Consider the following 72,089-nt stretch of genomic DNA (forward strand, 5'->3'; position numbering starts at 1 on the left):
TAATGTGAGTCTGGGAGTTTACAGTCTAACCAGACACCTAGGTATTTGTAGTTGTCCACATATTCTAAGTCAGAACCGTCCAGAGTAGTGATGCTAGTCGGGCGGGCAGCAATTGGTTGAAGAGCATGCATTTAGTTTTACTAGCATTTAAAAGCAGTTGGAGGCCACGGAAGGAGTGTGGTATGGCGTTGAAGCTCGTTTGGAGGTTTGTTAGCACTGTGTCCAAAGAAGGGCCAGATGTATACATAATGGTGTCATCTGCGTAGAGGTGGATCAGAGAATCACCAGCAGCAAGAGTGACATCATTGATATTTCAGAGAAAAGAGTCGGCCTGAGAATTGAACCCTGTGGCACCCCCATAGAGACTGCCAGAGGTCCTGACAACAGGCCCTCCGATTTGACATAAGGAACTCTATCTGAGAAGTCATTTGAGAAACCAAGGCTATTGAGTCTGCAGATAAGAATGCGGTGATTGACCAAGTTGAAAGCCTTTGCCAGGTCGATGAAAACAGCTGCACAGTACTGTCTTTTATTGATGGCGGTTATGATATCGTTTAGGACCTTGAGCGTGGCTGAGGTGCACCCATGACCAGCTCGGAAACTAGCTTGCACAGTGGAGAAGGTACGGTGAGATTCGAAATGGTCGGTGATCTGTTAACTTGGCATTCAAATATTTTAGAAAGGCAGGGCAGGATGGATATAGGTCTATAACAGTTTGGGTCTAGAGTGTCTCCCCCTTTGAAGAGGGGGATGACAGTGGCAGCTTTCCAATCTTTGGGGATCTCAGACGATACGAAAAGAGAGGTTGAACAGGCTAGTAATAGGGGTTGCAACAATTTCGGCAGATCATTTTAGAAAGAGAGGGTTCAGATTGTCTAGCCCAGCTGATTTGTAGGGATCCAGATTTTGCAGCTCTTGGAAAGTTGAGAGAGAGTTGTTGGCCGGGGAAGGGGTAGCCAGGTGGAAGCATGGCCAGCCATAGATAAATGCTTATTGAAATTCTCGATTATCGTTGATTTATCGGTGGTGACTGTGTTTCCTAGCGTCAGTGCAGTGGGCAGCTGGGAGTAGGTGCTCTTATTTTCCATGGACTTTACAGTGTCCCAAAACTTTTGGGAATTAGTGCTACAGGATGTACATTTCTGTTTGAAAAAGCTAGCCTTAGCTTTCCTAACTGACTTTGTATATTGGTTCCTGACTTCCCTGAAAAGTTGCATATCGTGGGGGCTATTCGATGCTAATGCAGAACGCCACAGGATGTTTTGTGCTGGTCAAGGGCAGTCAAGTCTGGGGTGAACCAAGGGCTAGATCTGTTCTTAGTTCTACATTTTTTGAATGGGGCATGCTTATTTAAGACGGTGAGGAAAGCCCTTTTAAAGAGCAACCAGGCATCCTCTACTGACGGGATGAGGTCAATATCCTTCCAGGATACCCGGGCCAAGTCGATTAGAAATGCCTGCTCGCTGAAGTGTTTTAGGGAGCATTTGACAGTGATGAGGGGTGGTCTTTTGACCGCAGACCCATTACGGACGCAGGCAATGAGGCAGTGATCGCTGAGATCCTGGTTGAAGACAGCAGAGGTGTATTTAGAGGGCAAGTTGGTCAGGATGATATCTAAGAGGGTGCCCATGGTTATGGATTTAGGGTTGTACCTGGTAGGTTCCTTGATAATTTGTGTGAGATTGAGGGCATCTAGCTTAGATTGTAGGACGGCCAGGGTGTTAAGCATGTCCCAGTTTAGGTCACCTAACAGTACGAACTCTGAAGACAGAAGGGGGCAATCAATTCACATATGGTGTCCAGGGCACAGCTGGGGGCCAAGGGGGGTCTATAACCAGCGGCAACGGTGAGAGACTTGTTTCTGGAAAGGTGGATTTTAAACAGTAGAAGCTCGAATTGTTTGGGCACAGACCTGGATGGTATGACAGAACTCTGCAGGCTATCTCTGCAGTAGATTGCAATTCCGCCCTCTTTGGCAGTTCTATCTTGTCGGAAAATGTTGTAGTTGGGGGTGGAAATTTCAGGATTTTTGGTGGCCTTCCTAAGCCAGGATTCAGACAAGGCTAGGACATCTGGGTTGGTGGAGTGTGCTAAAGCAGTGAATAAAAAAACAAACTTAGGGAGGAGGATTCTAATGTTAACATGCATGAAACCAAGGTTTTTACGGTTACAGAAGTCAACAAATGAGAGCGCCTGAGGAATGGGAGTGGTGCTGGGGGCTGCAGGGCCTGGGTTAGTCTCTACATCACCAGAGGAGCAGAGGAGGAGTAGGCTAAGGGTACGGCTAAAGGCTATAAGAACTGGTCGTCGAGTGCATTCAGAACAGAGAGAAAAGGAGCAGGTTTCTGGGCGCGGAAGAATAGATTCAAGGCATAATGTACAGACAAGGGTATGGTAGGATGTGAGTACAGTGGAGGTAAGCCTAGGCATTGAGTGACGATGAGCGAGGTTGTGTCTCTAGAGGGACCATTTAAGCCAGGTGGAACAAAATGGCTATCTAAGGCATATTGGGCAGGGCTGGGGGCTCTACAGTGAAATAAGACAATCACTAACCAAAACAGCAATAGACAAGGCATATTGACATTAGGGAGAGGCATGTGTAGCTGAGTGATCATAGGGTCCAATGAGGAGCAATAGATGAGACAGGGAGCCGATTCAGTAGTCGCTACTACGCTAGGCGAGCTGGAGACAAGGCGATTCAAACAGCTAGCGGGCCGGGGCTAGCAGATGGGCCTCCGGCGACGTCACATCGGAAGAGCCTGTTGAAACCACCTCGGACGATTACGTCGGCAGACCAGTCGTGATGGATCGGTGGGTCTCCGTGTCGGCAGTAAAGGGTCCAGGCCAATTGGCAAAAGAGGTATTGTAGCCGAATAATTGGCTGGTGGACCTCTTCGGCTAGCCGGGAGATGGGCCTAGCTCGAGGCTAGCTCAAGGCTAACTGGTGCTCGCTTCGGGAGACATTAGCCAGGAGTAGCCACTCGGATTGCAGCTAGCTAGCTAGCTGCGATGATCCTGTGTAAAGGTTTAGAGCTTGCGGTAGGAATCCGGAGATGTGGAAGAGAAAAAGCAGTCCGATATGTTCTGGGTTGATATCACGCTGTGCAGACTGGCAGGTATTGACTGAGCTGAGGCTTGCTGGTGTCTGAGTTAACGGTGAAGACCACTAGCAGTGGCTAACTGACTACTAGCTCGTAGCTAGTTAGCCGGCTGGCTTCTGATGGGGGTTCCGGTTCTAAAGTATAAAAATAGCAGATCCGTACCACATTGGGTGAGGCGGGTTGCAGGAGAGTATATTCAGTCTGTAGATTGAAAGTGATATATATATATATCCCCCCCACACACACACACACACACATACATACATATACACACACATATACAAAGAAACAATATTTACACGGGACAAGACAAAACACACGTCCGACTGCTACGCCATCTTGGAAAAAAACGGTGTATTGGGAAAGTATTCAGCCCACTCGACTTTTTCCACAATTTGTTACATTACAGCTTTATTCTAAAATGGATTAAATTGTTTTCCCCCCACTATTAATTTACACAAAATACCCCATACAGACAAAGCAAAAACAGGTTTCGTTTTTTTGTTTTTTCACAAAATAATGTAAAAGAAATTGAAATCTCACATTTACATAAGTATTCAGACCCTTTACTCAGCACTTTGTTTTAGCACCTTTGGCAGAGATTACAGCCTCGAGTCTTGTTGGGCATGACACTATAAGCTGTATTAGGGGAGTTTCACCCATTCTTCTCTGCAGATCCTCTCAAGCTCTGTCAGGTTGGATGGGGAGCGTCGCTGCACAGCTATTTTCAGGTATCTCCAGAGATGTTCAATTGGGTTCAAGTCTGGGCTCTGGCTGGGCCACTCAAGGACATTCAGAGACTTGTCCCGAAGCCACCCATGTGTTGTCTTGGCTGTGTGCTTAGGGTCGTTGTCCTGTTGGAAGGTGAACCTTCGCCCCCAGTCTGAGGTCCTGAGCACTCTGGAGCAGGTTTTCATCACGTACCTCTCTGTACTTTGCTACATTCATTTTTCCCTAGATCCTGACTAGTCTCCCAGTCCCTGTCTCCACAGCATGATGCTGCCACCAACATTCTTCAGTAGGGATGGTGCCAGGTTTCCTCCAGATGTGACACTTGGCATTCAGGCCAAATAGTTCAATCTTGTTTGTTATGGTCAGTCTTTTTGGTGCCTTTTGGCAAACTCCAAGAAGGCTGTCATGTGCCTTTTACTGAGGAGTGGCTTCCGTCTGGTCAATCTACCATAAAGGCCTGATTGGTGGAGTGCTACAGAGATGGTTGTCCTTCTGGAAGGTTCTTCCATCTCCACAGAGGAAATCTGGAGCTCTGTCAGAATGACCATCGGGTTCTTGGTCAACTCCCTGACCAAGGGCCTTCTCCATTGATTTCTCCATTTAAGAATGATGGAGGCCAGTGTGTTCTTGGGGACCTTCAATGCTGCAGAAATGTTTTGGAACCCTTCCCCAGATCTGTGCCTCGACACAATCCTGTCTTGAAGCTCTACGGACAATTCCTTCAACCTCATGGCTTGATTTTTTGCTCTGACATGCACTGTCAATTGTGGGACCTTACATATTTGTGCCTTTCCAAATCATGTCCAATCAATTGACCACAGGTGGACTCCAATCAATTTGTAGAAACATCTCAAGGACGATCAATGGAAACAGGATGCACCTGAGCTCAGTTTCAGTCTCATAGCAAAGAGTATGAATAAGGTATTTCTGTTTTTGTTTCTTTATAAATGTGCAAACATTTATTAACCAAAATTGTGTTAAAATCCATTTTATATTTGAGATTCTTCAAAGTAGCCACCCTTTGCCTTGACAGCGCTGCACACTGTTGGCATTCTCTCAACCAGCTTCATGAGGTAGTCACCTGGAATGCATTTCAATTAACAGGTGTGCCTTGTTAAAAGTTAATGTGAAATTTCTTTCCTTCTTAATGCGTTTGAGACAATCAGTTGTGTTGTGACAAGGTAGAGGGGTGTACAGAGATGGTATTTTACCAAATAGGGCTAAGTCCATATTATGGCAAGAACAGCTCAAATAAGCAAAAAGAAATGACAGTCCATTACTTTAAGACATGGTCAGTCAATCCAGAACATTTCAAGAACTTTGAATGTTTCTTCAAGTGCAGTCGCAAAAACCATCAAGTGCTATTATGAATCTGGCTCTCATGAGGACAGCCACAGGATTGAAAGATCCAGAGTTGCCTCTGCTGCAGAGGATAAGTTCACACATCTCAACATCAACTGTTCAGAGGAGACTGCGTGAATCAGGCCTTCATGGTCAAATTGCTGCAAAGAAACAACTACTAAAGGACACCAATAAGAAGGAGACTTTCTTGGGCCAAGAAACATGAGCAATGGACATTAGACCAGTGGAAATCTGCCCTTTAGTCTGATGAGTCCAAATTTGAGATTTTTGCTTCCAACCGCTGTATCTTTGTGAGACGCAGAGTAGGTAAACGGATTATCTCCGCATATGTAGTTCCCACCATGAAGCATGGATGAGGTGTGATGGTGCTTTGCTGGTGACACTGTCAATTATTTATTTAGAATTCAAGGCACACTTAACCTGCATGGCTACCACAGCATTCTTCAGCGTACACCATCCCATCTGGTTTGCGCTTAGTGGGACTCATTTGTTTTTCAACAGGACAATGACCCAACACACCTCCAGGCTATGTAAGGGCTATTTGACCAAGGAGGAGAGTGCTGCATCAGATGACCTGGCTTCCACAATCACCCAACTTCAACTGAATTGAGATGCTCTGGGATGAGTTGGATCGCAGAGTGAAGGAAAAGCAGCCAACGAGTGCCCAGCACATGTGGGAACTCCTTCAAGACTGTTGGAAAGGCATTCCAGGTGAAGCTGGTTGAGAGAATGCCAAGTGTGCAAAGCTGTCATCAAGGCAGCATAAATATAAAATATATTTCGATTTGTTTAACACTTTTTTGGTTACTACTACTTTTACCTGGTACTGCATAATTTTTTACTAAAAATGTGGGGTTCAAAACACACCCCATGCCCCACCTGCCCTGAATGACGGGTCGCTACTGGGTATTGTGGGTAGATTGATGAGGGACATTTTTATTTAATCCATTTTAGAATAAGGATGTGACAGTGACATAACAAAATGTGGAAAAAGTCAAGAGGTCTAAATACTTTCCGAATGCACTGTAGAATAGTTTTTATTTTTATTATTATAATTTTTTTCCTGGTAAAAAAATGTCTCCAGGCACCACTAAACACTCCGGTTCACTTTGGTTACTTTAAAACAGGGTGTGCGGTTTCTAGGAGGTAAGAGAAATGGAAGTAGAATTAACCATGCAAAGTTATACACAGAAGGCTTACAAGGAAATTAAGCCAATACATAATTGCACACTACTGCGTCATAAGTTAAGCTAAATACAGTAAAAATGTTCTCAATTGCACACTATGAAGATAAACATGCCATAAAGCTAAACATGGATAATATTGCAGTGCCTGAATCACATATCAATACACATGGATGGCTGAATAGTAAGCAGGCCCAGGTAGAACCTGAAGCTAGCGTTAGCCATGTCGGGTATGCTAGAAGGTCAGGATAAAGCACTGGGTCTGGATATGACTACCATGTGGGAAAGGCACTGTCACCGTTGCATACAATTATACCAGTAAAATATGAACTATCTGCACAATAAGGACTAATGTGAGACAATGGCATCAGACTTAACAGCCCATGTGTAGCCATAGCATTATCATTAGCGGTGGGCTACAAACATTTAGCAGGCCATGCTAACAAATATACTGAACAAAATTATAAATGCATCAATTTCAAAGATTTTACTGAGTTACAGTTCATATAAGGAAATCAGTCAATTTAAATACATTTATTAGGCCCGAATCTATGGATTTCACAAGTGGGGAAGGGGTGCAGCCATGGATGGGCATAATCCCACCCACTTGGCAGCCAGGTCCATCACTGGGGACTCAGGCCCAGCCAATCAGAATGAGTTTTTCCCCATAAAAGTGCTTTATTATAGACACAAATATTCCTCAGCGCTCACCCTCAGATGATCCCACAGGTGAACAAGCCGGATGTGGAGGTCCTGGGCTGGCATGGTTGAGGCCGGTTGGACGTACTTCCAAATTCCGTAAAACGACGTTGGAGGCAGTTTATGGTAGAGAAATTAACATTCAATTCTTTGGCAACAGCTCTGGTGGACATTCCTGCAGTCAGCATGCCAATTGCACGCTCCCTCAACTTGAGACATCTGTGGCATTGTGTTGTGGCAAAACTGCACATTTTAAAGTGGCCTTTTATTGTCCACAGCACAAGGTGCACCTGTGTAGTGATCAATGTTTAATCAGCTTCTTGACATGTCACACCTGTCAGGTGGCTGGATTATCTTGGCAAAGGAGAAATGCTCACTAATAGGGGTGTAAACAAATTTGTGCATAAAATGAGAGAAATAAGCTTTTTGGGCGTCTGGAACATTTCTGGGATGTTTTTTATTTCAGCTCATGAAACCAACACTTTACATGTTGTGTTTGTATTTTTGTTTAGTGTAATTAGCCTAGCATGCAAAGGCACACAAATGAGTACAAACGTCAATCCCAGCAAACAAACTCCACTATCAACTCTCAAATATCTTATAGGAGTGCTGATCTAGGATCAGTTACACCTCAAAGATCATAACAAATAAGATTACATGGACAGGGAGGACTTGATTCTAGATCAGCACCCCTAAGGGCCCTGGAGTGGTTTTCCCCAAGTGAATTTCCTTTTAAAAGGATGCACAAAATGTAATCTTTACCTTACATCTTTCATGGTTAGTTACACCAACTAATGTAGTTTGTGGGCATTCCTTTGAACTGACACACAATCCAACCAAGTAGGTACAAATGAAGACAGCATCAATAAGCCACTTTTCCTTTTTTTTATTTTTCAAAATGACTTGTGTTTCTGTACAACAAATTCTGTAGCAGACCTCCGCTCCACTTTGCATTGAACCTGAACGTAACTTGGCCTCTCTGTACAACAGTTCTATATCCCACCACACACATCCACTCCTCTTTCTATCAGATTCTCGCTCATCCCTGCCCCACCAACTGAGTTGTATCTCAATAGTCTTACGAGTCCCCCCCCACATTTCTCCGTTTGCAATGATGTGAAAGGACAGGTTAAAGTGAATTTCCATCAAAGTCCTTTCACCTGTGCTGTGTTTTCTATATGCCGGTAAAGGGGATGAAACAAGGAAAATGAACTACTTTTGACTATTGAGACCCACCCCTAAGCGTACATCAGCACTACATATGGACAGCGACATCACACATTCTCTGTCCCATCAGCTCTGTCTCCATGCCCTAGTCTAAAAATCACAGCCTCTGAAAACGAATCCAGCATGTTCCGTCGTGAACAACGTGTAAACTGAAGTAAACGACCCCAGACGTGTCGAGGTAACTTAGAGGTTAGAAATGCACCACTGGAGAACCAATGTTTCCCACCCCACCATGTTGTTGTAATGTTGGTGCTGTTCAGAGTTGGCAGTGTGAGTTTAGGAGCCAGTGGTAGATGATTCTCTACACAAGAGATTCTGGGCTCGGTTAGAATACTTTAAAATGGCTAATTTCTTTCTTTTACTTGACTACTGATGAGTGGGAAGGTGAAAGTATAACAGTGGCGACACTTCGCTTCAATCCAATTCTATCCAGAAATAACTTCCAGAAAGGAAGGCGGGAGTTAAGAAACGACAACGTAATATTCATATTCCAAGTTATTTATAATGTATGCACTTCCTTGTTTTAGGCTGTTTATATATTCTTAAAGACCAAATAAATTAAACCAACAAATTCAGAGTATTTTTGGTGGGGTGTAGTAGTGTATAGGATAAGTAATGTAGTGTACAATCAACAAGTTTGGCTGGTCCGTATCAACATTAACCACAACAAGAGAGGTACAATATGGCACAAAACGTGCTGGATTACAGAGGCTGACTTTAGGAGACACTGTATGGTAGATCTAGAATTCAATATATTGACACATACAGCTAAAAACATGAACGGCCCGTCCACATTTAATACTGGTTCTATAACACTACAACCTTTTGTGGTAATGCACTGCCCAGTAGACTCCGACCCTGAGACCAGAGGGAATGCTTGGGGAAAGGTAGTGTTTTTTCTTCTCTTTAAAAAAATAATAAAAACAATGAATTTTTTCACCCTCCATAGCGCTCCATAACAGTAACATTGCTCTTACTCCCCACCTAGTGGTCAAAATTGGCAATTAAAACATTTAAAAAAAATGTTCTTTAAACAAAACTTTGTGTGAACAAACATTACAACTGCTCTAGTAGTAATAATAATAACAATAATAGCAAACATATCTATTTTCCCTCAAAACTATTTTCCAATTTCTATTCACATGGCAAAATTATCAATATTATTACTCTACCAGCGTTTCAGAGTTAGTGCTTTTATGTACACTAAGTACAATGTAGGACAAAGATGTTGAACAGTGAACAATCTTCAATTTTACTGTCAAACTTCTGACAGGTATTATATACTTATATGCATTTCTATAAACATGTATGAATACAAATGCTTTCTGTACATCACTTTCATGCATTGAACTGTAATAACTGCTTTATGCACATGTACATTACACACACCTACCAGGCTGTGTGTCCAGGAATGGGTCAAGCGTGAAAAAACTAAGCGAGCATTCAGCGCTGTACACACCCCCACTTTCAGAATGTTCACAGGGAAATTATTGCTCGGCAGTGGCAGAGTTGTCTTGGGTCAGCCGAGCCACCGGATGGCAGTGTTACATTTGTCATCAATTTGAAAATCCTATTACCAAAAAAACCCAACTGTTTCTGTAGTTGCCTCTGGAGGTTCAGCTCCTTGCTTCACCACAAATGGACAGTATACGAACCATCATTAACTAGTATGCTTCACGTGTTAGTTTCTGCGTTATTTACATAGTTTACATTGTATTTTAAAGCACCCTCGTTCAAATAGAGCAGTATCGCCACATCCATTCATTTCTCTCAGTTTGATGTCAGCAGAGAAACCTATTGCTGTTAAAACTCCCCTTTCCTCCCACTTGTATCCCTTCCGTCTGTCTGTGCAGACATAATACTCTATGGTGTCTGTCTACTCTAAGCAGCTAGTCTGCTCAACTGACCCCAACTAGTGGCCAGGCCAGTCTGACCTTATTGTTAATAGCCCCACCCCCTCCCTCATCTAAACCCCTCCCCTGAATTTGTGAGAGATGACCTCTTCCAATAAAAATAATCCCCTTGAACAATAGGAACGGTGGACTTGCTTTGGCTCCACCCTTTGTGGTGGTAAACCTGTTAGCACCACCCCCTCCATGAACAAACATTCTTGCAGAATAGAGAGCGGGGACATTCAACCCCCCCCACACACACACACACACACACTACACGGCATATCTCAAACTACACCCTATTCCCCATACGAGGGTTAGGGTGTCGTTTCAGACGCAGCCTCAGAGAAGGGGCAGGCTTGGTTTGTTCTCTTACCGCGCCCCTTTAAGACTGAGGGGTGGAGCCTATCGTTGCCCTTCCCCTTTAAGAGTAGGAGAGGTGGGAGCCGTTGGAGATGTGTGAGGTGACCGAGGTGCTCCGGCTCAGACCCCCCTCGCCCCCCCCTGCCCCGCCAGGCCCCCCTGAGGCCGTCCTCCTCAGGGGCTGGGGGCTGTTCCTCAGGGCCATCAGGCTGGGGCCCCTGGCCACCAGACCCCCGTATCCCCCTCCCTGGGAAGACGAGGAGGAGGAGGAGGAGGGCGGGGAGGAAGAGTAGAGGGAGATGGGGGGTGGGGGAGGCGGAGGTGGCAGGAGAGCCAGGGACTGGGCTGAGGCGTGTTGGGAGAGGTGGTGGTGAACTCCTCCTCCGTGGTGGTGGTGTCCTCCCCCCCCCCCACCACCTCCCCACTCTCTCTCCCTGTCCCTCTCACGGTCCTCGCGCTCGCGGCTCTCTCGGTACAGGTGTGGCGTGCTCTGGTGGTGGTGCTGGGGGAGGTAGTGTTGTTGTGGCTGCTGGTGATGGTGATGATGATGGTGGTGGGAGGACGAGGAGGAAGATGAGGAGTTGGAGGAGTGGCCTCTACCACTCATGTTCATCTCACTATCCCTCCCCAGGCCGTGAGACGAAGTGATCGACTCGGCACGGCTGAACCCTCCACCACTGCAGCTGTTCTGGCTACGCCATGAAGGGGGAGCCACAGAGTTCTGCACACCGTGGCTCCAGTGACTCCCGGAGCGAGGGACAGGGCGGGAGGGCCAGCCCCCGGGGCCAGAGGAGGGGCTGGGGTTGGGGTAGCCCTGGTTGAAGGCCTCGGCGGGGATGCCCGTCAGCGCCATGTTGCTGAAGCCAAGACGCATGCTCTCCGAGTCAAAAGCCTCGATCTCTCGGGCCTGGCGCTCCAGTAGAGTACGGATACGCTCTGAACGCTCGTTCTGCAGAGACAGCATCTCTTCCTCAATCTAAGAGAGGGGGGGGATGCAATAAGACTACAAACTTGTGGGGTCCCAATCATTTTTTAAGTGGCCTATCCTTTTTGGTGTCATGTATATTGTACATATTCTCTTGCGCACACACAACCCCCCCACACACACACAATCCCTTCAGACACCCCTCCACCCATCTCTCCGTCTCGCTCTCACCCTCTGTTCCAGCAGGGCCCTGCGGATGGACACCCTTTGCTCCAGGTCATTGGCCTCTCTCTCGTGCTGGGAGTCTGTGTGGATCTTGATCTTGCTCTGGTAAGCGTTCAGCAGCTCCAACTCCTGCTGCAGCTGCATCCGCAGCACCTGGTACTCTGCTTCCTGGGTCTCGTCCAATCGCAACTAGAGGAGGAAGAGGGGGAGGGCTGGACGTCAGTAGAGCACACCCTGGTCTAAATGGACAGTTTTGGGAAGTCTACCACTCAAAATGTGGTATTTGTAGTCGTAATTTGTAATTTTAGTAGTTCTAGAGCTTAGCATGGACGTAGTAGGTGTTTGTTGAACTGAAATTTGTTGGTATACATATTTGGTGTAGCTCGTTTAATATGTAGGTGTGCAGTTGATGTGTAGTGGGTGTGATCTGCAGTGTGTGCATGTCTTTGTGTGGGTTGTCTCTCTGCGTGTGTTAGTGTGTGTGTGTGTAGTTGTTCTGTAGTATAACGTCTTCGTAGTTGTCAGGTGTAGGAGAGGTGCACGGTAGGGTCCTTGCCTTACTCACAGCCTGTGTGGACAGCATGTCGTTGATGGAGTGGTCGTACTGCTCGGCCAGGATGGCCAGTTTCCTGGTCTGCTCCTCCTTCAGCCTCTTGAGCACCGCCTTGTGGTCGGCCTTGGGAGTGCTCTCCAGCAGGTGGTTCCTCAGGGCCTTGTACTGACGCGTCTGGATCTTACAAGTGTCCTGGAACTGACGCTTGATCTGGAGCTCCTTGGACTGGGAAGAAGTGAGAGGAGTGAGGGAAGAAAGGAGAGGGGGGGAGAGCGGGAAGAAAGGAGAGGGGGGGAGAGCGGGAAGAAAGGAGAGGGGGGGAGAGAGGGAAGAAAGGAGAGGGGGGGAGAGAGGGAAGAAAGGAGAGGGGGGGAGAGAGGGAAGAAAGGAGAGGGGGGGAGAGAGGGAAGAAAGGAGAGGGGGGGAGAGAGGGAAGAAAGGAGAGGGGGGGAGAGAGGGAAGAAAGGAGAGGGGGGAGAGAGGGAAGAAAGGAGAGGGGGGGGAGAGGGAAGAAAGGAGAGGGGGGGAGAGAGAGGGAAGAAAGGAGAGGGGGGAGAGAGAGGGAAGAAAGGAGAGGGGGGAGAGAGAGGGAAGAAAGGAGAGGGGGAGAGAGGGAAGAAAGGAGAGGGGGATCATAAGGTGATTGCACCAATTTGTAAGTCGCTCTGGATAAGAGCGTCTGCTAAATGACGTAAATGTAAGAAAGGAGAGGGGGGGAGAGAGGGAAGAAAGGAGAGGGGGGAAGGATGGAGAGGGGGGAAGGATGGAGAGGGGGGAGTGAGGGAGGGAGAGCCTTACCTTGAGGCTCTTGGGCTGCTGGCGGACCTCCACGGTGTGTTTCTGCCGGAGCTCCTGCTCCCTCCTCTTGTTGTACTCCATCTGGTTGGTGAGCTCCGTCTGGTGCTGCGTGCGGATCAAGTCGGCCCGCGTACGCTGCACCGCTCCCAGCTGACGAAACTCCAGCTCCTGGGTGGACTCGTGGTGCCTCAGCAGCATGGCACACTCCAGGTCCCTCTGGGTCTGCTTCTTGTTCAGGTCCTGGAGGGGGGAGAGAAGAAAAAAACAAAACAGGTATAGGAAGAAAGATGGAGAGAAGGTAGGAAACGTGTCAAATAAGTGTTCACAACACAATTAAGTAGCTTGCCTGTGTAACACACACATCAAAAAAGTTGACACCTACTCATTCAAGGTATTTTCTTCATTTTTACTATTTTCTACATTGTAGAATAATAGTGAAGACATCCAAATTATGAACACATGGAATCATGTAGTGACCAAAAAGTGTTTTTGCACACTTGGCATTCTCTCAACCAGCTTCACCTGGAATGCTTTCCCAACAATCTTGAAGGAGTTCCCACATAAGTTGAGCACTTGTTGGCTGCTTTTCCTTCACTCTGCGGTCCAACTCATCCCAAACCATCTCAATTGGGGTGAGGTTGGGTGATTGTGGAGGCCAGGTCATCTGAAGCAGCACTCCATCACTCTCCTTGTTCAGATGGGACTTACACAGCCTGGAGGTGTGTTGGTTCATTGTCCTCTTGAGAAACAAATGATAGTGGGACTAAGCCAAAACCAGATGGGACGGCGAATTGCTGCAGAATACTGTGGTAGCCATGCTGGTTAAGTGCGCCTTGAATTCAAAATAAATCACTGACTGTCACCAGCAAAGCCCACCCACACCATAACCTCCTTATCCATGCTTCACGGTGGGAACCACAATTGCGGAGATCTGTTCACCTACTTTGAGTCTCACAAAGACACGGCGTTTGGAACCAAAAATCTGACATTTGGACTCATCAGACCAAAGGACAGATTTCCACCGGTCTAATGTCCATTGCTTGTGTTTCTTGGCAAAAGCAAGCCTCTTTTTCTTATTGTGTCCTTGTAGTGGTTTCTTTGCAGCAATTCGACCACGAAGGCCTGATTCACGCAGTCTCCTCTGAACAGTTGATGTTGAGATGTATCTGCTACTTGAACTCTGAAGCATTTATTTGGGCTGCAATTTCTGATGCTGGTAACACTAATTTACTTATCCTCTGCAGCAGAGGTAACTCTGGGTCTTCCTTTCCTGTGGCGGCCCTAATGAGAGCTGGTTTCATCATAGCGCTTGATGTTTTTTGCGACTGCACTTGAATGAACTTTCAAAGTTGTTGACATTTTCCGGATTGATTGACCTTCATGTCTTAAAGTAATGATGGACTGTAGTTTGCTTATTTGAGCTGTTCTTGCATAAAATGGACTTGGTATTTTACCAAATAGGGATTGGCTCAAAAGCATTAAGGAAAGGATTTCCACAAATTAACTTTTAACAAGGCACACCTGTTAATTGAAATGCATTTTAGTTGACCACCTCATGAAGCTGGTTGAGAGAATGCCAACAGTGTGCAAAGCTGTCATCAAACCAAAGGGTGGCTACATTGAAGAATCTCAAATATATTTATACTTTTTTGGTTACTACATAATTCCATGTGTTATTTCATAGGTTGATGTCTTCACTATTATTATACAATGTAGAAAATAGTAAAATAAAGACAAATCCTGGAATGAGTAGGTGTCCAAACTTGACTGGTTATGTATGTATGTATGTATGTATGTATGTATGTATGTATGTATGTATGTATGTATGTATGTATGTATGTATGTATGTATGTATGTATGTATGTATGTATGTATGTATACATACTGCTCAAAAAAATAAAGGGAACACTTAAACAACACATCCTAGATCTGAATGAAAGAAATAATCTTATTAAATACTTTTTCTTTACATAGTTGAATGTGCTGACAACAAAATCACACAAAAATAATCAGTGGAAATCCTATTTATCAACCCATGGAGGTCTGGATTTGGAATCACACTCAAAATTAAAGTGGAAAACCACACTACAGGCTGATCCAACTTTGATGTAATGTCCTTAAAACAAGTCAAAATGAGGCTCCACGTGCCTGTATGACCTCCCTACAACGCCCGGGCATGCTCCTGATGAGGTGGCGGATGGTCTCCTGAGGGATCTCCTCCCAGACCTGGACGAAAGCATCCGCCAACTCCTGGACAGTCTGTGGTGCAACGTGGCGTTGGTGGATGGAGCGAGACATGATGTCCCAGATGTGCTCAATTGGATTCAGCTCTGGGGAACGGGCAGGCCAGTCCATAGCATCAATGCCTTCCTCTTGCAGGAACTGCTGACACACTCCAGCCACATGAGGTCTAGCATTGTCTTGCATTAGGAGGAACCCAGGGCCAACCGCACCAGCATATGGTCTCACAATGGGTCTGAGGATCTCATCTCGGTACCTAATGGCAGTCAGGCTACCTTTGGCGAGCACATGGAGGGCTGTGCGGCCCCCCAAAGAAATGCCACCCCACACCATGACTGACCCACCGCCAAACCGGTCATGCTGGAGGATGTTGCAGGCAGCAGAACGTTCTGCACGGCGTCTCCAGACTCTGTCACGTCTGTCACATGTGCTCAGTGTGAACCTGCTTTCATCTGTGAAGAGCACAGGGCGCCAGTGGCGAATTTGCCAATCTTGGTGTTCTCTGGCAAATGCCAAACGCCCTGCACGGTGTTGGGCTGTAAGCACAACCCCCACCTGTGGACGTCGGGCCCTCATACCACCCTCGTGGAGTCTGTTTCTGACCGTTTGAGCAGACACATGCACATTTGTGGCCTGCTGGAGGTCATTTTGCAGGGCTCTGGCAGTTCTCTTCCTTGCACAAAGGCGGAGGTAGCGGTCCTGCTGCTGGGTTGTTGCCCTCCTACGGCCTCCTCCACGTCTCCTGATGTACTGGCCTGTCTCCTGGTAGCGCCTCCATGCTCTGGACACTACGCTGACAGACACAGCAAACCTTCTTGCCACAGCTCGCATTGATGTGCCATCCTGGATGAGCTGCACTACCTGAGCCACTTGTGTGGGTTGTAGACTCCGTCTCATGCTACCACTAGAGTGAAAGCACCGCCAGCATTCAAAAGTGACCAAAACATCAGCCAGGAAGCATAGGAACTGAGGTCTGTGGTCTCCACCTGCAGAACCACTCCTTTATTGGGGGTGTCTTGCTTATTGCCTATAATTTCCACCTGTTGTCTATTCCATTTGCACAACAGCATGTGAAATTTATTGTCAATCAGTGTTGCTTCCTAAGTGGACAGTTTGATTTCACAGAAGTGTGATTGACTTGGAGTTACATTGTGTTGTTTAACCTGTTGGGGATAGGGGGCAGTATTTGCACGGCCGGATAAAAAAACGTACCCGATTTAATCTGGTTACTACTCCTGCCCACTAACTAGAATATGCATATAATTAGTAGATTTGGACAGAAAACACTCTGAAGTTTCTAAAACTGTTTGAATGGTGTCTGTGAGTATAACAGAAGTCATATGGCAGGCAAAAACCTGAGAAGATTCCATGCAGGAAGTGGAAATCTGATTTGTGGAATCACCTTCAACACTTTGCCTATGAAACACACCGTGAGTTAGGATTCATTTAGCACTTCCTAAGGCTTCCACTAGATGTCAACAGTCTTTACAAAGTGGTTTGAGTCTACTCCGGTAAAAACTGACCTAACAAGAGGTCTGGAAAGTTGGTCATAGAAAGGCCATTACTACTATGACGCGGGTACACATTGTCCATTTGCTGCCAGTTGTGCCTACAAGTGCAAATCATAACAAAATGTAAGCTCAATGCAGTCCTCAATCCCTAAACCATTTTGATGTATCATTGTCTCTCAAGACAATTGTTTGGTGAACTGATCATGTTGGTACCCTTTCGTTCCGAAATGTTTAGTAAGACAATGCAATCGTCCGCCTGGAATATTATTGAAGCTCTGATTGAAAAAGGCCCTAAAGATTTATGTTATACAACGTTTGACATGTTTGAACGAACGTAAATATATATTTTTTTGCACATTCGTGACGACAAGTCCCGTACATTATGAGTAGCCTTCGGAACGCGCTAACAAGAAGGAGCTATTGGGACATAAATTATTAACTTTTTCTAACAAAACTACATTTGTTGTGGACCTGGGATTCCTGGAAGTGCCTTCTAATGAAGATAATCAAAGGTAAGGGAATATTTACAATAGTATATTTGATTTTAGATGGTTCCAAGATGGCGCTAACCTGTATCGCCTAGCCTATTTTTCTGAGCATAGCACCTTGTTTATTGCAAAGTGTGATTTCCCAGTAAAGTTATTTTTAAATCTGGCAATGCGGTTGCATTCACGAGATGTTAATCTATAATTCTTTGAATGACAATATTACATTTTAACAATGTTTTCGAATAGTAATTTTGTAAATTGTAGCACTGATTCACCGGAAGCATTTGAGGGAAAATATTTTCTGAACGTCACGCGCCGATGTAAAATGCTGTTTTTATATATAAATATGAACTTTATCGAACAAAAAAATGCATGTATTGTGTAACATGATGTCCTAGTAGTGTCATCTGATGAAGATTGTCAAAGGTTAGTGCTGCATTTAGCTGTGTTTTGGGTATTTGTGATGCATGCTAGTTGCTTTGAAAATGGCAGTGTGATTATTTTTGGCTGGGTACTCTCCTAACAATCTAATATTTAGCTTTTGCTGTAAAGCCTTTTTGAAATCGGACAACGTGGTTCGATTCAGGAGAGGTGTATCTATAAAATGGTGTAAAATAGTCATATGTTTGAGAAATTTAAGTTATAGCATTTATGAGGTATTTGTATTTTGCGCGACACGATTCCACTGGCTGTTGACTAGGGTGGTTAAGTGTTCCCTTTATTTTTTTGAGCAGTATATATACATACACACACACATATATACACACACACACACACACACACACACACACACACACACATACATACACACATATACATATATATATATACACACATACATACATATATATACATACATATATATACATACACACACACACACACACATACATACATCACACTCAGCAAAAAAGAAAAGTCCCCTTTTCAGGACCCTGTCTTTCAAAGATAATTCGTAAAAATCCAAATAGATCAGATCTTCATTGTAAAGGGTTTAAACACTGTTTCCCATGCTTGTTCAATACACCATAAACAATTAATTTACATGCACCTGTGGAACGGTCGTTAAGACACTAACAGCTTACAGACGGTAGGCAAGTAAGGTCACAGTTATGAAAACTTAGGACGCTAAAGGCCTTTCTACTAACTCTGAAAAACACAGAAAGAAAGATGCCCAGGGTCCCTGCTCATCTGCATGAACGTGCCTTAGGCATGCTGCAAGGAGGCATGAGGACTGCAGATGTGGCCAAATTGCAATGTCCATATTGCGAGACACCTAAGACAGCGCTACAGGGAGACAGGACGGGCAGCTGATCTTCCTCACAGTGCCAGACCACGTGTAACAACACCTGCACAGGATCGGTACATCCGAATATCAGATCTGCGGGACACGTACAGGATGGCAGCAACAACTGCCCGAGTTACTCCAGGAACGCACAATCACCCCATCAGTGCTCAGACTGTCCGCAATAGGCTGAGAGAGGCTGGACTGAGGGCTTGGAAGCCTGTTGTAAGGCAGGTACTCACCGGCAACAACGTCGCCTATGGGCACAAACCCACCGTCGCTGGAACAGACAGGACTGGCAAAAAATGCTCTTCACTGACGAGTCGCGGTTTTGTCTCACCAGGGGTGATTGTCGGATTTGTGTTTATCGTCGAAGGAATGAGCGTTAAACCGAGGACTGTACTCTGGAGCGGGATCGATTTGGAGGTGGAGGGTCCGTCATGGTCTGGGGCGGTGTGTCACAGCATCATCGGACTGAGCTTGTTGTCATTGCAGGCAATGCCACCAGCCATACTACTCGTTCTGTGTGTGATTTCCTGCAAGACAGGAATGTCAGTGTTCTGCCATGGCCAGCAAAGAGCCCAGATCTCAACCCCATTGAGCACGTCTGGGACCTGTTGAATCGGAGGGTGAGGGCTAGGGACATTCCCCCAGAAATGTCCGGGAACTTGCAGGTGGCTTGGTGGAAGAGTGGGGTAACATCTCACAGCAAGAACTGGCAAATCCGGTGCAGTCCATGAGGAGGATATGCACTGCAGTAGTTAATGCAGCTGGCCACACCAGATACTGACTTACTTTTGAATTTGATCCCCCCTTTGCTCAGGGACACATTATTCCATTTCTGTTAGTCACATGTCTATGGAACTTGTTCAGTTTGTCTCAGTTGTTGAATCTTATGTTCATACAAATATTTACATGTTAAGTTTGATGAAAAAAAACCGCAGTTGACAGTGAGAGGACGTTTCGTTTTTTTTGTTTGTTTAAGCAAGCAAGCAAGCAAGCATGCATGCATGCGTGCATGCATACTACCGTTCAAAAGTTTGGGGGCACTTAGCTTTTCTTTCAAAAACAAGGACATTTCAATTTTTTTGTCCATTAAAATAACATCAAATTGATCAGAAATACAGTGTAGGCATTGTTAATGCTGTAAATGACTTATTGTAGCTGGAAACGGCTGATTTTGAATGGAATATCTACAGAGGCCCATTATCAGCAACCATCACTCCTGTGTTCCAATGACACTAGTCTCGACAGCAACAGTGAAGAGGCGCCTCCGGGATGCTGGCCTTCTAGGCAGAGTTCCTCTGTCCAGTGTCTGTTCTTTTGCCCATCTTAATCTTTTATTGGCCAGTCTGAGATATGGCTTTTTCTTTGCAACTGCCTAGAAGACCAACATCCCGAAGTCGCCTCTTCATGGTTGACGTTGAGACTGGTCTTCTGCGGGTACTATTTAATTAAGCTGCCAGTTGAGGACTTGTGAGGCATCGGTTTCTCAAACTAGACACTTGATTGTGCACCGGGGCCTCCCACTCCTCTTTCTATTCAGGTTAGAGACCGTTTGCGTAGTTCTGTGAAAGGAGTTGTACACAGTGTTGTACGAGATCTTCAGTTTCTTGTAAATTTCTCGCATGGAATAGTCTTCATTTCTCAGAACAAGAATAGACTGACGAGTTTCAAAAGTTATTTGTTTCTGGCCATTTTGAGCCTGTGATCGAACCCACGAAAGCTGAAAAATCCAGTCACTCAACTAGTCTAAAGTGGGACATTTTAATTGCTTCTTTAATCAGAAAAACTGTTTTTTAATTGCAAAGGGTTTTCTAATGATCAACTAGCCTTTTAAAATAATAAACTTGGATTAGCTAACAACGTGCCATTGGAACACAGGAGTGATGGTTGCTGATAATGGGCCTCTGTATGCCTATGTAGATAATCCATTAAAAATAATTTTTATTTTGTTTTTTTTAATCGGCTGTTTCCAGCTACAATAGTCAGTCATTTACAATATTAACAATGTCTACACTGTATTTCTGATCAATTTGATGTTATTTAAAAAATGGACCATTTTTTTGGCTTTCTTTCAAAAACAAGGACATTTCCAAGTGACCCCAAACCTTTGAAAGGTAGTGTGTGTGTGTGTGCATGTACGCATGTACGTATGCACATACATACGTATTTAGACAATTGCCGTGAGACAGTTGAGACATGGATTGTAAACAGTGGTTCATCCTTTAAAAGTTGCAGCGTACTGCAGCACAGCTTGCGTGGTGGCGCAGAATTCTATGGCAACTGGTACAATTAGTGCTAGTTTTACCACCAGAGGGCATCTTTAATTCTCGCTCTCTTACTCTCGGAGGATCTGAGCCCTAGGACCATGCCTCAGGACTACCTGGCCTGATGACTCCTTGCTGTCCCCAGTCCAACTGGTCGTGCTGCTGCTACAGTTTCAACTGTTCTGCCTGCGGCTATGGTACCCTGACCTGTTCACCGGACGTGCTACCTGTCCCAGACCTGCTGTTTTCAACTCTCTGGAGACAGCAGGAGCGGTAGAGATACTCTGAATGATCGGGTATGAAAAGCCAACTGACATTTACTCCTGAGGTGCTGACCTGTTGCACCCTCTACAACTACTGGGATTATTATTACTTGACCCTGCTGGTCATCTATGAACATTTGAACATCTTGGCCATGTTGTGTTATAATCTCCACCCGGCACAGCCAGAAGAGGACTGGCCACCCCTCCATAGCCTGGTTCCTCTCTAGGTTTCTTCCTAGGTTCTGGCCTTTCTAGCGAATTTTTCCTAGCCACCGTCCTTCTACACCTGCATTGCTTGCTGTTTGGGGTTTTAGGCTGGGTTTCTGTACAGCAATTTGTGACATCAGCTGATTTAAGAAGGGCTTTTTAAATACATTTCATTGATTTTATAGTCTTCAATAATGGCTGTACAAGACAATTTAAAATGTTTTTGTAAGAACATAGTATATGGGACTGATTTTAATACATTTTGCTTAATTCATTTGATTAATATTATGATGTTTCCATTTCAAGAAAAACCCTCTGGGTTACGTTAGGATGGAACGGAAAATATGGCGCTGTACAATGTGACGGTCGGAGTAGGCTACAGTACCTGGCTATTTAGCTAAAGAATCCCTGTGTCGTGCAGGCACGTGGGAGACCGGGGTTCAATTCCCCTACGGGGAGGAAGGAGTAGGCTTGTAAATAAGAATGTGTTCTTAACTGACTTGCCTAGTTAAATAAAGTGCATAACATTTCTGCACCCATATTTATTAATTCAAGTCTAACCAATACCCAAACAGAGATACAGTGAAAATAAAAATCTCATTGATTTATCAAGACCAGTCCCCTTGTTTGTCTTAGAGCAGTGCAAAACAAATAGTTGTAGGTTTTTGCTTCAAATACTATTTCTTCTAACTTCAATATGCTCTTTAAATAAATAAGACCTTCACCTGTCTTAACAGTACAATACTCAACACTACTGAGACTCATGTCGCCTTCGGTAGGCCTACAGTATATCGAAAAATATGACCTGACTCTGCCAAAAGTTACATACAGTTGAAGTCAGAAGTTCACATACACCTTTAAAATCTAAGTTTTTCACAATTCCTGACATTTAATCCAACTAAGTATTCCCTGTTTTAGGTCAGTTAGGATCACCACTTAATTTTAAGAATGTGAAATGTCAGAATAATAGTAGAGAGAATGATTTATTTCAGCTTTTATTTCTTCCATCACATTCCTAGTGGGTCAGAAGTTTACACACTCAATTAGTATTTGGAAGCATTGCTTTTAACTTGGGTCAAATGTTGAGAGTAGCCGTCCGCAAGCCTCCCACAATAAGTTGGGTGAATTTTGGCCCATTCCTCCTGACAAAGCTGGTGTAACTGAGTCAGGTTTGTAGGCCTCCTTGCGCGCACATGCTTTTTCAGTTCTGCCCACAAATTTTCTATAGGATTGAGGTCAGGGCTTTGTGATGGCCACTCCAATACCTTGACTTTGTTGTCCTTAAGCCATTTTGCATAAATTTGGAAGTATGCTTGGGGTCATTGTCCATTTGGAAGACCCATTTGCGACCAAGCTTTAACTTCCTGACTGATGTCTTGAGATGTTGCTTCAATATAGCCACATAATTTTCCTTCCTCATGATACCATTTATTTTGTGAAGTGCACCAGTCCCTCCTGCAGCAAAGCACCCCCACAACATGTTGCTACCACCCCTGTGCTTCACGGTTGGGAAGGTTTTCTTCGGCTTGCAAGCCTCACCCTTTTTCCTCCAAACATAACGATGGTCATTATGGCCAAACAGTTCTATTTTTGTTTCATCAGACCAGAGGAAATTTCTACAAAAAGTACAATCTTTGTCCCCATGTGCAGTTCCTAACCATAGTCTGGCTTTTTATGGCGGTTTTGGAGCAGTGGCTTCTTCCTTGTTGAGCAACCTTTCAGGTTACGTTGATATACGACTTGTTTAGATACTTTTGTACCCGTTTCCTCCAACATCTTCACAAGGTCCTTTGCTGTTTTACTGGGATTGATTTGCACTTTTCGCACCAAAGTACATTCATCTCTAGAAGACAGAACCCGTCTCCTTCCTGAGCGGTATGACGGCTGCGTGGTCCCATGGTGTTTATTTTTACGTACTATTGTTTATACAGATGAACGTGATACCTTCAGGCGTTTGGAAATTGCCTTGGCTGATTTTCTTTTGATTTTCCCATGATGTCAAGCAAAGAGGCACTGAGTTTGAAGGTGGGCCTTGAAATACATCCACAGGTACATCTCCAATTGACTCAAATCTCAGAATCTTCTAAAGCCATGACATCATTTTCTGGAATTTTCCAAGATGTTTAAAAGGCACAGTCAACTTAATGTATTTAAACTTCTGACCCACTGGAATTGTGATAATTTCACTTATAATTGACTGTCTGTAAACAATTGTTGGAAAAATTACTTGTGTCATGCACAAAGTAGATGACCTAATCGACTTGCCAAAACTATAGTTTGTTAACAAGAAATTTGTGGAGTGGTTGAAAAAACGAGTTTTAATGACTCCAACATAAGTATATGTAAACTTCGACTTCAACTGTATAGAGGATTGGAGAATTCTAAATTAAAACCAAAAGCCGTCGCATGGGTTTCCCGGTGGCGGCCGGCACGGGTATCTGTAGCAACGCATTTAGAAGGTTACAGACTGCTGTGCCACTGGAGAGGCCCCATCCACAAAATATCAAAATACAGAGAGGTGTTGGTAAAGGTATATTCAAAGGAATTGTCCGTAGAGCTCCGAGACAGGATTGTGTCGAGGCACAGATCTGAGGAAGTATACCAAAACATTTCTGCAGCATTGAAAGTCCCCCAAAACACAGCGGCCTCCATCTTTCTTAAAATGGAAGAGCCCTAGTGTTCCCCTGTGGAGATGGGAGAACCTTCCAGAAGGACAACCATCTCTGCAGCACTCCACCAATCAGGCATTTATGGTAGAGTGCCCAGACGGAAACCACTCCTCAATAAAAACGCACATGACAGCCCGCTTAGAGTTTGCCAAAAGGCACCTAAAGACTCTCAGACCACGAGAAACAAGATTCTCTGGTCTGATGAAACCAAGATTGAACTCTTTGGAATGAATGCCAAGTGTCATGTCTGGAGGAAACCTGGCACCATCCCTACAGTGAAGCATGGTGGTGGCAACATCATGCTGTGGGGTTGGTTTTCAGCGGCAGGGACTAGGAGACGAGTCAGGATTGAGGCAAAGATGAACAAAGCAAAGTACAGAGAGATCCTTGATGAAAACCTGCTCCAGAGTGCTCAGGACCTCAGCCTGGTGCGAAGGTTCACCTTCTAACAGGACAACAACCCTAAGCACACAGCCAAAACAATGCAGGAGTGGCTTCGGGACAAGTCTCAATGTCCTTGAGAGGCCCAGCCAGAGCCCGATTGAACATCTTTGGAGAGACCTGAAAATAGCTGTGTCGCGACTCTCCCCATACAACCTGACTGAGCCCGAGGGGATCTGCAAAGGATAAATGGGAGAAACTCCCCAAATACAGGTGTGCCAAGCTTGTAGTGTCATACCCAAGAAGACTCAAGGCTGTAATTGCTGCCAATGGTTCTTCAACAAAGTACTGAGTAAAGGATCTGAATAATTATGTAAATATGATATTTCAGTTTTTAGCAAACAAATCTAAAAAACTGTTTTTGCTTTGTCATTATGGGGTATTGTGTGTAGATTGAGAAAAACAAACAATTGAATACATTTTTAAATAAGGCTGTAACCTAACAAAATGTGGAAAAAGTCAAGGGGTCTGAATACTTTCCAAAGGATGGATGGATGGACGGACGTATGTATGCATGTATGCGCACACACATATATAAAAAGGAAATAGAACATAAGTGTCTCGGGCGTAAGGTGTAGGGGTGGATTGGGCGAGGCTTAACCTCATCCCCAGGCTCAAATTTCTGGCGCATAAAGCCTGGTAACAGTGTGGGACTGTTTGGAATTCAGGGGGTGTGGATTTACTGACTGACATGGTAATTAGGCTTGGGTGGTATACCGTATATCGGGGTATTTGATGAGAGTATTGGAAAAACCATCCCGTGGCTGTCAAAACTGAACTATTTCAATACATTTTTATATTTGTAGCTACACTGAACAAAAATATGAACGCAACATGTAAAGTGTTGGTCCCATGTTTCATGAGATTAAATAAAAGATCACAGATCTTTTCCATACGCACAAAACGCTTATTTCTCTACAATTTTGTGCACAAAGTTGTTTACATCCCTGTTAGTGAGCGTTACTCCTTTGCCAAGATAATCTATCCACCTGACAGGTGTGGCATATCAAGAAGCTGATTAAACAGTGATCATTACACAAGTGCACCTTGTGCTGGGGACAATAAAAGGCCACTAAAATGTGCAGTTGTCACACAACGCCACAGATGTCTCAAATTCAACTATAGTTTTCCTTTACAGAAAATACATTAGTGCAACACATTCAGCAGAAAATAGCTTAATTGTCATCAGTGGTAGCCATAGAAGTAAATGAGCTTACAATGAAAAAGGTATTTTTTGCAAAAATGATGCATGGCCATCCTATTTCTAATGTTTATCCTTTATATTCACCTGTAAATGTCCAACCTCACCAAAAATGGCATTCGGTAGCTCATACCTATTCATGTATAACTTTATGACCTGGATTTCCTGTCTTTGCAATTCATTTATTTTTGTTTGCACTCGTTAGCATATTTAGCAAGCAGCCTCTTTGGAAATGTGCTATTACTTGTACAAATGTTGTTAGCATAGTAATAGACACCCAATGGACTGTGTGTTTCTTGGCACCCCCTTGTGTACTAAGGCGGTAATACCGTAAATCCTGGGATGAGAGATGGATGGAATGACAATATGAAAATATGGATAACGCCCAAACCTAATGCTAATCAATTCAAATTCTGAGCGAATCACACGACTATGACGTGTGGCTCTAAATCGAGGCAACAGTTGAATTAGAATTGTCATTTTTCAATTGACTATCAAAATAAATGTTTTATAACATTAGCAATATTAGTTTTGGGAAGCCCAATTGATTCTGATTTGAGGCATATAAAGTTTATGTAAAAAAAACATTTAAGATGCAAACTTACAGATTTTCCCAAACTCACTATGTTTAAATAATTTCTGCTTGAAGTTGATAATGTTGGGGGGAGATTCTAAAGGGATATGCTATATGGTGATGGACAGAGATCTGCCAATTAAAACCGGTGGCTGTTCGACGCTCCTGCCATAAGCTTCCCTTCAACTTGATTTAAGTTCAGTTCTGAGGCGCTGTGAAACCAGATGGTTTGACAGAGAGAGAGAGAGCCGGCTGGTGGACGAGACCTCTGAGCAGGTCAATCTCCCCCAGTAATATACCTATACTATAGGTACTACAATAGGCCTGCTATACCTCTCGGAGCAGGTCTTGTTCCAGGTTGTGTCGGGCCAGCAGCATCTTCCTCTTGTACTGGCGACACTGCAGCTCGTAGTACTGCCTCTGTCTCCTCAGCAGCCCCGCCTCTTCCTCTGCCTGCAGCTGCTGCAGACACTCCTTCTGACGCACCAGCCATTCCTGCTTCTCCCGCTTTGGGGTCGACTGGTTCTCATTCAGTTCCTAGTAGAAACACAGGGGGAAGGGTTAGAGGATGACACCATCGACTCATTACAACACAGGGGGAAGGGTTAAAACGGTAGGGACGTGACAAATGGCTCAAAATTCCACGTCAATTCACAATGCAGAGTAATGGTCCTAATACGCATGTATGAACACTAGGGCCGGGCAATTAAGTTACATGTACCGCAGTCATATACCCTTGAAAGCGCCACGGCTATTGCACGTTTGTTTGTCTAAGGCTTTTTAAAATGCAGACATAAAACCTTCTCTGGAGATCGTTTCGAGGTGCCACTGAACAGGTATTTTACTTGTCTGTAATGGAATGACGCTTTTGAAGTGGAACTAACATCCATCACTTGGCGATCAGAACTGTCAATCAAATTATCTCAAGCTGCCTGCATTTTCTATAGCAAGCTAGCAAGGAATGGAGGGAGAGGGGCACAGTATAGGCAGGTCGGCCACCAGACAGACGGAGTCAGAACCGTGCACTAGGCCTATCTATCGGCAATCAAAAGCTGTATCTCGCAATGTCTTGCAGTAAATCAACTTCAGTAAAGCAGGGCCCATCAATGAATAGGCTAGGGGAACAGACCGAACACACACTTGCATCATTAGTGAAGACAAAGAGCAGATGAGCCAGCTGCACTGTGATTAAACATTTGTGGTTAAAGTTAAAGGCTGACACCAGCCACCCTTGCTTCTCCCTCTTAGGGGTCGACTGGTTCTCATTCAGTTCCTAGTAGAAACAACACATGGGGAAGGGTTAGAGTAGAGATCATCAACTAGATTTCAGCCACAGGCCGATCTTTTCTTGAGCGGATGGTCGGGGGGGCCGGAAAATAATTACAAATAATTTGTAGACAGCAAATTAACCGCAAGAAGCCCAAACAGATACAATGTTTGATTAAAACATCATTTAGAATCTTGCTTACATTTGTATATGACTTGTTTCACTATTATCCGTTGGAATACTTGGGAACAGATTTCTAAAACAAAAAATGTAAGACCTGTAATTGATTTCCTGGTGTTTTTACAGTCTGTGAAACAAGAAAAAATACATTTGTTTTATATTTTGCTCAGAAAAATTAGTGGGCCCAAATAAAATTTGGCCTGCGCGCCACCAGTTGGGGAACCCTGGGTTAGAATGTGATACCAGCCAATCAAAACAACACATGGGGAAGGGTTAGAGGGTGACACCAGTCACTCCTGCGTCAGCCCCATGTGACTGCAACTGTATTGTTGTCCTGTATGGTTGTAATAAGTTAGTCGTGTGGTTGGAATAAGGTAGTCGTGTGGTTGGAACATGTGGTTGGAATAAGGTTGTACCTCTTTGAGCTGGTCCTTGCGCTGACGGTATTGGCGTTTCTGAGACTCCAGTAGACTGGTCAGCTCTTTCTTCTGCTGGCTCAGGATATGCTGCTGGAACTTCTTCTCCTCAGCTAGGGCTGCCTTGGTCTGGGGAGAGAGAGAGGGAGGTATTTGGCATTTTATTATGATCCCCATTAACTGTTGCAAAAGCAGCAGCTACTCTTCCCGGGGTCCTCACAAAACATAATACAGAACAACAGACAGCTTTTTTTAAAGCTTACATATCAATACATACAAACTATCTAGGTCAATTAGGGAAGAGACGTTGCTTTACCCATTTTCTGAAACCAGGTTTGCTGTTCATTTGAGCAATGAGATGGAACGTAGTTCCATGCAAAATTGGCTCTATATAATACTGTACGCTTTCTTGATTTTGTTCTGGATTTGGGGAATGAAAAGACCCCTGGTAAGGTCAGAGCTGTCTAAGTTGCCTATGAAAACAATTTGGAATTTAACACGTTTCTTATAAAAAGAAGTGAAGCAATCAGTCTCTCAACTCTTAGCCAAGAGACTGGCATGCATAGTATTTATATCAGCCCTCTGATTACAATGAAGAGCAAGATGTTCCGCTCTGTTCTGAGCCAGCTGCAGCTTAACTAGGTCTTTCCTTGCAGCACTTCACCACAAGACTGGACAATAATCAATATAAGACTAAACCAGAGACTGGAGGACTTGCTTTTTGGAATGCGTTATCAAAAAAGCAGAGCATCTCTTTATTATGGGGAGCGCCCCATCATTACAACCATTGAATCTACATGTTTTGACTAGGGATGCACGATATATCGGTAAGCATATCAGAATCGGACGATATTAGCTAAAGATGCCAACATCGGCTCGATGTCTAGTTTAACGCCGATGTGCAATACCGATGTCAAAGCTGACGTGCATACCTATATAACGTAGGTAGATGACGTAATGACGCCACACAAAAAAATACAGCGCTACACACGCAACACAGCATTCCTAACCTAGCCCACAATGTCTGCCGTGTGGATCTATTTAGAAGTTTCAAAGGAAGATAACAAAAAGGTAATATGCAACGTTTGTGCTCTGGAAATAATAGCAGGAGGGGAGAAAGTGAAATATTTCAATACAACAAACCTAATTACTCATTTGAAAGTGCATCACCCCCAGACGTTCAGAGACTACGTAGAACAAAAGCAGAAAAAAAACTAAGCTCCCACTTTAAACAACTAAATAAGTTCAAGTCGAACAGTCATTTGAAAAATTAAGAAAATATCAGCGAGACATGCAAAGGCGAAATCCATTAACGCCAAGATAATGGAATTCATTGCCCTTGATAATCAACCGTTCTCTGTTGGCTTCGCCGACTGGTCGAGCACCTCGAGCCCCGGTACACACTACCAAGTAGGGGCTATTTTTCAGATGTTGCCCTACCGGAATTACACAGTATTGTTGAAACGCACATCCATGAGCTACTTGTTATGGGCGTCACTGCTATTAGCTTCACGACTGACATTTGGACCAGCGATGTCAGCCCCATGAGCATGCTGAGTCTGACAGCACAGTGGGTCGACGAGGATGTCGTACTGAGGAAAGCCGTATTGCATGCTCAAGAATGTGCTGGTTCTCATAGCGCTACTGCCATTTCAATGGCATTTGTGAACATGAACACACTCCTAGCTCCACTCAAACAACTGACTCAAGAAATAAGCTTATCAACTGCGTCTGCAGCAGACGTGATACCCTCTGTCATGGCATTGAAATGCCTGCTCAACAAAACTGCTGACAGACCGTGGGGTTAAAACTTGCAAAAGTACTCTAGAGGCTGTGAACAAGCGAGTCGGTGGCATTCTGAGCCTCTTTACTGTGTCGCCACCATGCTCGATGGTACATTTACGTCATTGGTAGATACAAGGACCGCTACTTCGATGCAGACAAGAAACAAGGTTTACGTGAAATGTTAGACAGAGCTGGAAAAGATAGAAACAGACACAGTGACAGTGCGCAGCAAGGAAGAGGACCATGACAGAAGAGGACACAGACAGACAGAGCAAAAACTTCACTGCTTGACATGTATGATGAAATCCTGGTTGAGAATGAAACGGCTGAACAAATGAACACCGAAACAGCACAGAAAGTAAGCGAAAGAAATAGGTTTTGATTATGTTTTACTGGTAATAGGGGACATGCGTAAATGCCAACAAAATACATTTTTGGTCAGTGCGTGTGTTTCAACTATTTAACTACTAGAATGCTTAACAGGCCGCAAAAATTTTAAATATCGTTATCAGGTTTTTTGGCAAGGAAAATATTGGATATCAGTATCATCCAAAAATGTCATATCAATGCATCCCTAGTTTTGACCATGATAGATTGTAAACTAGGGTAACACCAAGTAATTCAACAGCCACACCATTCATTACGAGATTCAGCTGAGGTCTAGAACTTAGGGAATGATTTGTACCAAATACAATGCTCTTAGGTTTTAGAGATGCTCAGGACCGGTTTATTACTGGCCACCCATTCCAAAACAGACTGCAACTCTTTGTTAAGGGTTTCAGTGACTTCATTAGCTATGGTTGCTGATGCGTATATGGATGAATCAGCAGCATACATGGACACGCATGCTTTGTTTAATGCCAGGTCATTGGTAGAAATAGAAAAGAGTAGAGGGCCTAGAGAGCTGCCCTGCGGTAAACAACATTTTACATGTTTGACATTAGAGAAGCTTCCATTAAAGAAAACCCTTTAGTTCTATTAGATAGACAGCTCTGAATCCATGATATGGCAGAGGTTGAAAAGCCATAAAACGTGTTTGTTCAACAGGTTATGGTCAATAATATTAAGGGCTACACTGAAATCTAACAGCACAGCTCACACAATCTTATCAATTTCTTTCAACCAATCATCAGTAATTTGTGTCAGTGCAGTGCTGAAAGTCTGTTGTTAATTTGTTTACAGAGAAATAGCATTGTATTTGGTCAAACATTTTTTTTCAACAGTTTGCTAAGAGCTGACAGGAAGCTTATAGGTCTGCTGTTAGAAACAGTAAAGGCCGCTTTACCACTCAAGGGTAGAGGAATTACTTTGGCTTCCCTCCAGCCTGGCTGGACAAACATGTGTCTAGGCTCAGATTAAAGATATGACAGATAAGGAGTGGCTATAGAGTCAGTTACCATCCTCAGTAGCTTTCCATCTAAGTTGTCAATGCCCGGAGGTGTGTCATTATTGATCGATAATCTGAACCTCTCCCATCAATCAATCAAATGTATTTATAAAGCCCTTCTTACTAGAGGTCGACCGATTAATCAGGGCCGATTTCAAGTTTTCATAACAATCGGAAATCGGTATTATTGGACGCCATTTTGGGAGTGCATTCTGACGAAGAACAGCAAAGGTAATCCAATTTTTCTTTTAGTAAATCTGAGTTTGGTGAGTGCCAAACTTGGTGGGTGTCAAAATAACTAGCCATGATGGCCGGGCTATCTACTCAGAATATTGCAAAATGTGCCTTCACCGAAAAGCTATTTTAAAATCGGACACCGCGATTGCATAAAGAAGTTCTGTATGTATAATTCTTAAAATAATTGTTATGTTTTTTGTGAACGTTTATCGTGAGTAATTTAGTAAATTCACCGGAAGTTTTCGGTGGGTATGCTAGTTCTGAACGTCACATGCTAATGTAAAAAGCTGGTTTTTGATATAAATATGAACTTGATTGAACAAAACATGCATGTATTGTATAACATAATGTCCTAGGAGTGTCATCTGATGAAGATCATCAAAGGTTAGTGCTGCATTTAGCTGTGGTTTTGTTTTTTGTGACATTATATGCTAGCTTGAAAAATGGGTGTCTGATTATTTCTGGCTGGGTACTCTAACATAATCTAATGTTTTGCTTTCGTTGTAAAGCCTTTTTGAAATCGGACAATGTGGTTAGATATAGGAGAGTCTTGTCTTTAAAATGGTGTAAAATAGTCATATGTTTGAAAAATGGACGTTTTGGGATTTTTGAAGAGTTTGTAATTCGCGCCACGCTCTATCATTGGATATTGGCGAGGCGTTCCACTAGCGGAACATCTAGATGTAAGAGTTAAGAACACATTCTTATTTTCAATGATGGCCTAGGAACGGTGGGTTAACTGCCTTGTTCAGGAGCAGAACGACAGATTTTTACCTTGTCAGCTCGGGGATTCAATCTTGCAACCTTATGGTTAACTAGTCCAACGCTCTAACCACCTGCTTTACATTGCACTCCACGAGGAGCCTGCCTGTTATGCGAATGCAGTAAGAAGCCAAGGTAAGTTGCTAGCTAGCATTAAACCTATCTTACAAAAAACAATCAATCATAATCACTAGTTAACTACACATGGTTGATGATATTACTAGTTTATCTAGCCTGTCCTGCGTTGCATATAATCGCTTAGGTACACGTTGCTCCAACCATAAACATCAATGCCTTTCTTAAAATCAATACAAGTATATATTTTTAAACCTGCATATTTAGTTAATATTGCCTGCTAACATGAATTTATTTTAACTAGGGAAAATGTGTCACTTCTCTTGCAACAGAGTCAGGGTATATGCAGCAGTTTGGGCCGCCTGGCTCATTGCGAACTGTGAAGACTATTTCTTCCTAACAAAGACAGCCGACTACGGGGGATGATTTAACAAAAGCGCATTTGCGAAAAAAGCACAATCGTTGCACGACTGTACCTAACCATAATCAATGCCTTTCTTAAAATCAATACACAGAAGTATATATTTTTAAACCTGCATATTTAGCTAAAAGAAATCCAGGTTAGCAGGCAATATTAACCAGGTGAAATTGTGTCACTTCTCTTGCGTTCATTGCATGCAGAGTCAGGGTCTATGCAACAGTTTGGGCCACCTGGCTCGTTGCGAACTAATTTGCCAGAATTTTACATAATTATGACATAACATTGAAGGTTGTGCAATGTAACAGGAATATTTAGACTTAGGGATGCCACCCGTTAGATAAAATACGGAACGGTTCTGTATTTCACTGAAAGGAAAAACATTTTGTTTTCGAGATGATAGTTTCCGGATTCGACCATATTAATGACCATAGGCTCGTATTTCTGTGTGTTATTATGTTATAATTAAGTCTATGATTTGATAGAACAGTCTGACTGAGCGGTAGTAGGCACCAGCAGGCTCATAAGCATTTATTCAAACAGCACTTTCGTACGTTTTGCCAGCAGCTCTTCGCTGTGCTTCAAGCATTGCGCTGTTTATGACTTCAAGTCTATCAACTCCCAAGATTAGGCTGGTGTAACTGATGTGAAATGGCTAGCTAGTTAGCGGGTGCACGCTAATAGCGTTTCAAACGTCACTCGCTCTGAAACTTGGAGTAGTTGTTCCCCTTGCTCTGCATGGGTAACGCTGCTTCGAGGGTGGTTGTTGTCGATGTGTTCCTGGTTCGAGCCCAGGTAGGAGCGAGGAGAGGGACGGAAGCTATACTGCTACACTGGCAATACTAAAGTGCCTATAAGAACATCCAATAGTCAAAAGTATATGAAATACAAATCGTAGAGAGAGAAATAGTCATATAATTCCTATAATAACAACTACAACCTAAAACTTCTTACTTGGGAATATTGAAGACTCATGTTAAAAGGAACCACCAGCTTTCATATGTTCTCATGTTCTGAGCAAGGAACTTAAACGTTAGCTTTCTTCCATGGCACATATTGCACTTTTACTTTCTTCTCCAACACTTTGTTTTTGCATTATTTTAACCAAATTGAACATGTTTCATTATTTATTTGAGGCTAAATTGATTTTATTGATATATTATATTAAGTTAAAGTGTTCATTCAGTATTGTTGTAATTGTCATTACTACAAATAAATAAATCGGTATCGGCGTTGAAAAATAATAATCGGTCGACCTCTACTTCTTACATCAGCTGATGTCAAAGTGCTGTACAGAAACCCAGCCTAAAACCCCAAACAACAAGCAATGCAGGTGTAGAAGCACGGTGGCTAAGAAAAACTCCCTACAAAGGGCAGAACCTAGGAAGAAACCAGGCTATGAGTGATGGCCAGTCCTCTTCTGGCTATGCCAGGTGGAGATTATAACAGAAAATGGCCAAGATGTTCAAATGTTCATAGATGACCAGCAGGGTCAAATAATAATAAATGACAGTGGTTGTAGAGGGTGCAACAGCTCAGCACCTCAGGAGTAAATGTCACACTAACTTTACAAAATTCAAACTTGCAATGCTTTTCTTTCATTATTATTATTATTTTTTTTTTATACATGAATACGATGGCTCACTGTTCGTGGTTGGCATTTTCTGTCTAAGTTTTCCTACTTTGCCAATAAAGTACTCATTAAAATAATTGGCAACATGAAGTGGTTTTGTGATGAAAAAGCCATTTAATTCGATAAAAGAAGGAGTTGAATGTCTTTTGCCCATAATTTCATTTAAAGTACTCCAAAGTTTTTTTTCTTCATCATTCATTATATCATTGATCTAGGCTTCATAATACAGTTTCTTCTTTTTGTTGTTGAGTTTAGTCACATCATTTCTCAATTTGCAGTAAGTCAGCCAGTCAGATGTGCAGCCAGACTTAGCCACTACTTTTGCTCCATCTCTTTCACCAATACAGTTTTCAATTCCTCATCAATCCATGGATCCTTAACAGTTCTAACAGTCAGTTTCTTAACAGGTCCATGTTTATGAATAATTGGATGAAGCAATTTCATAAATTCATCAAGTGCAGCATCTGGATGCTCCTTATTTATCACATAAGACCAACAAATATACTTTTTTTCATGCTCACAAATCTCATAGCAAAATCTTTTGTATGATCCATTTTAGGCCCAGCTTTTGGAACATTGGCCTTCCCGGATATAGCCACAATATTGGGATGAAGGGAGAAAAATACTACATTCTGTTCATCTATTTTTTGCCCGGTTTGACCCCCTCTCCTCCAAAGCTCTGGTTCTCCATCCCTCCTTTCCTCTAGTCCTGTCATTCCTCACCTCCTTCTCCAGTATGGCCTGGTGTTTCTTGCCCAGTTTGTCCCCCTCTCCTCCGAAGCTGTTCCTCTGGTTCTCCAACTCTTTGTCTAGTCTCAGCTGGTGCTCATCCATCTCAGCCTTCAGCTTGTTCTCCAGGCCCATCAACTGTTTCTGGTGCTGCCTCCTCATCCTCTTATAGCCAGACATCTGCTCCCTCAGCGCTGAGCCCTGCTCGTGCTCCTGGATCTGACGAGTGACCTGGAGAGAGAGGGTAGATAGAAATGGGAGGAAAAGAGAGAGAAATGGGAGGAGAGAGAGTGGAAGAAAGAGAGGGAATGTGTTTCAATAGTATCTGACATATTTGAGTTTTCGATTGAGCCTGCCTGGAGAGAGAGGTGGGCGGGGTTTCCAGTTGTGGGACTGTTCCATTGGATCGCAGGCAAACTCAATCAAGCTTAGGCAAAGTAGTTGTAAGAAAACAAACAAGCGTTCATAGTAGTATGAGAGAGGGGTTAGAGGGTTGTGTTAGCAGTCGTATCAGAGAAAGAGAGGTTTAGGGGTTAGCGTTTGCGGTCATGTCAGAGAGAATGGTTAGTGGTTGGGTCAGAGAGAGGGGTTTGGGGATGTGCTCACCAGGGAGGCCGTGCGGATGGTGGCGAAGTGGTCCCGGTTGCGGTAGTAGGCCCTGCGGCGGGCGGCTGACGAGGGCTGCTGCTGGTCTATCTCTGGCTGGTATGGGTCATCATAGATATTATCCTGACCCTGGGGGAGGGGGACAAGGAGAGAAAAAGATAATTCAGGAAAGGGAAGTTTAATTAATGGCCACAAACAATTGCACACACCTGACATATTTACCACATACCCACACCACCACATTCTCTCCCTCTAGCAGGCACACCACACACAACCTCTCTCAGACTTACAGTAGGGCGGTGTATAATGGAGGAGACTTCTCTCCCTCAGTCATCATAGCCATCTCCCCCCCACCACATACACCCCCCACCTCACCCAAACCCCATTCACACACGCACACCTCTCTCTCTGACTTACGGTAGGGCGGTGTATAATGGAGGAGTTGGAGGTGACTGTGTGCTCTCCCTCGGTCATCATGGCCATCTCATTGCTGTCGTCGGAGCCGTCCGCCAGGCTGTTGACCGAGGAGCTCTGGGAGCTGGCGGAGATGGACATACTCGGCACAGACTGGGAACTCTCCATGCTGCCCACAGTGCCCGTACGGAGCAGGTACTGCTCCACCTCCTGGGTGAGAGGGAGGGGGAAGGAGAGAGGAAAAATAGAGAGACGTTATACACTGACAGGCAGGCAGATACGGACAGTCAGAAACATGCAGAGAGAGACACAGGCAGGCAGAGGCAGAAAGTTAACATAAGATACAGTGCCTTCAGAAAGTATTCACACCCCTAGACTTTTCCCAAATGTTGTGTTACAGCCTGCATTTAAAATGGATTACGTTGAGATTGTCTCACTGGCCTACACCCAATAGTGTCAAAGTGGATTTGTTTAGACATTTTTACAAATTCAATATGAAAAGATGAAATGTCTTGAGTCAGTAAGTATTCAACCTCTTACGGCAAGCCTAAATAAGTTCAGGAGAACAAATGTGCTTAACAAGTCATAGGTTGCTTGAATTCACTGTGCGCGATAACAGGGTTTCACAGTATTTTTGAATGACTACCTCATCTCTGTACACACATACAATTACTGAAGGCCCCTCAGCCAAGCAGTGAATTTCAAACAGAGATTCAACCACAAAGACCAAGGAGGTTTTCCAATGCTTTGCAAAGAAGGGAACCTATTGGTTGATGGGCAAAAATAAAAAAATCAGACATTGAATATCTTTGAGCATGCGGAAGTTATTAATTACACTTTGGATGTATCAATACACCCAGTCACTACAAAGATACAGGCATCTTTCCAAACTCAGTTGCCGGGGAGGAAGAAAACCGCTCAGGGATTTCACCATGAGGCCAATGCTGACATTAAAACAGTTAGAGTTACATGGCTGTGACAGGAGAAAACTGAGGATGGATCAACATTGTAGTTACGACACAACACTAACCTAAATGTCAGAGTGAAAAGAAGGAAGCCAGTACAGAATAAAATATTAAAAAACATACATCCTGTTTGCAAACAAGGCACTAAAGTAAAACTGCAAAAAATGTGGCAAAGAAACATAACACTTTGTATTCATGACAAAGTTATGTTCGGGGCAAATCCAACATCACTTCATATTTTCAAGCATGGTGGTGGCTGCATCGTGTTATGGGTATGCTTGTCATTGGCAAAGACTAGGGAGTTTTTTAGGATACAAAGAAACGGAATAGAGCTAAGCACAGGCATAATCCTAGAGGAACACCTTGTTCAGTCTGTATTCCAACAGACACTGGGAGACAAATTCACCTTTCAGCAGGACAATAACTTCAAACAAGGCCAAATATACACTGGACTTGCTTACCAAGACGACACTGAATGTTCCCGAGTGGCCGCGTTAGTTGACGTAAATAGGCTTGAAAATCTATGGCAAGACTTGAAAATGGCTGTCTAGTAATGATCAACAACCAACTTGACAGAGCTTGAATTATTTGTTTAAATAATTAATATGCAAATAAGTAATCCAGGTGTGCAAAGCTCTTAAGAGACTTACCCAGAAAGACTCACAGCTGTAATCGCTGCCAAAGGTGATTCTAACATGAATCAACTAAGGGGTGTGAATACTTATGTAAATTAGATATCTATATTTTATTTTCAATAAATCGGCTAACATTTATAAAAACATGTTTTCACTTTGTCATTATGGGGTATTTGTGTGTAGATGGGGGATAAAAAAATATATTTCGAATTTAAGTTGTAACAACAAAATGTGGAATAAGTCAAGTGGTATGAATACTTTCTGAAGGCACTGTAAGTGATCGACCCATATCTGCCCTAACAAGTGTGCCCCATAACTCCTCCTCCCCACCATACAACCAGAGGAGGTTCATTATGGGCCTTACTAACATGGGGGAGAGCCCTTACCTCCTCCTCCTCGCCTCCCTCTGGGGTTGGTCCGTTGTGGGCTTCATGGAAGAGGATCTTCTTCATCTTCCTGTACTGGAGGTTGTCCAGCTCCCGCACTGCGTCCTTGGTCCTCGCTATGAGGTCCATCACCGCCGTTAGGGGACGCTCACGACACAGAAACCGGTGCTACAGACAGGGGAAGGAGGGGAAAAGGGGGGGGGGGGTTGCAAAGATTTAGAGAGAGAAACTGAGGAAGAGGAAGAACAAGAAAAAGGTGTGTTGCACTCTTACATTCAGCAACACATCAGAGATAGGCCTGTCTTGTGGAATCTTCTGTAGACAGGAGTCCACAAAATTACGGAAATAATCAGACCTACGGCACGAGAGAGAAGAGAGTTCAGTCAGACAGAAGACAGTGAGAGAAAGCTGGTGAGTGAGAGAGCTGGTGAGTGAGAGAGCTGGTGAGTGAGAGAGCTGGTGAGTGAGAGAGCTGGTGAGTGAGAGAGAGCTGGTGAGTGAGAGAGAGCTGGTGAGTGAGAGAGAGCTGGTGAGTGAGAGAGAGCTGGTGAGTGAGCGAAAGAGCGTTAAGAGACAACGAGACAGTGATGTAAAGGAGAGATGAAGAAAAAAGGAGTTCAAGAGTTAAGCAAGAGAGGAGGTTAGGTGAATGACAAACGGATAAGTGAGTGGAGAAATGTACATGAGGAAGAGTGACGCTCACCAGTGATTGGACGCTAGGATTGGGCTCTCATTCTGGGCGATGTGGTATAAGGCACTCATAGCATTCATATTGAACAGAGGAGGCTTCCTCTCCGCTAAAGGGAGATGAGGGAGAGACAGAGAGAGAGAAAGGGTATAAAAAGAAGAGAGATCAATCGAGAGAAGGAAAGGGAGATAGAGAGAAAGTGACCAAGTGATAGAGAGAGAAGGGAGAGAGAGGACATGTTAGCTAACAGCCAAAGCAGCTTAGTGCTGAGTCTCTTAAAATTCCAGTAACAATGCCGGGACAATCATACACAACATAGACTATTACCAACTCCCAGGGGTTAGGGATTTGGTCAGACCACTCAGACAGGAGTCACACTGAGGGCCTGGGGTCAAAGTTCACTGTGGAGCCATTTGCCAAGACACCTTCATATTTCCTATATTATACTACATTGTTAGATCTCTTTCTTGATGTGGTGTCCAAGGGCGGCATTCCCTCTCTACAGTACCATAGAGATTGTGAATAGTGTGTTGCTATGAAGATCCTAGGAAGTGGTTTCTTGCCATGGCAATGCCTACCCAGCTCTATACAGGTGATGCCCAGAGACCAGACGTCCACCTTGCCGTCGTACTGACCCTCGTCCATCGCTAGGATCACCTCCGGAGCCATCCTGGAAAAAGAGTGAACCATCCCTTTATAATCAGCCACTGGTTAAAAAGAGTGTACCATCCCTTGTGTGTAGGGCAGGGGGTGGGGGAGGATTTGGAGATTCACAGGAGAAAACCAGCAGTACACAAGGAATTGAATAGTCCACAGTTTGCAGTTCTAGCTCCTCACCAGTAGGGGGTTCCTACAAAAGAGTTGGCGGGGGCAACAATGGAGGCAGAGCCAAAGTCTCCCAGCTTCACCTGGCCAGGCTCTGTCAGGAGGATGTTCCCTGCCTTCACATCCCTGAGAGGAGAGGAGCAATGTTAACACAATGTGACAAAAACAATGTTGACACAACGGTAACAGAACGTTAACAGTGAGGAGATAACGACGTTGAACATATTAATTTAAACCAGGGGTGGGCAAACGTTTTGGCTCAAGGGCCACAATGGGATTTCAAAATTCAACGGAGGGCCACACAGATTTTAAAGGGACCAATTTGTTTGTCAAAATTAATTTGCGGGACAGAAATAGGGCAGTTATTTGAAGAAAATAAAAAAAGATGTATATATAGTCCACAGTATATAGGTCCATTATAATTTCTGCATACTTTCTATACAATTGTAGACACTCAAGAGCGGCCTGGAATGTTTCCTTTCATATATACCCCTGATTTAACCCTTAACCAGGAAAGACCCTTAAGGCTAGAAACGTCTTTTGCAATAGTGACAAACCCTATATAGCATATATGTTATAGAAGAGGCCAGGGCCCGGTTTCCCAAAAGCATCTTAAGGTTAAGTTCATCAATAGAACCTTCAAAGGAGAATCGTTAAATCGCCAAGCAATCGTTATTAACGTTGTACTTAAACTCTCGTAATCTAACGCCTACCTCAGACCACTTGTAGAACAGCTAATTGTGTCATTACATGCTTTTTTTGCCCTCCCGAATCACTTTATACACAGATCTCAGCTAAAACAGAATCGCATGGTTTATCCACCTCTCTGTGACTGCAAAAACTTCAGAACAAAGTTGACTACAAATACGTTGCCAAAGTCTTTGCAATTGATACAAACAAGCAAGGTTTAAAAATACGGTTAAAATTAAAACAGTTGACTGCACAAAAATATAAACAGTGAGCTATAGGCCTATTTCAATCATATCGAAATACATTTCATGTTCAATCAATTGAGTTTTATTTTGCTACTTTTAGGCTTACCGTTTAAAACTTGTCTCAATATATTATGTGCGTAATGTGCCAAATCTGTGATTCTTTAGCATTTTTATTGGGTAAGCATTAGAGTAAACTGCCTCAATATTTGCAGCCGTAGGTGGTAATCTCTTTCTCTGCGTCAGTATTGTGAAATCATTTGAACGTTAAGGAAATATTTGAATGGAGAAAGCTGTTCCCGAGAGCAGCGCTCCTTTTCTTTCGATCCTATTAGTGATGACACATGCTCCAACGACACACTTGTAGTGGTGTTTTGGAAAAAAAACTCACGTTACATCTTCGGCCGGTGTAGGAAAGATCCATAGTTGAAACACTTGTAAGCCTAAGTTCCATCGCTATCGGGAAAATGAGCCCAGGCTATTAAGGCCACAATGGAATGATTATCCAACAATGGAATGGTTATTGAAACGGCACCTGAGTAAAATCCCTGAGACGTTACTGAGAGATTGTAGAACCAATGATGACAGACTAGACCGAAAGACATAGCATTGAAAACAGAACTGGAATCGAACAGCCAGAATTGCTCTAAGACAGTGCACAGTGACAGCATATGGACAACACAGTAGCATGGACCAAGAGGTAGTAGTAGTAGTAGTTGTTTGACTAAGTCGTTTTGGATAAAAGTGTCTGCTAAAATGGCATATATTTTTATAATATTACCTATGGATCATGTTGTGGGAGTGAAGATAGGCCAAGCCCAGTAGTGCACCATGGGTAATAGCAGCTATTTCCACCTCCTGTAGTGGCTTCTTGTGAACTACACACACACACAGAGAGAGTAAGAAAGAGGGAGAGTCTAGTTATATACAAAGCTTCAAAAACATGCTCAATGCCCTTAAACATGACTCAAAATAATCCCTGCAGTTGATCTCTGGTGTACTAACCTTCTAGAAGATCGGAGGCGGAGCCTAAACAGTACTCCATCACCAGCTGAGGGAGAGAGAGGGGGGGGGGGGGGGGGACAGATTATTAGTCGACACTCAAATAGTGTACTTGGGGCACACACACTGCTAATACCGACCCATGCCGTGTGTTCTCTGAGGTAGCATCCTCTGTACTCGATGGTGTTGGGATGACGGAGCTTCTGGAGGAACTTCACCTCCTTGATGATATCCTGCCATTTCTGAGGAGAACGAGAGAGAGCAGGGGTTAATTCCAAACATCAGGCCACAGGGAATCATGGAAAATGGACAAAAAAAGTAGATTGTTTAGGGACAATTCTAAGCCATTCTTGAAAAGCCCATGTAAGGGCCCTGAGTGTGCAGGCTTTTGTTCCAGCCAAGCACGAACACATCCGTTTCTATTCGTCAACTTAAGCGCGCTCGCGCGGGTTGGCTCACCTCGTTGGACTGCTTGCCGGTGTAGGACATCTTCTTGATGGCCACCACCTCGTTGTTGCGCACATCTCGGGCCTGTCGGACACAGCATCGAGAAGGACAGACATTCATACAAACTCTCAAAAAACCTTGTTACACACTTTGATAAGGAGAGCAAACACACACACTTTTTTAATCAAAACTCTCCCCTCCCCCTAATATAAAAGGTTCCCTTACGAAGTAGACAGCCCCGAAACTGCCATGGCCAATCTCTCGGAGGTCAGCGAAAAGCTTCTCGGGGTCATCTCTGTAGAAGAGCTCAGCCACATCCGGGTCCTTTAGATTGCCCGCCCGCACACTCGAGGGCATAGCCAGGGCCTGGTGGACAGAAAGAGAAAATTAGGAGGGAATAAATATTTTTTTTTAAAGGGGGGGGCAGGAGAAAGGTGGATATGGTGGGAAAAGAAAGTGAGAAGGACAGAACAGAGTGGAAGAGAAAATGCGAGAAACAAGGATTGAGAAAGAAGAAGGGTAGGGGAATAGATGAGGTAGAAAGAGAAAGAGGAGTAAAGAAGGGTATAGAGATAGAAGGGCTGAGAACAAGTGCGGAGAGGGGAGAGGAACCGAAAGAGAGGGAGGTTAGTTCTCACAAAGTGCACTTAATAACAAATCCATGTTAAAAATGTATAACTCGTCTCAACCTCGGCAGAGAGTGCTAGCGTACATATCATGGTGATGGATACACAAACTTTCACTACAGCTTGCATGGCATGTGCACACACAACTGTCCCTCTGTCTAACTGTAAATAAAAGTGCTGTGAGAGCAGAGACATGGTTTACTCATAACTTAAGGTGCTACACAATTTTGTTTACATTTCTGCTTTGTAATTTCAGAAAATGCCCATCATTTATCTGCAGTGATTGTGGAATGATAGTGTTTCACAGTATTACTTACATGCCAGTGTTGTGATTCGCTGGGATAGTCGCCTATTGATTTCTCCCACTGTTAAACTGGGAAAGCTGTTTTGACTTTGTGGCTGTGTTATATAGTGGAAATCGCTCTCATTTCCTTGTTGCTAAAATTACACACTGCTCACTCAATTTCAGTTCTGTGAGAAAACAAGCAATGAATAGTGTAGGGAATCATTGTACCATCTAAATCGCTAGAAACATATTTCCAATAGCAGAAAATATTGTTTTTACAGCTGTTTGAAGCTGGTGGACCAACACCGAAAGTCAAAGGCTCAAGCCCAGAAAACACAGCCACAAATTCAGAACAGATGCCGCTAAGGCGTGAGAAATCATTAGGCGATTATCACAGCCAATCACAACACTGACAGGTAAGTAATACTGTGAAACATTACACAATTACTGCAGATATATTATGGAAATTCTGAAATTACAATAAAAATAATGCGTTTGCTACCTATCAACACAGACTGATCCTTTTCAATCAAACATAGTTGAACATCCACCTGACAGGTGTGGCATATCATGAAGCTGATTAAACAACATGATCATTACAGGTGCACCTTGTGCTGGGGAGAATAAAAGGACACTCTAAAATGTGCAGTTGTGTCAAACACAATGCCACAGATGTCTCAATATTTGAGGGAGTGTGCAATTGGCATGGTGACTGCAGGAATGTCCAACAGAGCTGTTGCCAGAGAATTTAACATTAATTTCTCTACCACAAGCCGCCTCCAACGTAATTTTAGAGAAATAACAGTACGTCCAACTAGGGCTGTGGCGGTCACGAAATTTAGTCAGCCGATGATTGTCAAGCAAATAACTGTTGGTCTCAGGGGAATTGACACAATAAACACATTTAGCATCTCCTGGCTTTCACACACAGCCTACAAGCCACTGATGCAGACCTTTGGAACATCTACAGTTTAGAAAGTCTAATAAATCCATGTAATAAAGCCTACACCTTCACAATAAATCAGTTATTTATTTTAGACAGGTCTAAAGAAACATGATATGAAGAAAATGTAGTCTATTTCAGAAGAACAGAAAAGCATACTCGGAGTTGTCCTTACGTTAGGTCCTGATCTGGCTATGCCAAACTGCTGTGGGTTACACTAGCTCAAGATTTGCTTAAAGTGGCATTTTATAGTGGTGATGCACCGATATGAAATTTTTGGCCGATACCGATATCCAATATTTTCCTTGCCAAAAAAACAATAGCGATATTTAAAATTTTAACGGCCTTTTAAGCATTATAGTGCAGTTAAATAGTTAACGCACACACACATGGACGCAGCGGTATAAGGCACTGCATCTCAGTGCAAGAGGCGTTACTACAGTCCCTGGTTTGAATCCAGGCTGTATCACATCCGGCCGTGATTGGGAGTCCCATAGGGTGGCGCACAATTGGCCCTGCGTTGTCTGGGTTTGGCCGGGGTAGGCCGTCACTGCAAATAAGAATTTGTCCTTAACTGACTTACCTAGTTAAATAAAGGTCACACACACACACACACACACAAAAAGTGTTTTTGTTGGCATTTACGCATGTCCCCAATACCAGTAAAACAGAATCAAAACCTATTTCTTTCACTTACTTGCTGAGCTGTTTTGTTGTTCATTTGTTCAGTCGTTTCATTCTCAACCAGGATTTCTATGGACCGCCGTTTGGGTCTTTGCGTGTCAAAAAATATACTATTTCACACTATTTAACAAATTCCACATGTAAAATAAGTTTGTTGACCAACCAGGACCTGAATAGGACCGCACGTCACATAATTTAACGCGTTCATAATTTCTTTGCGTAGTTATTACACAATCACTCATATTTCATATGTCACAACGATTCATATGCTATGATGCTGGTAAAGTTGTCTCGCACACCTACAGTGCCATCATAAAAAAAAGCTAGCTAGCTAGCTCACGGATGCAAACAATGTTCTTCCCCAAAAACATAGCAAAACGACAATCTGTTTCAGTAGTTATAGTTAGCTAGCTAACTATATAGCTAGGTGTCATCATCTGAAATAACCATAATTTATAAGACAGTTCTTATTTGATTAATGGTGGTCGGACCCATCTATGTGAAGCTAGTCGCAATAAGGATTAGCCACAATAGTGGACTTTGTGGTTAGCCTTTAATTTTTTTTTTAAAAAGGCATAATTCTACTATTTGTATTCATTTGCATCTGTCAATGACATACTTTTATTTTGAAAGCAAACTGCAAATGCCACTATTGTGCCCAATCCTTATTGTGGCAATCTTCACAACACATAACCTGGTCCGGTTGAGCCTCACTAGGCAGATGAAGTTAGTTGGCTGCTTATAACGTTAGCTTTGAGCAACAAGGTTAAGTAGCTGGCTAGTTATTTCATTTTCATGAACTGAAGTACAATTTCAATAGGCGAACAACAAGTGGCAACCAGGCTAATACTTACTCACAAGGATTCCTAAATCATTGCTAAGAATAATGAAAATGACTGCAGTTTCTACTGGTCATTGTTTTCAGGCTGGTTGTATTGGTGCTAGCTAGGTACCAAGCTAAAGCTTGCTACCCCAGAAGTTGCGGTCAAACCAATAATGCTTTATAACCAAAGCGGTATTGTAAACACAATAGCGCACTTGGTAGTGTTAACCATAGCTGGGGTTTGCTTGTTTGCTGACTTTTTTGTACAGCTTTGACAGTGCTACTGTATCTTTGACACGCAAAGACCCAAACGGCATTCCACAGTATGTATGTTGTGAAGCTAATAGCAGTGACGCGATTACTGTGTAATTCCGGTAGGGCAACATCGGAAAAATAGTGCACTTGGTAGTGTTAACGGTGCTCGACCAGTCGCCGAAAGCCAACATCACCCACGACAGAGAACGGTTGATTGTCAAGGGCAATGAATTCCATTATCTTGGCGTTAATGGATTTCACCTGAGTTGTCTTGCTGAAAGGTTGTTACTCTTTCAAATGACTGCTTGACTTGTTGACTGCTCGATCCACACAGCAGACATTGTGGGCTAGTTTGGAATGCTGTATTGCAAGTATAGCGCAAAAATTTACGTAGCGTCATTACGTCATGTACCTTCGTTATATAGGTATACACGTCAGTTAAACAAAGAAATAGGCACACCTATATGCTTAATTTAGATTTATTCATGTGGTAACTTTGGTTGCTCTACGTTTTGATTTTTAATACATGGTAAGGCTGCTTGATGCGACTAACGATGATTTGAAAAAAGTCGCTTGAAAAGCATGAGCTCTGCTTTGTTTTTTTTGCACAGGCTATACACCCACACACACTTCAGTCTCATTCACAATTTGACAAGAACTTAATAATGCTTCAAATTTCCTGGCGGCAGTGGCCATTGTGCCCTTGGCCCGGAGTGCTGCGTTGTGCCCTTCTCCATGAGTGCTGCGCCCTTCGAAGAACCTCTCACTCACATTGCTCTCCATCACGTGATCGGGTCTTTCTCATAGGCTACAAGTGAAGACAGACACATCGAATACACAACTGCGCGCGTCCTTATCTAATTCCGAGGTGCATATGCATATTGAAGATACTGGAAGAACTGTCCACATTTACTTTTCATCAATCAACAAGATGAGTAGGCCTAACGAACAGCACTAGACTATGTCAATCTACTATCCTCCACAGTACAAAAGAAGACCTATTCTATTCTGTGCAAGAAATACAAATATTCCAAACATAGTCTTGTACAGTTGTGGGATGCGATAGATCTCAAATTAATATAACCACTAGAAGGGTTGTAAAGGGTCGGAAGATTTCCAGGAAATTTTCCATGGGAAGTTAATTTGGGGAATGTGGCTTAAATTCATCAAAAAAGTTAGCTTATAACGGTGAACCTTTTTTGTGGGATACACAAGGCAATTCTAGATCTTGTGGCATATTTTGTTTAAACTATCCCCAATTCAATGGAATTGCAACCCTCTGCATGCACAGTGCATTCTTCCATCACATGTTCAGCTGATTCTCAAGATCTTGCACACTAATGAGATGCTATTGAGCCCACACTACTACAGTCTGAGACAAGGACTACATGCTTTCTGGTATGTTTTGATTACAATACTGGGTGGGGTGAATATATTTTATATGACATATATGATTTTTTGTTAACTAGTAAATAGTAGCCTACAGAAAAGTGTGTTTAAATAATTTATAACTAGTTAACAATTTCTGATAGTTTTTGCTACCATGTGGATTTTAGCTTGCTTGAGCCTGCTAACTGAGTAGTGTTAATTAAACTGTTTCCATACATGTTTCATATATATGTGTGTGAAATTTGTTTTGAATTAGAATGGCCCATTGTCACGCACATGTCATCTATGCACCTAAATAGCGAATGGAGGACACTTTTCCCGTGCTTCATTTTCATGCCAGCCAGGTAGGCTAGACTCTTGTTGTAAAGATAAGCAATGTGCTTAATATTAGGAAAGTTCAGAAACAAATATAGTATGCCTAGCCTATAGAAAGCTGATAGGATCCTCTTTTTAAGAGAGGCCACTCTTTCCTCGCGCAATTGCATAGCCTATAGAAATGTTGAGCAACATGAGCTCATGGACTCTCATGAAATATTTGATTAGATTTCTGAATACAGTTGCATTGACACCAGAGTGATTAGAGGGACGATAGAGTGCTGATTTACAGGCAGTTAGCAAGTTTGGTAGGCTACTAATGACCAGCCGCAGAATCAGAGCTTGTAGAAGCCTAATTACCGTGACTAACTGGTCACGTGGTATTTGATTGCCTTCATGACTCGTGACCGCCGGTGAGGCGATAATACAGTAACCGTAACAGGCCTACATCCAACCGGCCTCACAACCGCAGACCATGTGTAACCCCGCCAGCCCAGGACCTCCACATCCGGCTTCTTCACCTGCAGTCTCATCTGAGGTCAGGAACCTGGACTGATGTAATAAATGATAATGTAATAAAGCCCTTGTGGGGAAAAACTCATTCTGATTGGCTGGGCCTATACCCTTCCAGGCCCCCCCATGGCTGCACCACTGCCCAGTCACGTGAAATCCATAGATGGCCTAATTTATTTTAAATAGACTGACGTTCTTCTATGAACTGTAACTCTGTAAAATCTTTGAAATGGTTTTATGTTGCGTTTAAATTGTTCGGTATATTTTATAATTTCTGAATTTTTATTTTATAAAAATGACATCATTCCCCCCGCCTGTGTTAAATCTTCAATTATCTAAAAACGTGTGAACTCAGATTTTCATATTCGCATGTTGTAGCTTAGACCCTATTTTAAGTCATCTGAGTTTTGTTTTGTGCCCGCAATCGGTTGAGACACAGCCTGCTCTTGAATACAAGGTGGGTGTCATGTTATGACTGAAAAATGTACTAAAAATGGGAATAAAATAGAAATTTCTACTTTAAAAAAATGGTACAACAAAGATGGTTGGAGGTTCACAGAGAATTTTGACTTGAAATGGAATCTCTGTCATTTGAAATGATACAGTCAATCCTCCACAGGAAACATATTGAAAACACAGAAATATAGACAAAAGGAATCTCAAAATCAACTGTTCAGAGGAGATTGCGTGAATCAGGTCTTCATGGTCAAATTGCTGCAAAGAACCACTACTAAAGGACACCAATAATAAGAAGAGACTTGCTTGGGCCAAGAAACACGAGCAATGGACATTAGACCGGTGGAAATCTGTCCTTTGGTCTGATGAGTCCAAACTAGGAGGTCGACCGATTAAAATAGGGTCGATTTCAAGTTTTCATAAATCTGTAATCTGCCTTTTTGGACGGCGATTACATTGCAATCCACGAGGAAACTGTGGCCGGCTGACCACCTGTTGCGTGAGTGCAGCGTCAAAAGGACCTTGTGGCTGCAAGGAGCCAAGGTAAATTTCTAGCTAGCATGAAACTTATCCTATAAAAAACAATCTTCACATAATCACTAGTTAACCTAGTAATATCATCAACCATGTGTAGTTAACTAGCTTGTCCTGTGTTGCATATAATCAATGCGGTGCCTGTTAATTTATCATCGAATCACAGCCTACTTCAACTTCGCCAAACGGGTGATTTATTAACAAAAGAGCATTGCTGAAAAAAAGCACAATCTTTGCACAAATGTACCTAACCATAAACATCCATGCCTTTCTTAAATCAATACACAGAAGTATATATATTTTTTTTACCTGCATATTTAGTTAAAAGAAATTCATGTTAGCAGGCAATATTAAACAGCACAGCGCTGTTTATGACTTCAAGCCTATCATCTCCCGAGATTAGGCTGGTAATACTAAAGTGCCTATAAGAACATCCAATAGTCAAAGGCATTTAAAAATACAAATGGTATAGAGAAAGTCGACGCATCATATTTCCTATAATAACTACAACCTAAAACTCCTTAACTGGGAATATTGAAGAACTGGGAATATTGAACCACCAGCTTTCATATGTTCTCATGTTCTGAGCAAGGAACTTAAAAGTTAGCTTTTACATGGCACTTTTACTTTCTTCTCCAATACTGTGTTTTTGCATTATTTAAACCAAATTGAACATGTTTATTTAAATGAGACTAAATAGATTTTATGTATTATATTAAGTTAAAATAAGTCTTCATTCAGTATTGTTGTAATTGTCATTATTACAAATATATATATATTATACATTTGTAATAATGACAATTACAACAATACTGAATGAAGACTTATTTTAACTTAATATAATACATTACATCTATTTAGTCTATTTAGCTTTTTTTTGTCCTCCAATAATTGGTATCGGTGTTGAAAAATCGTAATCGGTTGACCTCTATTCCAGACTTGAGATTTTTGGTTCCAACCGCTGTGTCTTTGTGAGACGCAGAGTAGGTGAACGGATGATCTCCACATGTGTGGTTCCCACTGTGAAGCATGGAGGTGGTGGTGTGATGGTGCTTTGCTGGTGACAGTGTCAGTGATTTACTTAGAAATCTGCAGCGATACGCCATGCCTTCTGGTTTGCGCTTAGTGGGACTATCATTTGTTTTTCAACAGGACAAAGCCCTTACACAGCCTGGAGGTGTGTTGGGTCAATTTGACCAAGGAGAGTGATGGAGTACTGCATCAGATCAACCGGCCTCCACCCAATTGAGATGGTCTGGGATGAGTTGGACTGCAGAGTGAAGGAAAAGCAGCCAACAAGTGCTCAGTATATGTGGGAACTCCTTCAAGACTGTTTGAAAAGCATTCCAGGTGAAGCTGGTTGAGAAAATGCCAAGAGTGTATGAAGCTGTCATTAAGGCAAAGGGTGGCTACTTTGAAGAATCTTAAATATATTTTGATTTGTTTAACACTTTTTTGGTTACTACATGATTCCATGTGTTATTTCATAGTTTTGATGTCTTCACTATTATTATACAATGTAGAACACAGTAAAAATAAAAATCCTTGAATAAGTAGGTGTAAACTTGACTGGTACAGTATATTTTTTAAACAAATATTACAATAGTTTTACAACCATGTTTGTAAGCTTTTTAAATGACAGAAAACTCAACTGTTCATCTTGTCCAGTGATGAAGACATGGATGTCTCATGGTATGGTGGAGTATGCAAAATGGGTCAACTTTGAGCACCTTTATCTTCTGAATGTTTTGGCATTCAGGTCCAAAAAGTAACTTTCTGACCAAATCTTCCACGGGCAAACATGTATAGAAAGTTAAGTTTGAATCAAAAGGGATGCTGTCAAAAAGTGATTGACACCTATATTTCCCATTCATTCAAGATTGATATCTGACCTGCAGATATCTAATAGATTTGCAAATGGTGTGGAATATCATGACATGTAGCCTAACCACCGGACAAATTTAGATTTTGATGAACTATCCCGTTAAACAGCCAAGTTCCTATTTTCCTATTCAAACACTCGTCAAATGCCGCCTCCTTCCCTCAAAATAATAATTGATCTCACATGGTTGTATAGGTGCGAGCATGGCCTTCCACCTTCATGATATGTGAGATCAGTGATTAGCCTGTTTCAAGGAATAAAGAAAGTAAGGATGCCTAAGTCTTTGTTGGTTTTGAGTGTGACCGCTGGAGAGAAAAGAGCAGAGCTAACGTAACCAGCTCCAGTGATTCAGTCTGGAGTGAATGCATCAAGACATCGCCCCAGGGCCCCCACTGGGCTTGGGATGCTCTCTTTAAAGCAAACCTTTAAAATAATGTGTGTGAGACAAGTGTTTGTGAGTGTGCAAGAGTGTGTGTGAAGAGGGGTGGGGTGTGTGTGGAAAGGACATGCCATGTCAGTACATTACATGGACTGTATGGTCTTTATAGAAATCCAGTGAACCAAACCCACCGCTTTAGAGTAAAATATTCAATATGCTACGCTCTGTTACACAATAACAGTCTATTGGTGCTCAATTTGAGACTCATGTTAGCACAGAAGACCTACATCTTGTTCTAGTTAACTGCGATGTCATCAGTGGCTGCACTGAGCATATCACCGATAGGTGTTGTCAAGTAATAAACACTAGGGAGATATTGAGCTGTTGTGAATTCATGGCCTATATTTTTGGTTTGAAATTGATCCAATTCTCCAACGTTACACTAATTTCCATTCCCTATTTTCCCCCATTTTGTTCTAGTATGTATTCACCCTTTTTACAGCGTGATGTGAATCATAGTAAAGTAGGTAGCTAGTAGCTAAACTGTGGGCAAATGAACGTGGGGGACTGTGCATTCAAATCTGCTCTAGCCATGTAGCTAGATGAACTAATTCTGGAAGAAAGGAATTGGGTCATGGAATGCTTGGCTACAATAAAGCCATAATGTGTCATTCACTTATTTCTATGGTGTCATGGCATGTAATGAGTCTTGAGTGACAGACGGGGTTCAAACCCGGGTCTCGCCCTAGGTTGAGGATGGGATGTATTTTCAACTAGGACCTAGGCTTGGCCTTGCCTCGCCATGCATTTAATTTTTATTTAACTAGGCAAGCTAGTTAAGAATAAGATCTAATATACAATGAGTCTCACTCACTTTCAACTTTGTCAAACTACACGTGTACAAGTCAGTGTATTCTCAAATAAGTGTGGTCATTTAGATAACTAGCTAGCTAGTTATCCATATTAGACAATGTCATAGTTAGGATGATACTGTAAAGAAACAGGATGGGTGCAGGTCTCGAACCCTCGGCCTTCTAGCCCGAAGTCCAGCGCGCTATCGACTGTGCCCCAAAAACATGCTCAAGCGGCAGGGTCGATATCCGCGCTTATAAAACCAGGGTCGTTACAATACATGATTTTTTGGGCTCAAGCATGTCACTGTCAGTTGACTTAAGTTTAGCATGTTGGCTAATTAGCTATCCATGGATGTCTGCAAACACCATACAGTCGTTAGTTTAGCAAGCTAGTTAGCTGTGCCTTGCCAGCAACGGCAGTTAACGTTAGCTAGCTAGCTGGCCAGTCAATTAATTTCAGTCAATTGATAAGTAACCTATTCTGATGCTAAATACACGCCAAGGCCAGAATCGCAAACTGGCTAAATAGCGCTAAGATGGACGGCTAACTAGCTAGCCATCATTGTTGACAATAAATTGCAACACTTACCACGGCTTGTTATGATCCCGCTCTAGCTACGAAAAAATATATATTCTCCAATACTAGTAACGTTACTGGTGGTCTCTTCAATGGAGCGTCTCAAATCGACGTACGATGCATTGTCATCGATTTCCTTCTCACATACATCCGACGATGAATTTGATTTGTTCTCAATGTCCTAGGCTGGGTATCCGTAGGGCTGAGCATAAGCTATCTCGCTTAGCTAGCTGTCTGACTGACTAGCTACTTAATCCGTCCCGAACTGGTTAGCCACTAGCCAGTTAGCTTAGCTGGCTAACTACTAGCTAACGTTAGCTGTATACGGGGTGCGGCTGGTCTTCCACCTCACCTGCTCCCTTTCCTTTCATATCGTATTGTATCACTACATCCGTCTTTCCGTCAAGTCTCTACAATTGCTAATATGCTTCTCCCCGTCAGTGTTATTCTCTCACCCCCTTTTTTTTGTTCAGAAAGAAAACCAAGATGGCTGTGAGTGGGGCGGGAGCGGAAACCGGAAGTAAGGCGCATGGTTGTCAAATATTTGTATAACTAAATCTCATTGTTCTATGTGTGTGGGTGGCTTCTTCTTATTCGTGTCCGTTTCCGGCGCACTAGACGCGGTAATGCGTATTGCTGCCTTTCTCAGGCTGGAGAGTGAAATATACACCCGTAGGTGCAGGCAGGTGGACTAAAGAAACCACAACAACTTGCTATTTCGCTCTGCCTGTTGTTTGTGCCCAAAATAGCTACAAGGAAAAATGTGGTTACACATTACACCCAACTCAGTCAGCTCACCGAAAAATATCCTCAGCATACTGTCTGCAATATAACACAACATGCTTCACAGTCTCTACCATCCCACATTCCTTACACTTTCCATCTGGGTTTTTCCCCACTAGCAATCCACAATGCCCCAACCTCAGCCTTGTCAAAAGAACCCCATTCCTCCTTTCCCTCCCAAGATACGTACTGCCTCACATAATTCTGGATAGAGAGAAACTGCCCCTCATCTCTCTTCCACTCACATTGCCACTCCTGGGTCAACCCCTCTTATGATGCTCCTACATTCCATCCCCCCTAACGGGACCATCACATCTACCTCCTCACTCTTCAAAGCAGCCTTCGTCACCATGAGCTGGGACCCACAGAAAACCTACCTTACACCCTTTCTGCCCCACCTTAATTAAGAGCCATCAACAGCTATATTATCAGGTCTGGCCGTGCATTTGACTTCCCTTCTCTCAGTGCAACCAGACTAGCAGCAGAGTTTGAACACAAAATTACCATTTTAGGCCCCACTTCTTCCACCCATCCCAATGACCACTCTACTGCTTGTATTTCAGCAGAGAAGAATGACGCTCCGTCAGACAGCCGCCACCAGTGGTGTATCTGAAACCGGGGAACATGCATCCCAAACCCTGCTGTCCCACTGCCTGGATCCATTCAAATCAAACCAAATGCTATTGGTCACATACATGGTTAGCAGATGTTAATGTGTGTGGCGAAATGCTTGTGCTTCTAATCAAATCAAATTGTATTAGTCACATGCACCGAATATAACAGGTGTAGACCTTACAGTGAAATGCTTACTTACGAGACCCTAACCGACAGCGCAGTTTAAAAAAAATACAGATAAGAATAAGATAAAAAAGTAACAAGTAATTAAAGAGGAACAGTAAAAAATAACAATATATTCTGGGGGGTGCCGGTTAGTTGAGGTAGTATGTACATGTAGGTAGAGTAAATTAAAGTGACTATGCATAGATGACAACAGAGAGTGGCAGTGGTGTGGAGAAGGGATGGGGGGGGGCAATGTGAATAGTCTGGGTAGCCATTTGACTACCGTAAATTCCGGACTATAAGCCGCAACTTTTTTCCCACGCTTTGAACCTCGTGGCTTAAACAATGACGCGGCTAATATATGGATTTTTCCCGCTTTACATTTTTTTTCTCTCCAAAAAAACACATTCTGTGACATGCTCAGTTTTTTGCCGGCATGAAGCTTTCATTAGACCAATGAAATTGCAGAACGGGTTAAGGTCAAACAGTGACGAGAGCGACAATGAAAACGATCCAATATCGGATGAAGCAATTCTGAGGCTATTCAACTCCGACACCGAAGGAGATGACTTCAGTGGTTTCAGTGCACTGGAGGAGGAAGATAGTGACCAATGACTTTCTTGGTAGGCTACTGTTTACTGCAAATTTAAAATGTTTTGTTACAAGCCGTGTTTCGTTAAAGCCTATTTATTTTTGTTACAAGCCGTGTTTCGTTAACGCCTGTGTAAAGTTAATTTGTTTCAATGTACCGGTAGGCACCTGCGGCTTATAGACATGTGCGGCTTATTTATGTTCAAAATAATATATATTTTTTAATTCAGTGGGTGCGGCTTATATTCAGGTGCGCTCAATAGTCCGGAAATTACGGTAGATGTTCAGGAGTCTTATGGCTTGGGGGTAGAAGCCTCTTGGGCCTAGACTTGGTGCTCCGGTCCCGCTTGCCGTGTGATAGCAGAGAGAACAGTCTATGACTTGGATGGCTGGAGTCTTTGACAATTTTCAGGACCTTCCTCTGACACCGCCTGGTATAGAGGTCCTGGATGGCAGGAAGCTTGCCCCCATATACTGGGCCGTTCACACTACCCTCTGTAATGCTTTGCGGTCAGAGGCCGAGCAGTTGCCATACCAGGCAGTGATGCAACCAGTCAGGATGCTCTTGATGGTGCAGCTGTAGAACCTTTTGAGGATCTGAGGACCCATGCCAAATCTTTTTCAGTTTCCTGAGGGGGAATAGGTTTTGTTGTGGCCGCTTCATGACTGTCATGGTGTGCATGGACCATGTTCGTTTGTTGGTGATGTGGACACCAAGGAACTTGAAGCTCTCAACCTGCTCCAGTGCAGCCCCGTCGATGAGAATGGGGCGTGCTAAGTCCTCTTTTTCCCTGTAGTCCACAATCCTCTCCTTTGTCTTGATCACGTTGAGGGAGAGGTTATTATCCTGGCACCACACGGCCAGGTTTCTGACCTACTCCCTATAGGCTGTCTCGTTGTTGTTGGTGATCAGGCCTACCACTGTTGTGTCATCGGCAAATGTAATGATGGGGTTGGAGTCGTGCCTGGCTGTGCAGTCATGAGTGAACAGGGAGTACAGGAGGGGGCTGAGCACTCACCCCTGAGGGGCCCCTGTGTTGAGGATCAGCGTGGCGGATGTGTTGTTTCCTACCCTTACCACCTGGGGGGGTCTGTCAGGAAGTCTGGGTTTCCAGTTGTAGAGGGAGGTGTTTAGTCCCAGAGTCCTTTGATAAGTGATGAGCTTTGTGGACATTATGGTTTTGAACACTGAGTTGTAGTCAATTAACAGTATTCTCACATAGTTGTTCCTCTTGTCCAGGTGGGAAAGGGCAGTGTGGAGTGCAATTGAGATTGTGTGGATCTGTTGGGGCGGTATGAAAATTGGAGTGGTTCTAGGGTTTCCGGGATGATGGTGTTGATGAGAGCCATGACCATCCTTTTAAAGCACTTCATGACTACAGATGAGAGTACTACGGGGCGTTAGTCATTTAGGCAGGTTACCTTGGCATTCTTCAGCACATGGGACTATGGTGGTCTGCTTGAAACATGTTGGTATTACAGACTCGGTCAGCAAGAGGTTGAACATGTCAGTGAAGACACTTGCCAGTTGGTCCACGCATGCTGCGAGTACAAATCCTGGTAACCTGTCTGGACCTGCATTCATTTAAACCAACATAAATGGAGGCAGGCAATAGTGGTTCAAGTAACGTTATCTGGTATCAATAAAGTTCAATCATGTCTATTCACGAAAGTTCAGGTTTTCAATGGTTTTTGTAGTAAGAGCCTGTGGGGGGACACTAGTGACTCATTGTTCAGATGTGAGCGGTGAGTGTTCAGGCAAAAAGTTTCTATAATCCACAAGACTTGTTGAGTGCGATCGAAAGGAATTCGCCCCAGCTGGGAGTCTTTACTAGGGCAGATGGAACGAGAAGTAACCGTCCGAGGGGGTTTCTGTCCCAAAGCAAACACCAGTTAGCCTGGAGCTAGCCTCAAGCTAGGCCCTTCTCTCGGCTAGTCAAAGAATTCCATCAGATAATTTCCTGGGTTTCTATACCTCTTATGCCAATTGGCCTGGACCCTCTGCTGTCGACACGGAGCCCCGCCAATCCATCACGACTGGTCTGCCGACGTAATCGTCCGAGGGGGTTTAACAGACTCTCCCATTGCTACATCCCCCTGAGGCCCATCTGCTAGCCTGCTGCTAGCCCCGGCCTGTTAGCGGTCTGAATCGCCGTGCCTCCAGCTCGTCTAGCTACTCACTGGACCCTATGATCACTCGGCTACACATGCCTCTCCCTAATATCAATATGCCTTGTCTATTGCCGTTTTGGTTAGTAATTTTTGTCTTATTTCACTGTAGAGCCTTCAGCCCTGCTCAATATGCCTTAGCTAGCCCTTATGTTCCACCCCCCACACATGCGGTGACTGCACCTGGCTTAAATACATACATACACATTACATTTTAGCAGACGCTCTTATCCAGAGCGACTTACAGTAGTGAATGCATACATTTCATCATCGATTTTTTTTGTACTGGCCCCCCGTGGGAATTGAACCCACAACCCTGACATTGCACACACCATGCTGGCGTTGCAAACACCATGCTCTACCAACTGAGCCACAGGGAAATGGTGCCTCTAGAGACAAAACCTCTCTCATCGTCACTCAATGCCTAGGCTTACCTCCACTGTACTCACATCCTACCATACCCTTGTCTGTACATTATGCCTTGAATCTATTCTTCCGCGCCCAGAAACCTGCTCCTTTTACTCTCTGTTCCGAACGCACTAGAAGACCAGTTCTTTTAGCCTTTATTCTTATCCTACTCCTCATTTTTTCCTCTGGTGATGTAGAGGTTAACCCAGGCCCTGCAGCCCACAGCATCACTCCCATTCCCCAGGCGCTCTCATTTGTTGACTTCTGTAACCGTAAAAGCATTGGTTTCATGCATGTTAACATTAGAAGCCTCCTCCCTAAATTTGTTTTATTCACTGCTTTAGCACACTCCGCAAACCCGAATGTCCTACCCGTGTCTGAATCCTGGCTTAGGAAGGCCACCAAAAATCCTGAAATTTCCATCCCCAACTACAACATTTTCTGAAAAGATAGAACTGCCAAAGGGGGCGAAGTTGCAATCTACTGCAGAGATCTGTCATACTATCCAGTACTGTGCTCAAACAAGTCAAGCTTCTAATTTTAAAAATCCACCTTTCCAGAAACAAGTCTCTTACCGTTGCCGCTCATTATAGACCCCCCTCGGCCCCCAGTTGTGCCCTGGACACCATATGTGAATTGATCGCCCCCCATCTACCTTCAGAGTTCGTACTGTTAGGTGACCTAAACTGGGACATGCTTAACACCCCGGCCGTCCTACAATCTAAGCTAGATGCCCTCAATCTCACACATATCATCAAGGAACCTACCAGGTACAACCCTAAATCCGTACCCATGGGCACCCTCTTAGATATCATCCTGACCAACCTGCCCTCTAAATACACCTCTGCTGTCTTCAACGAGGATCTCAGCGATCACTGTCTCATTGCCTGCGTGTGTACTGGGTCCGCGGTCAAACGACCACCCCTCATCACTGTCAAACGCTCCCTAAAACACTTCAGGCCTTTCTAATCGACCTGGCCCGAGTATCCTGGAAGGATATTGACCTAATCCGTCAGTAGAGGATGCCTGGTTACTCTTCAAAAGTGCTTTCCTCTCCATCTTAAATAAGCATGCTCCATTCAAAAAATGTAGAACTAAGAACAGATATGGCCCTTGGTTCACCCCAGACTTGACGGCCATTGACCAGCACAAAAACATCCTGTGGCGTTCTGCATTAGCATCGAATAGCCCCCGCGATATGCAACTTTTCAGGGACGTCAGGAACCAATATACTCAGTCAGTTAGGAAAGCTAAGGCTAGCTTTTTCAAACAGAAATTTGCTTCCTGTAGCACTAATTCCAAAAAGTTTTTGGACACTGTAAAGTCCATGGAGCACCTCCTCCCAGCTGCCCACTGCACTAAGTTTAACCGATGTGAAATGGCTAGCTAGTTAGCGGTGGTGCGTGATAATAGCGTTTCAATCGGTGACGTCACGCACTCTGCGACCTTAAGTAGTTGTTCCCCTTGCGCTGCAAGGGCCGCGGCTTTTGTGGCGTGATGGGTAACGATGCTTCGTGGGGTGTCAGTTGTTGATGTGTGCACAGGGTCCCTGGTTCAAGTCCAGGTTGGGGCGAGGAGAGGGACGGAAGCTATACTGTTACATAAGGATAGGAAACACTGTCACCACCGATAAATCTACAATAATCGATAATTTCAATAACATTTTTCCACGGCTGACCATGCTTTCCACCTGCCTACCCCTACCTTGGCCAACATCTCAGCACCCCCTGCAGAAATTGTTGCAACCCCTATTACTAGCCTATTCAACCTCTTTCGTATCGTCTGAGATCCCCAAAGATTGGAAAGCTGCCGCGGTCATCCCCCTCTTCAAAGGGGGAGACACTCTAGACCCAAACTGTTATAGACCTATATCCATCCTGCCCTGCCTTTCTAAAATTGAACAAACAGATCACCGACCATTTTGAATCCCACCATACCTTCTCCACTATGCAATCTGGTTTCCGAGCTGGTCATGGGTGCACCTCAGCCACGCTCAAGGTCCTAAACAATATCATAACCGCCATCGATAAAAGACAGTACTGTGCAGCTGACCTTCATCAACCTGGCCAAGGCTTTCGACTCTGTCAATCACCGCATTCTTATTGGCAGACGCAATAGCCTTATCTCAGCTGACTGGTCACCATAGCAACACCCACCCGTAGCACGCGCTCCAGCAGGTACAGTATCTCACAAAAGTGAGTACACCCCTCACATTTTTGTAAATATTTGACTATATCTTTTCATGTGACAACACTGAAGAAATGACACTTTGCTACAATGTAAAGTAGTGAGTGTACAGCTTGTATAACAGTGTAAATTTGCTGTCCCCTCAAAATAACACAACACACAGCCATTAATGTCTAAACCGCTGGCAACAAAAGTGAGTACACCCCTAAGTGAAAATATCCAAATTGGGCCCAAAGTGTCAATATTTTGTGTGGCCACCATCATTTTCCAGCACTGCCTTAGCCCTCTTGGGCATGGAGTTCACCAGAGCTTCACAGATTGCCACTGGAGTCCTCTTCCACTCCTCCATGACGACATCACGGAGCTGGTGGATGTTAGAGACCTTGCACTCCTCCACCTTCCGTTTGAGGATGCCCCACAGATGCTCAATAGGGTTTAGGTCTGGAGACATGCTTGGCCAGTCCATCACCTTTACCCTCAGTTTCTTTAGCAAGGCAGTGGTCGTCTTGGAGGTGTGTTTGGGGTCGTTATCATGTTGGAATACTGCCCTGCGGCCCAGTCTTGGAAGGGAGGGGATCATGCTCTGCTTCAGTATGTCACAGTACATGTTGGCATTCATGGTTCCCTCAATGAACTGTAGCTCCCCAGTGCCGGCAGCACTCATGCAACCCCAGACCATGACACTCCCACCACCATGCTTGACTGTAGACAAGACACACTTGTCTTTGCACTCCTCACCTGGTTGCCGCCACACACACTTGACACCATCTGAACCAAATAAGTTAATCTTGGTCTCATCAGACCACAGGACATGGTTCCAGTAATCCATGTCCTTAGTCTGCTTGTCTTCAGCAAACTGTTTGCGGGCTTTCTTGTGCATCATCTTTAGAAGAGGCTTCCTTCTGGGACGACAGCCATGCAGACCAATTTGATGCAGTGTGCGGTGTGTGGTCTGAGCACTGACAGGCTGACCCCCCACCCCTTCAACCTCTGCAGCAATGCTGGCAGCACTCATACGTCTATTTCCCAAAGACAACCTCTGGATATGACGCTGAGCACGTGCACTCAACTTCTTTGGTCGACCATGGCGAGGCCTGTTCTGAGTGGAACCTGTATGGTCTTGGCCCCCGTGCTGCAGCTCAGTTTCAGGGTCTTGGCAATCTTCTTATAGCCCAGGCCATCTTTATGTAGAGCAACAATTCTTTTCTTCACATCCTCAGAGAGTTCTTTGCCATGAGGTGCCATGTCGAACTTCCAGTGACCAGTCAGTATGAGGGAGTGTGAGAGTGATGACACCAAATTTAACACACCTGCTCCCCATTCACACCTGAGACCTTGTAACACTAACGAGTCACATGACACCGGGGAGGGAAAATGGCTAATTGGGCCCAATTTGGACATTTTCACTTAGGGGTGTACTCACTTTTGTTGCCAGCGGTTTAGACATTAATGGCTGTGTGTTGAGTTATTTTGAGGGGACAGCAAATTTACACTTATACAAGCTGTACACTCACTACTTTGCATTGTAGCAAAGTGTCATTTCTTCAGTGTTGTCACATGAAAAGATATACTCAAATATTTACAAAAATGTGAGGGGTGTACTCACTTTTGTGAGATACTGTATATTGCACTGGTCATCCCCAAAGCCAACACTTCCTTTGGCCGCTTTCCTTCCAGTTCTCTGCTGCCAATGACTGGAACAAATTGCAAAAATCTCTGAAGCTGGAGTCTTATATCTCCCTTTCTAATTTTAAGCACCAGCTGTCTGAGCAGCTTACCGATCACTGTACCTGTACACAACCAATCTGTAAATAGCACACCCGACTACCTCATCCCCATATTATTACTTACCCACTTGCTCTTTTGCACCCCAGTATCTCTACTTGCACATCATCATCTGCACATCTATCATTCCAGTATTAATGCTAAATTGTAAATATTTTCGCCTCTAGGGCCTATTTATTGCCTATCTCCCTACTCTTCTACATTTGCACACAATTTAACACACATTTTATTTTGTGTTAATGACTGTACGTTTGATATATGTAACTCTGTGTTGTTGTTTTTGTTGCACTACTTTGCTTTATCTTGGCAAGGTCGCAGTTGTAAATAAGAACTTGTTCTCAACTGGCTTACCTGGTTAAATAAAGGTGAAATAAATAAAATAAAAAAAGAAGGGAAGGCTACTTAGTAGGCTACCAGTGTCCCAAAAGGCCTCCTCTCTGGTTCACAGTACGTGCACTGGCATTAACGAGTGCGTAGCACACAAAGCAGTTGAAAACATCGGCAGGCAGGGCTAGCAGGTGAAATGTTGGGAATGGAATATGGAGAGGTACTTAACTTTGGGAAGGGTGAATCGGTCACCCTCCAAATTTCCCAAAAGGCCTCCTCTCCATTCCTTCTTGCTTGCCGGCAACCTTCAATCTGATCCACAGTGGCTTGTTGATTTCGTAGTTCGTCCTCCCGTCAGGTCACATGGCAGCTGTAGGCTCATTCCACAGGCACACTGGCATTAATGAGTGCGTAGCAGGTAACACAGTAGAGAATGTCAGTAAGTTAAAACGGGATATAGAGAGGTAGCTTTGGGAAGGGTGGCGCACCTTATAATTGTCTGGGGGAAACCTGTACCAGGTGAATTAGGTTCTGGGCATATAATACAATGTATGGGGGCAGCTTCTAATATGTAGATACTGTACATAGTCACCTCCTTTACATCCTTTTCATCACCAATATCGTGTTAGCATTTACTGCTCATGTTGCTGAACAATCCAAAACTTTTGTTAGTGCCAATGATACAGTTGAAGTCGGAAGTTTACATACACTTAGGTTGGAGTCATTAAAACTCGTTTTTGATCCACTCCACAAATTTCTTGTTAACAAACTATAGTTTTGGCAAGTCGGTGAGGACATCTAATTTGTGCATGACACAAGTAATTTTTCCAACAATTTATTAACTGTATCACAATTCCAGTGGGTCAGAAGTTTACATACAGTAAGTTGACTGTGCCTTTAAACAGCTTGGAAAATTCCAGAAAATGATATCATGGCTTTACAAGCTTCTGCAAGTATAAACACCATGGGACCACGCAGCCATCATACTGCTCAGGAAGGAGACGCGTTCTGTCTCCTAGAGATGGACGTACTTTTGTGCGAAAAGTGCAAATCAATCCCAGAACAACAGCAAAGGACCTTGTGAAGATGCTGGAGGAAACAGGTACAAAAGTATCTATATCCACAGTAAAACGAGTCCTATATCGTCATAACCTGAAAGGCCGCTCAGCAAGGAAGAAGCCACTGCTCCAAAACTGCCATAAAAAAGCCAGACTACGGTGTGCAACTGCACATGGGGACAAAGATCGTACTTTTTGGAGAAATGTCCTCTGGTCTGATGAAACAAAAATAGAACTGTTTGGCCATAATGACCATCGTTATGTTTGGAGGAAAAAGTGGGAGGCTTGCAAGCCGAAGGACACCATTCCAACCGTGAAGCACAGGGGTGGCAGCATCATGTTGTGGGGGTGCTTTGCTGCAGGAGGGACTGGTGCACTTCACAAAATACATGGCATCATGAGGATGGAAAATTACGTGGATATATTGAAGCAACATCTCAAGACATCAGTCAGGAAGTTAAAGCTTGGTCGCAAATGGGTCTTTCAAATGGACAATGACCCCAATTATACTTCCAAAGTTGTGGCAAAATGGCTTAAGGACAACAAAGTCAAGGTACTAGAGTGGCCATCACAAAGCCCTGACCTCAATCCTATAGAAAATTTGTGGGCAGAACTGAAAAAAAGTGTGTGAGCAAGGAGGCCTAGAAACCTGACTCAGTTACACCAGCTCTGTCAGCGGGAATGGGCCAAAATTCACCCAACTTATTGTGGGAAGCTTGTGGAAGGCTACCCCAAACATTTGACCCAAGTTAAACAATTTAAAGGCAATGCTACCAAATACTAATTTAGTGTATGTAAACTTCTGACCCATTGGGAATGTGATGAAAGAAATAAAAGCTGAAATAAATCATTCTCTCTACTATTATTCTGACATTTCACATTCTTCAAATAAAGTGGTGATCCTAACTGACCTAAGACAGGGAATGTTTACTAGGATTAAATGTCAGGAATTGTGAAAAACGGAGTTTAAATGTATTTGGCTAAGGTGTATGTAAACTTCCAACTTCAACTGTAAGTGGGAAATTTACACACACTTCAGTTCATATGCATTGACTGTAAAACCTCTGCTGTGCAACAACAGCTTTCTTCCTGGTCTGTCAGCATGCTCCTTTCTAATGATATTACTCCCTCTCCACCTGAAATTCAATAACAACAAAAACATGAACTTAGCTAACTAATGAAAAACTAATGTGTACATATACATGCCTATTCTTTATTAGCCAAATTGCACCAAAACAGCCTCTTTGCTACTTTTTCAGTTACCAATTCATCAATAAACAGTCAGGGGAACAAACTTGTTTGGCAAAAAGTGTTCAATAGTCAGTAGAAAGTATTTAAAATATATATAGTAAATACAGTATTTTGTTTCTTTTCTAAAACCATTACCTAGCTACATTGATGATGGTGGAAGTTAGCTCTTCCCAAGTAGTTTCAATTTAGCTCATCCAACTGCAGTGAAAAACTGCAGTGAAACAGAGAAAATACCCATGTAAATGTTGGTGGGGCAAACTCGAAAAGCATTTTTTAGAAGCATGCCAGCAAAGCCATTACACAACACTAAATAATACATTATTTGCACTATAATGGTGACAACTTCCGCCCACAAACTGTTAGGGCCAACAGCAGAGCTTTCTTTTCAGCACCATGGAGTGAATCCTTACCACTGCTACACCTGGCTATCAGCGGTCTGGCAGCAAAACAGTTCATTCAGCCTCATTTAATGCATTTTTAAAAAACATAGCTGATATGGCTGACTTGCTTACACAAATGTGGTTTCCACTGACAAATGAGATGTACAAGCTATGGCATAAGGGAACGGTGAGCAGATTAAAAGCAATCCGTAATTTCGATTTAGACATTAATGAGCAAGCTAAAACAGACATATTCAATATAACTATCTGCTCAGCACTTTTGAAATGCACAGCGACAGAATTCAGACCGTGGACCTGTCATGCCAAATAGCCTCTCCAGCGTCTCATCCCGTCAGCGGGATCAAAATCCAGCGAAAAATCATATCGCCAATTAGCATGAAAAACAATCAATTTTTTTTTAATATATATATATTTTTTTTATAGATACACCTCTCCTGAATCGACCCACGTCGTCCGATTTCAAAAAGGTTTTACAGGAAAAGCAAATCATTAGATTATGTTAGATGAGTCCATCGTAAAAAGCAGCAACATTGCCATTTTCCGACCAACCACTTGCATCACATATAACCAAAAAACAGCTAAATGCAGCACTAACCTTTTACAAACTTCATCAGATGACACACCTAAGACATCATGTTACACAATGCATGCATTCTTTTGTTCAATAAAGGTCATATTTATATATAAAAACAGCATTTTACATCGGCGTCTGACGTTGACTAACGAATTTCCCCTCAAATGCGTCCCGGGAAACAATGCTACAATTCCCTAAATTACTATCCTATAACGATTTTTTTAATTTATATTGTCAATCTAACATTTATAGATGAATATCTCTTGAGAACACCTGTCATACCAGATTTTAAATTAACTTTACTGGGTAATCACACTTTGCGATAAAAGGAGATGCGATACTCAGAAAATGAGCTAATATACAGAGCTCGGCGCCATCTTGGAACAATCGCATGTCACATCTCATCTTGTATAATATTGTCAATAATCGCCTACCTTTAGTTGTCTTCATCAGAAAGAATCCCAGGTCCACAACAGATGTATTTTCGGTCGAAAAAGTCCATACTTCACGTTCCATTAGCCTGCTGTTGGTAGCGCGTCCTTGGGCTCTCTCCAAATTCTCCGATGTGCGCAGGGCTGAAGTTTCGGATAAAATGATTCTCCCGCCTGTAGGTTCGTTCAAACATGTCAAACGTTGTAAAACATTAATCTTCAGGGCCTGTAACACCAAGAGAGCCAATAAGATTCGAGGGGGATGATTTAATTGTCTTTCAAACCGTTTCCAAAGGTGGGGGTAGACATGGCCGCCGGCGTCATAATGGTGATGGCCCATCCCCTGTGACCAATTTCCAATGAGTCTCATTCACTGAGTTTCGACTGTATAAGGCTCAAACCACTGTGAAAAGACTGGCGACATCTGGTGGAAGCAATAGGAAGTGCTCACTGAACCATGGTTAACGGTGTGATTTATAGGGAAAGATGAGAAGTCGAGTCCACAATTCTGAATTCCACTTCCTGTTTCAATCGGTCTCGGGGTTTTGACTGCCATTTGAGTTCTGTTATACTCACAGACACCATTCAAACAGTTTTAGAAACTTTAGGGTGTTTTCTATCCAGAGATTATTTTGAACCAAACCAACATTTGTTATTGAAGTAGCAGTCCTGGGAGTGCATTCTGACGAAGAACACCAAAGGTAATCAAACTTTTCTAATAGTAAATCGGAGTTTGGTCAGGGCTAAACTTGGTGAGTGTTAAAATAGCTAGCCGTGATGGCTGGGCTATCTACTCAGAATATTGCAAAATGTGCTTTCACCGAAAAGCTATTTTAAAATCGGACACCTCGATTGCACAAAGGAGTTCTGTATCTATAATTCTTAAAATAATTGTTATGTATTTTGTCAACGTTTATCATGAGTAATTTAGTAAATTCACCGGAAGTTTGCGGGGGGTATGCTAGTTCTGAACGTCACATGCTAATGTAAAAAGCTGTTTTTTTTATATAAATATGAACTTGATTGAACAAAACATGCATGTATTGTATAACATAATGTCCTAAGATTGTCATCTGATGAAGATCATCAAAGGTTAGTGCTGCATTTAGCTGTGATTTGGGTTTATGTGACATTCTATGCTAGCTTGAAAAATGGGTGTCTGATTATTTCTGGCTGGGTACTCTGCTGAAATAATCTAATGTTTTGCTTTCGCTGTAAAGCCTTTTTGAAATCGGACAGTGTGGTTAGATAAAGGACAGTCTTGTCTTTAAAATGGTGTAAAATAGTCATATGTTTGAAAAATCGAAGTTTTGGTTTTTTTGAGGAATTTGTAATTCGCGCCACGCCTATCATTGGATATTGGAGCAGGTGTTCCGCTAGCGGAACGTCTAGATGTAAGTTAAGCATCAGTTCACTACTGCCCTCATCCATCCGGACCTGTCCCGTCATATTGTGGTTGGGGTCGATGCTACTGACATTGGCGTGGGGGCCATCCTGTCCCAGCGATCTGCCCAGGACCAAAAGATCCATCCCTGTGCCTTCCTGTCCTATTGTCTCAACTCCGCTGAGAGAAACTACGACATAGGTAACCGGGAACTTCTGGCGGTCAAGATGGCGCTGGAGGAGTGGAGGCACTGGCTGGAAGGAGCAGAACATCCATTTTTGATTTGTACCGACCATAAGAATTTAGAATATCTCCGCACAGCCAATCGCCTTAACTGGTAGAAAAAGGAGGAAGGGAAGCGCTACTGAGGTACCAAGGCACTCTTCATATAAAGAATTAAAATGCATTTATAAGTATGGCATGTTCAATAGAAAAAAATCCAACGCGTTTCGGCTGCATGGCTTTCGTCAGGGAGTACAAAGAAATAATACAATGTCCTCTTTTTAACAGCTTTTCCAATTAGCCCTAATTTGAAGAGGGAGTGGTTACAAAATTGATTGGACACACCTAGTAAGCAATACTATACACATAAAAAAGTGAAACACTGTAGCTGTGCCATCACAAAAAAGGAAGATAATACAACTCCAAGCTAGAGGCACTAGAACACCCAGCAAGGTTGTTCCAACCCTAAACATGTCTGGGAGAGATGTCATGAACAAGAAAGCAATATATTCCCTAGTACACTTGAACACAACAAAACATGAACAACAACAGTCTAAACATAGCTGAGGGCAATTGAGAAAAAAGACCACTAGATGACAGGCAAATGGACCTATCACAACCCTACAGGAATGGTGAGAAATCCAAATCTTCATTTAAACCAGGGTATTTAGTGGCCTGTAGTTTGTAAATCCAAACACTTTCCCTTTGGTTTAACTGTTTAAGACGGTCCCCTTTTCTAATAGAGGCCGGAATATGATCAATACCCATAGCTTGTAGGGAGGCACGGTTGCCTTGGTGTAAGGACTTATAGTGCCTTGCCATGGGGTAGTCGTCATTGCCTACCCGTATGGCGTACTTGTGTTCCGCTAGGCGGTCTTGAAGGCGTCTCTTTGTCCGTCCAATGTAGAACACCTTGCAAAGTGGACATTCCAATCTATAGATGACATGAGTGGTTTTGCAGTTAATGAAATGCTTGACGTAATACTCCATTTTAGAAGCTGTGTCTACAAAATACTTTTTCTGTGCAATATTTCTGCAGTGGTTGCACTGGTAACATTTAAAAGAGCCCTTGGGTTTGTGGTCAAGCCAAGTTTTTTGAGAGTCACCCGGAAGATAACTGTGTACTAATTTGTCATTTAGGGTAGGACATCTTTTAAAGCTTATGACTGGTGGCTCAGGAAAGACTTGGCGTAGTAGAGTATCACTTTGGATGATTCCCCAATTATTTTTAATGATTCTTTTAATGTTCTCTGCTTCAGTACTGTATTTTGTAACAAAATACACTCTCTCTGATGTATCACGAGGCAATCCTCTTCGCAACAAGTTCTCTCTGTCAAGTAATCCAGCCCTTGTACCTGCATCTTTTAGGACCTGAACGCTGTAGCCCCGATTCAAGAAGCGATTCTCCAATTCAACAGCTTTGACACTGTAGTCTGTTTCCTGATCGCAAATTCTGCGGACTCTTTGGAATTGGCCATATGGAATATTCTCTTTTAGCCTTTTGGGGTGAAAGCTGTCTGCCCTCAAAATGGTATTACCATCTGTAGACTTCCTAAAGATTGATGTGTGCAAACAACCTTTGTCATTTTTCCTAATGTCGAGGTCCAAAAAATGATTGTTATTCTTGCTGTACTCCATAGTTAGTTTGATGTTAGGGTTAATGTTGTTAAGGTATTGGTGGAAGGAAATAAGTTCATCTTCTGAGCTGGACCAAAATAGGCAAACATCATCAATATAGCGTCCCCACCATATAATCCGGTCAAAGAAATGGTTATTAGAAGGATACAAAATGAAGTCATTTTCCCATTTACCCAAGTACAAACCAGCGTAGGAAGGGCTGTAGCAAGCTCCCATAGCACAACCTTTGACCTGTTTAAAAATACGGTCCTGAAAGATAAAGATGTTATGATTAAGAGTCCATTCAGTCAGTGAGACAATAAATTCTGTAGGAGGCATCTCAGTTTCAGGTCGAGTACTCAAGAAATGGTGCATAGCTGCCAAACCTTGTTCATGTTCAATGGTGGTGTAAAGAGACTCCACATCCATGGTGACTAAAAAGGAAGCTGTCCCTATATTGTTCAATTCCTTAATTTTGTTCAACACATCTGTGGTATCTTTAAGATAGGCTGGGTGTGACGTAAGAAAAGGCTTAATAAAGTAATCAATGTACTTAGAGATGGGTTCTGTCAGACTTTCATTACCACTAATGACTGGTCTGCCTGGACGATTTTCAAGATTTTTGTGGATTTTTGGAAGAAGGTAAAAAGAAGCTGTCATGACGTTGGCCTCTTTGGGTACAGGAAGGACAGTTGACCCCCTCCCCTTTGTACCATCCCCCAACCTACCTTCCCCCCAACCCAGGCCCTGTGTGAAAGGGTTGTAAAAACCCTAAGAGGAGAATCTCCTACCACATGTTTCATAGAGAGACAAAGGAAATTCTTCCAACTCATAGAATTGGAGAACCGAGCGACATGTGTGTTCTGGAGAAGGTATGGAAGATTGGTGAAGAATCCAGCTACGAACTGGTCCGCTTGGTACAATTTTGTGATACTCAGAAGAGACAATATAGCCATATTACCATAAAACTGTTTATATAATAGCCTCAGCTTGAGACTTGCATCATAATGGTTGTATAAAATGTATTAATAAGGATAAAGCTATTTGTAATACATTGAGATGCTATGTACTGATGTTAATGTGATAGAATTGGATTTCTGTACCAAGCTTCACTCAGCCATCGGCACGCCCCCAAGGGACACAGACAGGACCAGGCGTCATTTGACAAGCCTGTTCAAGGGTCACTATAAAACTATACCCTGAGCTACATTTCTCCAGACCAGGCCTCCACTCCATGGCCAATAGGTTTTACCATCCAATTCCTCTACTGAAAGTGAACCATTCCACGTGGTTAACTTTTAGACTATTAATACCGACAGAATAAGAACAAGTCTTTGATATTAATTATTAGTCTGCAGCTAAGTAAATTATATCATTGAACGCGAAGACCAACGAAACATCCATTCTATAACGACATTAATGAATGTCGCTTTGAAAGATCCATCCTAACCGAGAGAGAGAGAGAGAGAGAGAGAGAGAGAACTCTCCATCAGAACGACGCTCGAACAAGGATCCCGACGACACACTGAGCGTAAATATATATTGATTGCAATTGTTCCCGAATGAGTGAGCGTTCAATTGTCAATTGTTAATATTAATGAACTCTGTGTACCTCCTCAGCTGACCGTTTATGACCCATTGTCTAACAGACCAGCCATGCCTGTTAGCCATCAGGGCACATTACACCATACCAATCCTTTGTGACGATAATTACTGTTTGTATGTTTTCTGTTAATTACTTAGTGTAGTAAATAAATGATTTTAAGACAATTGATGTATGGATGATTTTAGTAAAGACTGGGTTCGTGCAGATACAACAATTTACGACGTTTGGAATGAGACTGGACTAGAGGTAAAATACACCATTTAAACCAGAAGATAATCGGCCTATATTATAATATAGGAAAGTTATATTAGGAAAATTATAACTTTGTAATCTGAATATTCTCCTTGGTGCCCCGATCTCCTAGTTAATTACAATTAAACGATTAATCAGTTTAATCGCGTGATAATAATTACAGGGAGTTAATTGATAAACATGTCTTCAGTTTAATGGTACCCCAAAGACATGACATATATGGTGCCCCCGTGTGAGGACTCAAACTAAAACGCACGTTGGGTCATTTTGATAATACATATATGGAGCCCCCGTGCGAGGAATCTAAGATAGAATTGGACTTTGCTGTGAAATTCTATATATCAATTGTGCAAACAGAATTGTACAAACAGCCTGCTATCTAAACAAAGTGATTGTGCATTTTCCATTGAGAGAAGCTATTTAGAGTGGCTCCGGTCTTATGTCGATAGCAGTGAGGGATAAATTCCAGATTTAGTCCGTTAGGCCAAACGGTACTATTTCTGTCGGTCAAAATTAACTTCTAGAGTAAGGTTAGAAATTAGAAGTTAACTGTCCGGTAACCGAGCCGAATAATTTGCCTACCGCACTAAGACAATGTGGGCAGACAATATGCGTATCTTTATTTAAGTACCGTGTCGCTCCGGTCAGCATAAACGCTAGCAGAATATGCTGAATGGGGTTAAGGTGAGACGTCACTAGAAAACCCACCCTTTCCATAGTGAAAGGATGCTATTTTGGTGCTTGGAAGTGATACTCCTGAACCAAGTAGCAATAGCTTAGCATTACGGGCAAGCTAACAGAGAGGGAACATTACCTTTCTAGGTTCTTCCAATTAAATGAGACAACTTAAACTTTGCATATTAACCTGGATGAAGCAACCTCTCAGGTAATTCAAGTTTAATACCCAGATAGCCTACCCAGGTAGGACTAATCATTGGCATTGATTAATTCAATTTGCTTTTGCAAATTCATTCACGTCCAACTTCCACAGTACTGTACAGTACTGATGGTTCATTAACGTCTATAAATAGATTAAAATCGTCTTTGCAGCTCCCCACATTCCAAAACCAAAAATTTGGGAAAATTAGGAAAAAATTTTTTTCTTTCAAATGTTCTAATAATGTGCAAGCTATCAGAGGGGGTGGTCCCCACTCGCCCGCTAATTAGTGAACCTCCACCCATAAATGGATTGATCTCTGACCTCAGCAGCGATAACAACCCTAATTATGCCATTAGTGGAAAAGCAGACAACAATGTTTTCCAAAATCAACCATCGGGCGCAGGCCTCGTAAAGGTTCTCTCCAGTCTAGCTCTGATGTCTTGCCATCCGAGATTGCCATCTGTCCAATACCGCAGTGCACAGCTGAAGCACGAGCAGGTAACGGTAGACATAAAGGGACAGGTGGAGAGAACCGGGAAACCAATGACCAATGCAGACAAGGGAAAAATTCTGCTAGCTATGGAACTGCGTTCGAAAACGGAACAATTAAATGTAATTGCAAAAACGTATGACGATGAACAAGCACAAGCTCTTCAACAAAATCGTTTTTTACAGGAACAAAATCATATGCTACAGGAACAACTCGATTTAGCCAAAACTAAATACGATGATGTCCACGCCAAACTAGATAAATCTGAAGAGTTATCTACAAACAGGAGCGCTCAACTTGACAACATGCATGCTGTTTTGTTGAATGTTACTCAGAATAACACGGTTCTCCTCAAAGCGCTGCAGACCAAAGACGAT

At 43.1% G+C, this 72,089-nt stretch overlaps 1 protein-coding gene across 3 annotated transcripts; it reads right to left on the bottom strand.

Moving 5' to 3' along the window:
- Positions 1-7,949: 7,949 nt before the first annotated feature.
- LOC106583946 (serine/threonine-protein kinase TAO2) lies at positions 7,950-53,339 on the bottom strand. 3 transcript variants are annotated; one of them, XM_014168650.3, is made up of 20 exons: positions 52,529-53,339; positions 42,226-42,366; positions 42,013-42,084; positions 41,694-41,795; positions 41,557-41,602; positions 41,333-41,429; positions 39,632-39,745; positions 39,373-39,464; positions 38,810-38,903; positions 38,380-38,461; positions 38,107-38,274; positions 36,124-36,330; positions 35,707-35,835; positions 35,095-35,331; positions 28,075-28,203; positions 26,545-26,748; positions 13,062-13,301; positions 12,276-12,488; positions 11,717-11,899; positions 7,950-11,536 (listed from the first exon to the last, which is right to left on the bottom strand). In XM_014168650.3, exons 2-20 carry the CDS (start codon positions 42,355-42,357, stop codon positions 10,622-10,624), a joined length of 3,456 nt encoding a protein of 1,151 aa, XP_014024125.1. In that variant the 5' UTR covers positions 42,358-42,366; positions 52,529-53,339; the 3' UTR covers positions 7,950-10,621. The 3 variants fall into 3 exon arrangements, with proteins under 3 accessions (XP_014024125.1, XP_014024123.1, XP_014024124.1); XM_014168648.3 differs by having other exon boundaries at positions 12,267-12,488; positions 52,529-53,070; XM_014168649.3 differs by having other exon boundaries at positions 12,267-12,488; positions 52,869-53,058.
- Between the last annotated feature and the right edge of the window lie 18,750 nt (positions 53,340-72,089).

This window comes from Salmo salar, chromosome 23 (assembly GCF_965601325.2).
Source record: "Salmo salar chromosome 23, fSalSal1, whole genome shotgun sequence".
Lineage (NCBI taxonomy): Eukaryota > Metazoa > Chordata > Actinopteri > Salmoniformes > Salmonidae > Salmo > Salmo salar.

Bases quoted from the DNA above. Each gene is read 5' to 3' on its own strand.
- LOC106583946 (XM_014168648.3), bottom strand. From the start codon at position 42,357: ATGCCCTCGAGTGTGCGGGCGGGCAATCTAAAGGACCCGGATGTGGCT. The intron at 38,904-39,372 runs GTAGGCATTGCC...ATCTCCCTTTAG, and splicing joins CATCACCTGTATAGAGCTGG to CGGAGAGGAAGCCTCCTCTG. The intron at 11,537-11,716 runs GTGAGAGCGAGA...CCCCTCTCTTAG, and splicing joins GGGCCCTGCTGGAACAGAGG to ATTGAGGAAGAGATGCTGTC.